Here is a 60,000-nt window from a genome sequence, read left to right on the forward strand (position 1 = left end):
TCCATCCCGCCTAGCTTTTGGCCGGACGTGCTCGCTGCCTCCACTTATCTACTGAACTGGCGGCCGTGTCGACCTCGTAACAACTTGACCCCATTCGAGCTGCTTTTTGGCTCGCCGCCAGATTACAACCACCTCCGAGTTTTTGGGTGCCTTTGTTACCCCAACACCGCCTCTATAGCCCCGCACAAGCTGGCTCCGCGTTCTGTCCGCTGTATCTTCCTTGGCTATCCGCTCGACCAAAAGGGATACAAGTGCTACAATCCTGTTACCAAACGTGTGCTCATCTCACGCCACGTCTATTTCGACGAGACTTGTTTTCCATTTGCACAGGTTGACACGACGCCACCGTCTGCTGCTCCTCCATGCTCGTCGTGCCTGCCTGACATGGTCCCACTCCCCACCGGACCAAGCCAGTCTCGACGGCGTGCTCCAGCAGTGTAGCTCGGCGTACCAGCAACGGACTCTCAATCGACTGAGACCCCGTTGCCCACTGCTTCCAGCAACGCGACATCCCCGCAGCCGGACGCGCAGCCTGCGGCACCGTCGTCGTCGCCTGCCGCGACATCGTCCTCAGCGCCCGACTCTGTGACGTCGGGCTCTCCACCATTGAGGGCACCGCCGGACCCTCCAGGGACGTCGTCCGTGCAACCGCACCGACACCCGATGGTCACGCGTGCGCAAGCTGGGATCCACATGCCTAATCCCATGTATGCACACGTCGCCACCACGCCTGCGCCGTCGCCGCCGCCGTCAAGTGTCCGTGCCGCTCTTCGTGATCTAGAGTGGCTGGCCGCGATGCATGCCGAATTCAACGCCCTGAAGAGCAACGGCACGTGGACGCTCGTGCCCCGACCCGCACAAGCCAATGTCATCACCGGCAAATGGCTCTTCAAGAACAAGTTGCATCCTGATGGCACATTGGAGCGTCGAAAGGCCAGATGGGTCGTCCGCGGGTTCTCCCAATGCCTCGGCGTCGACTTCCATCAGACCTTCTCCCCGGTGGTCAAGCCGGCGATGATCCGAACAGTACTACACCTCGCGGCGACAAGACGGTGGCCTGTGCATCAGCTCGACGTCAAGAACGCGTTCCTCCACGGTGATCTTGCCGAGCGCGTGTATTGTCATCAACCTGCAGGTTTCGTCGACCCCGCTTGCCCCGACCATGTTTGCCTGCTCATCAAGTCCCTCTACGGGCTCAAGCAGGCGCCACGGGCGTGGTTCCAGCGCCTTGGAAGCCACCTACGCAGCATGGGCTTCATCGCGTCCGGCGCAGACAGCTCCTTGTTCATCTACAAGCATGGCGACCAAGTGGCGTATCTCCTTGTGTACGTCGATGACATTATTCTCATAGCCTCAACGACCACCGTTCTACGTCACGTCATCGACCAGCTGCGCCAAGCTTTTGCGCTCAAGGACCTTGGTGAGCTCCACTTCTTCCTCGGAGTCCAGGTGCGCCGCGATGCGACGGGATTCTACCTTAACCAGGCCCAGTACACTGAGGACATCCTGGAAAGAGCAGGCATGGCGAACTACAGACCTGCATCGACTCCCGTCGAAGCCAAGCCGAAGCTGTCTACCACCGACGGCGAGCTCGCGTTCAACAGCACCTTCTACCACAGCATCACCGGTGCGCTCCAGTACCTCACACTCACACGTCCGGACATCGTCTACGGCGTGAACTAGGCGTGCCTCCGCATGCACGCCCCGCGCAATGTGCACTAGAACCTTGTGAAGCGCATCCTCAGATACCTCCGTGGCTCTATCAACCACGGCATCAAGATCTCGGCTACACCGTCGATTGCACTCAAGGTCTACTCCGATGCCGACTGGGCCGGTTGCCCGGACACGCGGCGATCGACGTCCGGATACTGCGTCTTTCTTGGTGACTCACTTGTGTCATGGTCGTCCAAGCGCCAGACTACGGTGTCACGGTCAAGCGCCGAGGCCGAGTACCGAGCGGTAGCCAATGCCGCCGCGGAGTGCTGCTGGCTGCGAAATCTTCTTCAAGAACTTCATGTGGTCATCGACAAGGCAACGATGATTTACTGTGACAATGTATCTGCAGTGTACCTATCTGAAAATCCGGTGCATCATCGACGGACCAAGCATGTGGAACTTGACATACATTTTGTGCAGGAGAAGGTTGCCCTGGGATAGTTCAAAGTGCTGCAAATACCTACACGGCATCAATTTGCAGACATCATGACCAAGGGACTGCCGACGCCATTGTTCAATGAATTCAGAGACAGTTTATGCATTCAATCAACCGAAGCTGCAACTGCGGGGGGGTGTCAGCAAACGATTCTACAGGCGTCAGTTAGATAGCAGTAGGATCAGCTGCTTCAGTTAGTCAGTCAAACTGCTAGTGCTTGCGTCCTATTCTCTAGCCGATCCTTGCATGTAGGAAGTAGTTAGCATCGCTTGGCTTGCAGTGATCGGCATCATGTATATGTACCTATACACACTGTCAATGAAAAAACTTGAGCATTCTCGTTTTTTACAGTGGAGACTGATGCCTGTCTAGATGGAATAGGAGCAGTGCTCATGCAGGGAGGGCAACCTATTGCCTACCTCAGTAAGTCTTTAGGGGAAAAGCACAGGAAACTATCAATCTACGAAAAAGAATTCTTAGCCCTGGTCATGGCAGTGGAAAAATGGCGCCCCTACCTACAAGGACAAGAGTTCCTCATACAAACCGACCACAAATCATTGGAATACTTGAAGGAGCAAAATCTGCACTCTGAAATGCAGAGGAAAGCAATGACAAGACTAATGGGCCTCCAGTTCAAAATTGTTTACAGGCAAGGCAAAGACAACTTGGCAGCTGATGCCTTGTCCAGGGTGGCACACCTCATGGCTGTGCAAGCCGTTTCAGTTGTCCAGCCACAGTGGGTCCAGGAAGTGTTAAACTCTTATGCCACAGATTCTCATGCTCAACAATTGCTAGCTCAGCTTTCCACTAGTAGTCCTGATGACAAAGGGTACAGTCTGCAGCAAGGGCTTATCAGATACAAGAACAGGCTCTGGATTGGTGCCAACACAGCCCTACAAACCAAACTAATAGCAGCTTGTCACTCAAGCCCAATTGGGGGCCACTCAGGAGTTAAAGGGACTTACCAAAGACTTAAATCCCAGTTTTCTTGGAAAGGAATGAAGGTTGATGTGGATAGTTTTGTCAAACAGTGTGGTATTTGCCAACACAACAAGCATTCTCATCAACACCCCTTTGGCCTCCTCCAACCACTGTCAATTCCCACTGGAGTTTGGAAGGATCTTTCCATGGATTTCATTGAAGCTCTACCTAAATCAGAGGGACACACAGTTATACTGGTTGTGGTAGACAGATTAACTAAATTTGCTCATTTCATTCCAGTCAGACACCCTTACACTGACAGCACAATTGCTCACCTCTTCCTAGATCATGTGGTCAAATTACATGGCATGCCCTCCACAATTGTGTCTGACAGAGACACAGTCTTTGTGAGCAACTTCTGGAAAGAATTGTTCAAGTTATACAAGGTCACTTTGGCATTGAGCACAGCATACCACCCTCAGTCTGATGGACAGACAGAGAGGGTGAACCAGTGCCTGGAGATGTACCTCAGATGTTCAGTCCAAGACTCACCCAAGACATGGAAAGCATGGTTACCATTAGCTGAGCTATGGTACAATTCATCATATCACAGTTCAATTGGTTGCTCACCTTTTAAGGCCCTCTATGGCTAGATCCTAACCTGGGAACAAGTATCCACATTCCAGCTGCCACTTCCCCAACAGTCAGTGAAGTAATTGAGCATAGAGAATTGCATCTGCAGATGCTGAAGCAAAGATTGGAACAAGCACAGAACAGAATGAAAGTTTTTGCTGACAAGAACAGAACTGATATTGAATTTTCTGTCGGGGACCAGGTATTGCCTAAGCTCCAACCATATACTCAGTCATCAGTTGCCAACCGTCCCTACCCGAAGCTCTCCAACAAGTTCTTTGGCCCATACAAGATCTTGGAAAGAATTGGTACTGTGGCTTATCGCCTGGAACTTCCAAATGAGAGTCAGATCCATCAGGTGTTCCATGTCTCCCAACTGAAACAGTTCCACCCTGATTACACACCAATCTTCTCAAAGCTTCCAATGCTGACTGATCTTCAGGCTTCAGCAGCACAACCTTCTCAGATCCTCGAACGCCGGTTGGCAAGAAAAGGTAACAATGCTGTGACACAGGTGCTCGTAACTTGGGCAGGTTTACCAGCGTCATCAGCTACCTGGGAAGACTACAGCGTCATCAAGCTTCGTTTTCCAGAAGCACCTGCTTGGGGGCAAGCAGAGTCTCCAGCGGGGGGAGTTGTCATACCCTAGGCGTCAAGCGTCGGGAAGAAGTAGGCGTATTAGTTGAGACAAGGCGTATTTGAGCTATTTATGTAATCGCTTAGTATGACATGTGGACCCGTCGCGGTCAGTGGCCAAGAGCCCTTTTATTCCGAGCTGTAACCTATAATGAAACATCGAAAAACCTTAGGAGTATCTAATACGGTGAGCGCGAGGAAGATTCCTCTGCGTCGACGGCCTCCGCCGGCGGCCAGGGGTATTACACGCCCATGCTCTCTCCTGTTTCTCTCTAGAGGGGCGAGGAGCCCTTGAGCTCGCTGTGCACCATGGACTGTGACCACCACACGGCGCTGCATCGGGCGTGGAGGCAGGGCGCCAACTCGCCGCGGCTGCGTGTAAGTGACGGGAGCAGGGAGGCACGCGCAAGGCTGCCGACCGCCGTTGAGCGCCGGCGCTCGGCGGTGCACGCCCGCGAGGCAACTGGAGCCGATGGTGCTGCGCTAGTGAGCGCGTGGGCCGTGGGCCGCTCAAGCGGGCTGGCAGGAGATCGCACCTCGCGGAGGGCGGACGGAAGAATTCGGGGTGTTGGCACATGGGCCTTTCTCGAGCGCTTGGGCGCTTAAAGCCGCGTGTGGTCGAGCCATCGAGGGCCAGCCAGTCCTGTTGGAAGCGTGGCAGCGGCTGGGCTCAGCCGTTGTGGATCGTTAGCGCGGTGGTCGTGACCAACCAAACCGTCCAGCTCCCCCATGACGTGTGCGTGACCTCACTCTCCCCGAATCCTCGGCCTCGCATCCGCCAGTGGCCGCCGGGGGCGTGGAGCACCCGACTCCCACGGTCCCAACTGCTGCGAGACAACCCCCCCCCCCCCCACCCCCCCCACCCGAAGAAGAAGAGAAGGCGAGAACCATGGCGCCACCTGCTGCGTCCATCTCGCCCGTCTGCTGCGTCCCCTTCCCCGCCTCAGCCCCTCGTCGCGCGTCCCCCTCTTCCCTCAGAAGGCTTCCCAGATTCGCGGCCCGGAGTAGCGGCGGCGGCGGGGGCACGCGCCCTGAGCCGAAACCAGGTAACCTCTCTGACGTGGGGTGGGGAGCAGAAGGGCAGTCGGATTGGAGCTTGGGCTTTACTCCGTGCTCTTGCTGGTGTCGTCGCGCAGATGACAACGAGAGCAAGGCCGTCCTCGACGCCTTCTTCCTCGGGAAGGCCTTCGCGGAGGCGCTCACGGAGCGGGTCGAGTCGGTGGTGGGCGAGGTGTTCAGCGTCGTCGGGCAGTGGCAGGCCGAGCAGCAGAAGCAGGTGCAGGAGTTCCAGGTACTGCCGCCACACGGTCCTTGCTCCAGATGAGCACTCACAGTATTTCGTTTTCCATGTCAATTCTCCTATGAGCTCTTTAGTAATTGATGACATATCGATGATGTGATATCATCCGTGTTTAACTTACATGTATTTTAGTTTTCCAATACCAAAATTTATAAAACGAAAGACATTCAACAAGGAATGAGCATTGAACTGCAAAATGGGCGTAAGTGTAATAGCCTACCAATTGTAGAAGTAGATATGTGCCCTGGGTTAGGTGGAGTTAAAGTGTTAAACATGTCCTGAAAATTTGCAGAAGGGAAATGGTTCTGCATTCATTTTGGGGAACTATATAGTCCAGATGCCCAAGGTAAAGTGTGATGGGTTTGTTTGGAGATATCACATAGATCAACTGTTTTGCGTCATTATTGATAGCTGCGTTACATATAGTGAAAATTTTCCATTTCGGATTTCTTCATTTTTTTCTTCTCTGTAACCCTGGCTCTACGCCACATGCTACTGAATTCTCTTATGTATATATATGATACATATAGGAGGAAGTAGTACAAAGAGCCCAAAAGGCTAAGGAGAGAGCTGCAACGGAAGTCAGTGATGATAAGGGGACAAAGTCTCTAAGGGAACCTTCAGCAACAATTGTGAAGACTACACCTATGTCATCTTCATCTCCCCCTGCTACTCCCACACAGACAGAATAGTTCTAGCCTTCTTGGTGGCAATGAAGAGTTGTTGCTGCAAGTAGATGCAGTTCTTTCTGCAGCTAAAAAGCTTTAGTTGGCTTTCACATGATATATGTCGATGGCAAATATATTTGCTAGTGAAAAATCTAGCATTTCAGTTAAAAATCTAATGTACAATTTTTCATATGAATGGCATGATATATATTAGTTCACTTTAGTACCCTGAGGAAGAACTTTTGCATCTAGAGTGTTTGGGTATATGTAATATGTTATATGCCATTCTTAAGAAAATACAGCTTCAGAAACCTTGGTAACAATATAGAATTAGTGTCTTGATTTACGCTATTTACTATAATTTATAACTTTGAATGAGGACTTCATTGCAAAAGCTTCAGAGGAGATTTATGAAAGAATGATTTGATCAACAAAATAATGAATTCATGTCTTTTCTGTATCAAATGCCATATGCAGAGGTACTGTTTCATCGAGGACTTCCATTCTTCTAGGGACAATATGTATGTATACTGGATTGTGCAAGCAATTGCTGATTACTTTGATGTGTGGATTCAATGCTTACACTTTGCATCATTCATCATTCAATGCTTACAATTTGCATCATTCATGATTTGATAAAAAAAGGCTTAGAGTTTATGACACTGGCATACATGGACATGAGGAAATTTACCAAATAATCGAATACAGACATGGACTTTGAGAATTCTGTATTTCTGTGCTAGGAAACCATATGATTAGGTGATTCTTCAGAGGCCATCTCTATCTGTTCATAGCCCTTGATAAACTTGCTGTACCATTTAGCAGACAGTTTTGGTGTTCGCTTTAGTGACTTGAAATCCACATGGCAAAGACCATACTTTACGGTGTAACCAGCGTTCCATTCGAAGGTATCCATCAAAGACCACACAAAATAATCTCTCGCATCTGCTCCTTTCCTGCACAGAAGTAGCAAAGTTTTGCTATTACCTGGCTGCGGAGCAGTTTTCATGAAAAGATAATTGAGGAATGCAACAACCTTATTGCAAAGCTCAGGTAAGTGAGGTAGTCATGAATGTAACTTGACCTTTCAGTATCAATAATTGATTCTTCTGCTGTGGTGCTGCTATTGCCCTTTTGGGCATAACCTGAAAGACCAAAAAGGGAGATCAAGAGGTCCATACAGATATTATTATGGTACCAGTGTACTACAAGTGTACTATAAATAAAGATGCATACAAGTGAATCATTGTTCTGTACAATGGCTTATGTTTTGTAGCTAATATGTATATTTTACCAAACCTAGTAAACCACCATTCTCTGTGATGTACAAAGGTATGCTTTTATATCTCTGCTCTAAATACATGACTAACGTCTCCATAGAGCTTGGAGCTGTTGGTCGCTCGGCTGCCCTGCACACGTAAGCAGTAAGTTTATCAGCACACTCACTATGGCTAGAGGTAGAAGAAGATATTGAGAACAGCTCACACACACAGCACAAGCCCAGCGTTGGCCAAAAGCTCTGCTTCTGGATGTGGTAAACTGAACTGCTCTTCACTGAATTGCAGTGGGAAGCTATATATAAAACTCTACCCATCTAATCTTAGTACACAGACATGCTAGACTGCCATGCTGTTACAGTGACTAGATGTGACAGCAGGGCTGACTTTGGCGCTTGCCCCTGCTGTGGCTACAGTACGGTAGGGGAGCCTTTCGGTGCCTGCCCCTGCCGCGGCTGCAGTGCAGCAGCAGGGGAGCCCTTTTGGTGTCTGCCCCTGCCACGCGTACAGAGGGAGAGCAGCAGATTACTTTACAATTCTTTTCCTAATCCTGCTGCTAACCCTAGAACCTCCACCATGTCGATCATCTTCTTCAACTCCGTGAACCGAAGACGGACGAGCGGCTTGGTGAGGACATCCACAAGTTGCCGACCAGTTTCGACGAACTCGATGACGAACAACTCTCCATCGACAGTCCCTGAGGAAGTGGAACTGACGTCGATGTGCTTGCTTCGGTCGTGGAGAACCGGATTCTTTGCGAGGGCGATGGCGGGCTGGTTGTCCACATCAGTGCTGGTGGGTGAGCTTCCACATCGGTCAGCTTGCCTAGCAGTCGGCGCAGCCACACAGCTTGGCGCGCCGCTGTGGCCACCGCCACGTACTCTGCCTCGCACGTGGACAGCGTCACCACCTTCTGTTTCAGCGACAGCCATGAGATTAGAGCCGACTCGAGGAAGACGAGCATACCAGAGGTGCTTCGCCGTCCGTCGATGTCCCCCGCCATGTCTACATCGCTGAACACAGTAAGCTGCAGCCCACTTCCGTTGGTCTTGGGAAAGACGATCACCTGATCCATCGTCCCCTTGATGTAGCGCAACCGTCGCTTCACCATGGCCCAGTGATCCTCTCGGGGATTCTCCATTAAGCGGCTGACGTAGCCCACGGCGAATGCAATGTCTGGTCTCGTGTGGACTAGGTAGCGCAGACCGCCGATGATGCTCCAGTAGAGTGTTGCATCTACCTTCGCCGCGGTACTGCCCTTCGTCAGCTTCAACCGCTCCTCCATCAGAGTCAGGCACGACTTGCACTTAGTCATGCTGCTCCGCTCCAACAGCTTTGAGGCGTACGCGCTCTGACTGAGCATGAGCGCCTCCTTTCCCTGTCTCACCTCGATGCCGATGTAGTAGGAGAGCGCGCCGAGATCGCTCATTCGAAAACAAGTCGCCATCTCGCGCTCGAAGCTGTCGATGTCCTCCGCACGCGCGCCGGTGACGATCAAGTCGTCCACATACACATCGATGACGAGCTCCTCCTTCCCCCGTCGCCGTGGGTAGAGCGCGTGCTCGGTTGCGCACCGTGTGAACCCAAGCTCGCCCAACGTGGCGTCAAGCTTGGCGTTCCATGCTCGCGGGGCCTGCCACAACATGTAGATTGCCTTGCGCAGTCAGAGCACCCTGTGCTCTGCTCTCTTGATGGTGAAACCCAGAGGTTGCCTGACAAAGACCGTATCCGTCAGCTCAACATTAAGGAAGGCTGGTTTTATGTCCAGGTGATGGACACGCCAGTCCTTCTCTGCTACCAAAGCCAGTAGCAGTCAGATAGACTCCATGCGCGCTACCGGCGCAAAGACTTCCTCGAAGTCGATGCCCTCGCGCTGGACAAAGCCTCGGGTGACGAGACATGCCTTGTGCTTGACAATGGTGCCACACTCGTCCCGCTTGATCTTGTACACCCACTTCAGGCCGATCAGATGGCATCCTGGAGGTGGATCGACGAGCTCCCAAGTCTCATTTTCCTCGATCGCCTTCATCTCCAGCATTGCCCATCGCCAATTTGCATCACGCTTGGCCAGTGCGAACGTGGGTGGTTCCTCAACACTGACGAGAAGCAGCTCTGGGTCATTGAGCAGCCGACTCGCTAGGCCTGAGGACCCTGTGCCACCGATGATGTCGTCCAGCTTGCGGAACTGCACATCCTCATTGTCGTGGAAGGCATCCACAAACTCGATGATTTTGCTTGGAGGTGAGCCAAACTCGATCGGCATCGATGGAGTCCCCTGTTTCACCGGAGTGGTCGGCACAGCACTTGGAGTGCTCGGCACCCCGTCTGCAATGCTTGGCACTATTCTTGGACTGCTCGTCACCACTTGAAAGCATCTAGGCCCCTAGTTGGATTTCGGTGATTAATGACAATACAAGATTACTATGACTAACGTGTGTTTTGCAGAGGCAAATAAAGTTAGGTCATGGTAATGGAGATCGATTGGGCAATCGAGGTTGTCATGCCCCTACGATGGAAATCGTTTCGGTTTTCAAAGGATGGATGACAAGGTTAAGGATGACTAGTTCTAAGTGTCGATTGGAGTTGGAAAGACACTTAGAGTAGTTTAGGACTTTGTTTTTCCTTTGGCCGTACTATTAAGGGGGGTATGGACGGGTAGCTTGACCTAGTTGAGTCTAGTGAGTTAGGTGTGGTGCACACTTGTTAAAACTAGCTCTAGGTAGCTCCTATGAATGCCTAAGATCCTTTGGAGCAAACTTCATTCACAAATGATCGAGAGTTGGAAGTGAATGGAGGGTCAAATACTAACCGGACGCTGGCTCCGGTGCGATCGGACGCTGGCCGCAGGGTCCGGTCAGTTCATTTGACCGAGGAGAACAAGTCTGGTGTGACCGGACGCTGGAAGGTCAATGTGACCGGACGCTGAGGGCCAGCGTCCGGTCGACTCCAGTAAGGGTCCAGACTTGAGAAAGTGTGACCGGACGCGTCCGGTCAGTGCTGACCGGACCCTGAGTATCCAGCGTCCGGTCGAGTACAGTAAGCATCCAAGAGCGACCGGACCCTAACAGCGTCCGGTCATCACTTGAAAACTGTTGTGCGGGTTGAACTGATCGGAGCGTCCGGTCAAAACGATCGGAGCGTCCGATCATCCCGCAGAAGCTCATAACGGTTCGTTTTTCAGGCTGCCTTATAAATAGAAGCTCCACTCGTGTGTGGAGTAACTTTTGCTCATTCCAACAGCTGAGAAACACGTTTGTGAGTGCCAAGAAGAGCAAGTTCCTAGTGAGGTGTTTGTGATTTGAGAATCCAAGAGAGTAGCCTCACTAGCAAATCGAGAGTAGCAAAGTGTGCATCCATCTTCTCATTAGGCTTCGCGTGGTCAAGTGAGAGTTCGTGCTTGTTACTCTTGGTGATCGCCATCACCTAGACGGCTTGGTGGTGATTGGGAGCTTGGTGATCACCCGGCGGAGCTTGTGGGTGACCCAACTCAAGTTGTGAGCGGCTTTGGGTGATTCGCCGCGACGGAGTATCGAAGAATCAACCCGTAGAGAGCACTTGATCCTTGCGCGGATCAAGGGGGAGCTACACCCTTGCGCGGGTGCTTCAACGAGGACTAGTGGAGAGTGGTGACTCTCCGATACCTCGGCAAAACATCGCCGCGTTCCTCTCTTCATTTACTTTGAGCATTTACTTTGAGCAATTCAATACTTGTCTTTACATTCATAGAATTGCTATGCTAGAGTAAGTTTGGAACATAGGTTGCAAGTCTTTTATGCGTTAATTTGATAGAAACACTTTTCTAGGCACAAGGGGTTAATTGGGCTATCCGTAGGATTTGATTATTGCAAGAGAATTTAGAATTAGCCCAATTCACCCCCCTCTTGGGCATCTTGATCCTTTCAATTGGTATCGGAGCCTCGTGCTCATGTTTTTAAGCTTAATCGCTTAGAGCAAGATGTCTCACGGGGATGAACCTCCTCCTATCTTTGAGGGAGATGATTTTCCATATTGGAAAATTCGCATGGAGGCATACCTAGAAGCTCTAGACGTTGGAATTCTTAGAGCCGCCTCTCAAGGGTTCCCAACACCTAAGAATGCCGCACAACTTCAAGGCGATGAAGTGAACTATGAAAAATGGAATGCAAAGGCTCGCAACACCATCTTTAGAGGCATTTGCAAAGATGTGTTCAATCGTGTAAGGAACCACAAAGACGCCCCTGCACTATGGTCGGACGTTTGTGCGCTCCATGAGGGAACCAAGAGTGAGCGTGAGGAACGCTATCATCTTGTAATTAAAAAGCTAAATTCTTTTGAGATGTTTCCCAAAGAAAGTGCTAATGAGATGTATTCACGTTTGAATGTTCTTGTAGAGGAAGTCAATGGGCTTGGACTTACTCAAATGTCGCCATCCGACGTTGTGAGAAAGATTTTGAGTGTCCTCCCCATTGACAAATATGGCCATATTGTGATCGTGCTACACCAATGTGATCTTTCCACCGCTACACCGACACAAATCTTGAGAAAGATCAATGCTCATGAGATGTACATGCACATCACCCCACAAGATGGCTCATCCTCTACAAAGAAGAAAGAGAAGGACTTAGCATTCAAAGCTAGCCAAGATAAGGGCAAAGCAAGACTTGAGTATGAGAGCTCAAGTGATGAAGATGATGAAGAAAGCCTTGCTCTCATGGTGAAGAAGACCGCCAAGATGCTAAAGAAGCTAAACAAGAGTGGCATCAAGTTTGACAGCAAGAAGAAGAAGTTCTTCACTAGCTCAAGAAAGCCAATCTCCGAGATGGATTGCTACAATTGTGGCGAACTTGGCCATCTAGCTCATCAATGTACAAAGCCCAAGAAAGACAAATTTAAGAACAAGGGCAAGAAAGATGATTCAAGCAATGAAGATGAAGATGAGAAGAAAAAGAACAAGGCACACAAGAAGAGAGATGGCAAAAAGAGGGACTTCTACAAGAAGAAGAAGAGTGGCAAGGCCTACATTGTTGGTGATTGGCTCACGAACATTGATTTATCAAGTGGATCATCCGATGATGATAGTGACAATGAGAAGGTGTCCGCTATTGCTATTGATCTTGCATCATCACCGCCACCATCGCCATCATCCTCTACACGCCTATGCCTTATGGCCAAGGGTGAACGCAAGGTAACTAAGAGTGATGATAGTAGTGATGATGAGCAAGCTAGTGATGATGATAGCGATAGCGATGATGATTCACCTACATATGATGATCTTGTCAAAATACTAAGAAAATACACTAAGATCATTAGAAAAGAGTAGAGCTACAAATGAAAAACTTGATGCTAAAAATGATTCACTCTTAGCTAAGTGTGATACATTGGAAAAGGCTAATGATGAGCTCAAAGAAACAAATGATTCTATATCATCTAAACTCAAGGAGCTCAAATCTTCTAAGAAAGAGCTTAAAGATAAACATGATAAACTTGAGTGGATGCACAATGAGCTTATCACTAGTCACAACAAGCTAAAAGATGAATACACTACTCTTAAGATTAATCATGATACTCTTGTTATTGCACAAGAATTCTTACCAAATGAGCCACATGATGCTACTAACCATGTTGTTAAGATTGATATAGCTACCTCATGTGATGATTTAATTGGTGAGAGCATTGAGCATGGATCTAGTAGCAAAGGCAAGCAAGTGGTTGAGTGTAGTGACTATGATGAGTATGTCAAGCTCAAGAGTGACAATGAGAAGCTCATGAAAGATCTTGAAGAGATGAAAAGTCACAACACCATTGTGCTAAAAACTCTTGATCATGACAAAGAGTTGATCCTTGAGAATGAGAAGCTCAAAGAAGAAAACAAGAAACTCAAGGAAGAAAAGAACAATGATATTCTCAAGGAAGAGAACAAGAAGCTCAAGATAGAGAAAGAGCATCTCAAGGTGGGATTGAGCAAGTTTGCTAGAGGCAAGCATCTCCAAAGTGAGCTACTCATGAATACCGTCATGAAGATGGATAGAAGTGGCATTGGATATATGGCAAGTGTAGAGAAGAAGAAGGCTCAAGCTCAACACCAACAATCAAAGCCAAAGCCAAAGCCAAAGAGATGTTTTGAGTGTGGACAAGAAGGCCACTTTGCTCATGAGTGTCAAACTCCACCACCACAACCCTTGCCCAAGCATGCTAGACCATTTGCTTTCAATGCTCACTACATGCTTAGAAAAGATTCTAGTGGAAAACTGAAAGTCATGTTCTTAGGACCCCCCAACAAGAGTAGGCCTAAGAAGATTTGGGTGGCTAAGTCACTTGTTGAGAAGGTAAAGTGCCCTCAACAAGTTTGGATCCCTAAAGCTTGAATCTCTTGTGTGTAGGTGAACTACAAGACCGGTGGAAGTCATTGGGTTATTGATAGTGGTTGCACTCAACACTATGACCGGTGATCCTCGTATGTTCACCTCACTAGATGAAGAGGTAGATGGACAAGAGAAAATAACATTTGGAGATAATTCAAAGGGCAAGGTTAAAGGATTGGGCAAAGTGGCAATATCAAATGATCATTCCATCTCCAATGTGCTCTATGTTGCTTCATTGAGCTTCAACTTGCTATCCGTTGGGCAATTGTGTGATCTTGGCTTTCAATGCTTATTCACCGAGAAGGAGGTTGTTGTATCCAAGGTAGATGACAATCAAGTGATATTCAATGGATTTAGATACAACAACTTATATCTAGTTGACTTCACCTCCGAAGATGCAAACTTGAAGACTTGCCTATTCACCAAAACAACACTTGGGTGGCTATGGCATAGAAGACTTGCTCATGTTGGAATGAGCTCACTCAAGAAGCTTATGAAGAATGATTTGGTGAGAGGGTTGAAGGATGTGAAGTTTGAGAAGGACAAGCTTTGTAGTGCATGTCAAACCGGCAAGTAAGTTGCAAACACTCATCCAACCAAAGCCTTCATGTCAACCACAAGAGTGCTAGAACTCCTACACATTGATTTATTTGGACCAACAACATACAAGAGTTTGTGAGGAAATCTCTATTGTCTTGTGATTGTGGATGACTATTTAAGGTATACATGGGTGTTCTTCCTTCATGACAAATCTGAAGTTGCATCTTGTTTCAAGAAGTTTGCCAAGAGAGCTCAAAATGAATTTGAAGTAAAGCTCAAGAAGATTAGAAGTGACAATGGCAAAGAATTTAACAACACAAACATAGAAGCTTATTGTGATGAAGTTGGAATCAAACATGAAGTCTCCGCAACCTATACTCCTCAACAAAATAGTGTAGTTGAGAGAAAGAACCGGACTTTGATCACTCTTGCAAGAACAATGCTAGATGAGTATAACACCCCCGAAGCTCTATGGGCGGAAGCAATCAACACCGCATGTTATGCATCCAACCGCCTATTTCTTCAAAAGTTCCTTGTCAAGACACTGTATGAGTTGCTCAATGGGAAGAAGCCGGACGTCTCCTTCTTTAGGGTGTTTGGTTGCAAGTGCTACATCTACAAGAAGCGGCAACACCTAGGAAAGTTTCAAAGATGTTGTGATATAGGTTTTTTTGTTTGTTACTCATTGAAGTCCAAAGCATATAGAGTATTTAATCATGTCACCGGCTTGGTTGAAGAAACATATGATGTGGAATTTGATGAATCTAACGGCTCCCAAGGAGCACATAAGAATCTTGATGATGTAGGTGATGAACCATTGAGGGAGGCTATGAAGAATATTCTGGTGGGAAGACATCAAGCCAAAAGATGATGAAGATGATGTACAAGTCATTAACCAACCTTCTTCATCAAATGTACCACAAGATGGTGAAAAAGATGGGAGAGTAGAAAATGAAGATACTCATATCTCCCATGAGCAAATGGTGGTACAAGCACAAGATGTTGATGCTCCACAACCTCCTCCTCAAGTGGTCAATAGAAGAAATACACCTCTCCTACAAGATCATCCACAAGATCTCATCATAGGGAGTCCATCAAAGGGTGTAATGACTCGATCTCAAAAACTTACTTCATTTATTGCTCATCACTCTTTTGTCTCTTGCTATGAGCCTACCAAGGTAAGAAGCTCTTAAAGATCCAGGATTGGATCAATGCCATGCATGAAGAGTTGAACAACTTCACTCGCAATGAAGTTTGGACTCTTGAAGAGCGACCAAAAGGTGCAAGAGTCATTGGAACGAAGTGGGTGTTCCGCAACAAGCAAGATGATCAAGGTGTTGTTGTGAGGACCAAGGGAAGACTAGTTGCAAAGGGGTTCTCTCAAGTTGAAGGTTTGGATTTTGGAGAGACCTTTGCACCGGTTGCAAGACGAGAAGCCATTCGTATCCTACTTGCATATGCATCACATGATGAAATGAAAACTATATCAAATGGATGTGAAAAGTGCATTTTTAAATGGCTTTATAAATGAACTAGTCTATGTTGATCAACCTCCTGGGTTTGAAGACCCTAGATATCATAATCATATTTATAGGTTGTCCAAGGCACTATATGGGCTTAAGCAAGCCCCAAGAGCTTGGTATGAGCGCCTTCGGGACTTCCTCATTGAGAAGGGCTTCACCATTGGGAAGGTCGACACCTACACTATTCACCAAGAAGCTTGATGGGCATATCTTCATTTGTCAAGTATATGTTGATGATATCATCTTTGGATCATCAAATGAAGACTCATGCAAAGAATTTGGTGAATTGATGTCGAAGGAGTTCGAGATGTCAATGATTGGTGAGCTTACATTCTTTCTTGGTTTTCAAGTCAAGCAAATGAAAGAAGGCATCTTCATCTCTCAGAGAAATACACAAAAGATCTTCTCAAGAGATTCAAGATGGATGAATGTAAGCCAATCAAGACACCAATGCCTACCAATGGACATCTCGACCTAGATGAGGGAGGTAACCCGGTTGATCAAACTCTCTACCGTTCTATGATTGGTAGCTTGTTATATTTAACCGCATCTAGGCCCGACATCATGTTTAGTGTGTGTATGTGTGCTAGATTTCAAGCTAGTCCTAAGGAAAACTCATTTAATTGCCAGTAAAAAGAATCCTTAGGTATCTTAAGCACACACCAAGCATTGGCCTTTGGTATCCCAAAGGAGCTTTATTTGAATTAATTGGCTATTCCGATTCGGATTACGCCGGATGCAAAGTTGATAGAAAGAGCACATCCGGAGGGTGCCACTTTGCTTGGTAGATCACTTGTGTCTTGGTCCTCCAAGAAACAAAATAGTGTGGCTTTGTCCACCGCCGAAGCGGAATACATTGCCGCGGGTGCTTGTTGTGCACAAATATTATACATGAAACAAACTTTGCTAGACTATGGAGTAGTTCTAGAGAAAGGTACCTCTTTTGTGCGACAATGAAAGTGCGGTAAAACTTGCAAATAATCCGGTTCAACACTCTCGCACCAAGCATATAGATATCCTCCATCACTTTCTAAGAGATCATGTGGCTAAAAATGATATATCACTAGAAGGTGTAAGATCCGAAGATCAATTAGCGGATATCTTCACCAAACCACTAGATGAGGCTACATTTTGTAGATTGCGAATGAGCTCAATGTACTTGATTTTAGTAAATTCACTAAAAATTGAGCTTGTGTTGTCCCTTGCATTCATTATAATATACAACATGTTTAATTTGTGGCAATGCATATAGGGCTTGTCTAACATGGTTAAGATAACCGCCGAAAAGCGTGTGAAGAAGCTTAACCTTGGATCAAACTTGACAAGCAACTAGATTTACTTACAAGTATTGCATATGCATGAATGTTGTTTTGTCGTTTTGTTCCATTTGCCCTCTTGTTGCCTATTTTCTTAAAAAGAATTATAGCCTAAGGCAAAATATTTTGAAAAATATGAGGGTTTGAGAGAGGTCACTCACATCAGTCCCAATTGGTGTTTATTTGGATCTTATTCAAGTTGGGACTTGATTGGGAACAGGCAGCGCGAAGGAAGTTTGAGATTTGCTGGAAAAGGTGCACCGGACGCTGCACCGGACGCTGCTGTCCAGCGTCCGGTCAGTTCACAGGAGGTGAACTGCTGCCGATGGAGTGACCGGACGCTTTGTCTGTGTGTTCGGTCAGGAGGGGATCCAGCGTTCGGTCGATCGAAGGAAGAACAAGTTGTACTGACTGGACCCTGCCTGCGTCCGGTCATGGACCACCGGACGCGTCCGGTCCTGATTCCAGAGGAACTGGACTTCTCTGGAATCGACCGGACGCTGGGTGGTAGCGTCCGGTCGCTACCACCGGAGCGTCCGGTCAGTGGATCTCGCGCGGCTTCAGGACTCTTTTCTCCGTTTCCTAATCCGTCGCGTGTGGGGAACTATTTAACCACGCAGTACCCTTGTTCGCCCCTCACCTCGCCTTTGCCCTAGCCCGAGCCGTCGCCAAATCACCGCCGCTTTGCTCACCGCGCCACCGCAACCCCAGCGCCGCCGCATCTAGCCCTAGCCCTTGCCGTCGCCAGGTTGCCGCCGCTGCTCACCCGCGCCAACGCCGCCTTGCTCCAGCCTCGCCGCGCCACTGCAAGCTCCGCCCGAGCCTTCCCGCGCGCCACCGCGCCAGCACAGCCCGCGCCGCCACAGCTCGTGCACCACCGCGCTCGCCCGGCCCTCTCGCCACCGCGTCACCTAAGCCGAGCCCGCTGCAATCTTCCTGCTGGTCATCTCACGCCGTGTGCCCTAGTCCTACCACCTCCTTGATTGGTAAGGCAAGATGTTTTCAATCTTGATCTGTTCAATTGTGACCTAGATCAAATTACAATGCACTGATTCCCCATTGCATTCAGGGCTTTTTGACCTAACCCTAGCCGGTTTCGAGGATTCCCCGCGTGACATCTTATCTTTTCTCGGTTCGTTGATCGTCAGGTAGAAAGCCATTCGATTCAAGTTCGCATCTACATTGCTTTCTCTATTAGGGTTTCGCATCTATTAGACATATTGTATTTATTTGTATATCCATCTATTCTATCAGTGCAGCGTGTTGGTGCCGTTTTGGTTCTTGTGGCAGTTGGCAGTCAACTCGGAGCCAAGCTTGTGAGTAAGGATCGAGGCCAAGCCTCGAGAGGTTCAGTTTGTCTATTGATCTTCATCAGCGTCAGTTCATCATCTTGTCAGTTCAGATGGCTTCGCACCAAGAACAGTTGGTGGTGGCCCTAGGTGATGATGATCGGAGGCCCCTGCCTCGCCAGCTAGCCGGATCGAAGGGCAAGTCAACCAAGTAGGTGACATCCAAGAAGCGCAAGTACCCCAACGCAGAGACAGCGAGAGCAGCAGCTGTTGTAGAGGCCGCAGAGCGTGCCGAGAGAGGCAGGTGCCCGCAGCGGAGTTGTCATTGCAGATCAGCCGGTTTCACCAGCAGTCAGAGCTACGATTGAGGAGGTTGAGCGTCAGTCACGGTAGTCCAGCTGGGACTGCCACATTTGTAGGCCGACGGGTTGCCATTGAGGAGGGTCAGTCAAGCCGAGCAGGAGCTAGTTCAAGCAGACTCAGGAGGGCGAGCAGGCACAGCAGACCCTAGGAGGCCGAGGAGACAGAGCCAGGCACCCCAGCTTCGCCGCTCTAGGACTGGACCCGTGTACTAGTCTTCGCCGAGGGCCGCCGACACAGCGGAGGGGATCACGTCCTCCACCTAGACCATAGGGTCCACCTCCTGTGGTGCATCTTGACTTGAGGGCCGCCACTGCCAGACAGGTTCAGCAGCTGTGATTTGTAGAGTTTGAGGTTTGGTTTCCTCTGAGGAGGGATGAGAGAGCAGCTAAGGGTTTCTACACACCACTGTAGGAAGATTTCTACAATGCTTATCTCAACAGTGGGGCAGTGTTTAGATCTCAGAGAGTCTGTCGGATAGAGTCTATTGTGGCAGCCACCGGAGAGCACATTCGACCTTACTTATCATATTTGCCATGATTGACAGATTTGATTGGACGGACGGGGATATATGTACCATCTTGGGTCTGGCAGTTTTATGCTTCACTCTTCATCGATCCACATCACAGATTTATTCACTTTGCTTTTAGAGGCAAAGACTACAGAGTGACGAGTGGCAGAGCCAGAGAGATACTAAGGCTATAGGAGCAGCCTGTCAAGATGCATGAGGTGTGTTATGGACAGCAGGAGCCTCCCGAGCATCCTCATGGAGGGCAGGTGCCCCTATAGATTTAGTGTGACATTGCTTCAAGGAGCCCTTTGGCGAGGGGTCGAGCAGGAACCCCAGTGACTTGACTCCTATAGCGAGAGTGCTAGAGGCCATTATCAGGAGGACACTGCTTCCCAGGTTGGGATACAGGGAGGGCCTGACTCGCTTACAGCTCTGGCTTCTCAATGCCCTGATGCAACAGACAGTATTTGATATCTGGGATCTCCTGCTTTCAGAGATGGAGGATACAATAGCTAAGGGATTCAAGGGTCATAGGCAGCTTCCCTATGCTCACTGGATCACATTCCTCATCCGTAGAGTAGTGCTTGATAAGCCCCCTGGTATGATGGATGAGTATATAGGTGCCACCACAGAGTTCCTAGCTTACAACCTGTCACAGAGGATTAGACACACCACTCCTCAGGCACCCAGACAGCCTAGCCATTGTCCCGACGTTCCAGAGTCCGCAGCTCAGCAGGATGAGATCATCAGAGGGATTGCAGCCACTGAGGAGGAGGAGCTAGAGGCACAACAAGAGGTGAGCGAGTATAGTGACAGCTCTGACGATGATTACCAGCCTATTCCTCAGATGCCTCCACGTAGACATGATGCAGAGGCCGGTAGCTCCAGTTCTGCTCCACCTACTCCGTAGATAGACCTTGCTCTCATTGCTATTCTTGAGCGGATGCAGCAGACACAGGATAGACTAGGCACAGGAGACAGCTGCTACTTTTGCCCTAGTTTTCAGACTCGACAGGACAAGTTCCAGAGGCAGCAGCAGGCCATGCAGCAGCAGCAGCAGCAGCAGATGCATCAGCAGCAGATACTCTTGCAGCAGCAGCTTATGGGTTTCATGCAGCATGTAGTGACAGCTCATTGGGGCCCCACAGCCACTAGTCTTCGCCCTAGCTTGCTCAGCCTCCTACCACTTCGACGACTCCAGCAGTATAGCCTAGTGGGCTCTAGAGTCAGGGACAGCCTCCTAGCTCAGTTTGCTTCACCTCTTGTACAGGTGTCCTAGTGGTTAGCCTCACCCGTGGTAGCCCCGCTAGTTCACTCCACTTCAGACTGGGCTTCACACCAGAGCAGTCTTCCTTGCTATTTGTGCCTGACACGTTAGTCTCCAGGAGTCTTGGAGCATCCTTCAGCGAGTTGACCAGCATGCCTACTCCGCCTCATATGCATACTGCCGGTTCGTCTATAGCTGCTCCAGTCGCAGTGACTACTCAGAGGCTCCCCTCGTCTGTCGCCTCATTAGATCCTACGACAGATATACTAGCAGCTTCACAAGCAGCACCAGCCCCAGCTCAGACCCAGACCGCTTCAGCGACACTTCCTACCACAGAGGGTCAGTCAGTTCAGAGCTTAGGGTCAGATGATGATGGTGCCCAGTTCCAGCTTGCCCCACGTTCTTCTACGCCCGGCTCGTCCGCTGCAGCCCCGCTGACCGACCCCTAGGTTTTGGTATTTGACGCCAAAGGGGGAGAGGGTTCGAGTATGTAGACTCAGGGGGAGTGTCATTTAGCGGGAGCTAGTTATATAGTATTAGCTTATTATATACATTTGGAGTTTTATTTGTGTGATACACTATTACTTTTGCATTCGTGTGTTTACTTTCACGCATATTATTCTATCTATGTGATAGTGCTATCTATGTGATTGTGATATATGACATGTGTGCTTTCTACTATGCATGATTTAAATGTCATATCAATTGTGTCATGCTCATTTGCCTTTGCTTCCGCGTTTATACTCCGATGCAAATGAGCTATGTTAGTCGTACTCATGCTTAATTCACATCCTTTGAGTACATTGAGTTGGCTTGGGTCATATAAGCTTGCCTAACTCTTTTGTTCTTATCGACAAAAGCTTATATGAACCAAGCCCGTCAAAAACCTCACTCACTAACATACTCGAGATAGTATTGTCATCAATCACCAAAAAGGGGGAGATTGAAAGCATCTAGGCCCCTAGTTGGATTTCGGTGATTAATGACAATACAAGATTACTATGACTAACGTGTGTTTTGCAGGGGCAAATAAAGTTAGGTCATGGTAATGGAGATCGATTGGGCAATCAAAGTTGTCATGCCCCTACGATGGAAATCATTTCAGTTTTCAAAGGATGGTCGACAAGGTTAAGGATGACTAGTTCTAAGTGTCGATTGGAGTTGGAAAGACACTTAGAGTAGTTTAGGACTTTGTTTTTCCTTTGGCCGTACTATTAAGGGGGGGTATGGACGGGTAGCTTGACCTAGTTGAGTCTAGTGAGTTAGGTGTGGTGCACACTTGTTAAAACTAGCTCTAGGTAGCTCCTATGAATGCCTAATCCTTTGGAGAAAACTTCATTCACAAATGATCGAGAGTTGGAAGTGAATGGAGGGTCAAATACTGACCGGACGCTGGCTCCGGTGCGACCGGACGCTGAACGCAGGGTCTGGTCAGTTCATTTGACCGAGGAGAACAAGTCTGGTGTGACTGGATGCTGGAAGGTCAATGTGACCGGACGCTGAGGGCCAGCATCTGGTCAACTCTAGTAAGGGTCCAGACTTGAGAAAGTATGACCGGACGCGTCCGGTCAGTGCTGATCGGACCCTGAGTATCCAGTGTTTGGTCGAGTACAGTAAGCATCCAAGAGCGACCGGACGTGTCCGGTCATTACTGACCGGGCCCTGACAACGTTCGGTCATCACTTGAAAACTGTTGTGCGGGTTGAACTGACCGGAGCGTCCGGTCAAAACGATCGGAGCGTCCGGTCATCCCACAGGAGCTCATAACGGTTCGTTTTTCAGGCTGCCTTATAAATAGAAGCTCCACTCGTGTGTGGAGTTACTTTTGCTCATTGCAATAGCTGAGAAACACGTTTGTGAGTGCCAAGAAGAGCAAGGTCCTAGTGAGGTGTTTGTGATTTGAGAATCCAAGAGTGAAACCTCATTAGTGAATCAAGAGTAGACAAGTGTGCATCCATCTTCTCATTAGGCTTCACGTGGTCAAGTGAGAGTTCATGCTTGTTACTCTTGGTGATTGCCATCACCTAGATGGCTTGGTGGTGATTGGGAGCTTGGTGATCACCCGGCGGAGCTTGTGGGTGACCCAACTCAAGTTGTGAGCGGCTTTGGGTGATTCGCCGCGACGGAGTGTCGAAGAATCAACCCGTAGAGAGCACTTGATCCTTGCGCGGATCAAGGGGGAGCTACACCCTTGCGCAGGTGCTCCAACGAGGACTAGTGGAGAGTGGCGACTCTCCGATACCTTAGCAAAATATCGCCGCGTTCCTCTCTCCATTTACTTTGAGCATTTACTTTAAGTATTTACTTTGAGCAATTCAATATTTGTCTTTACATTCATAGAATTGCTATGCTAGAGTAAGTTTGGAACATAGGTTGCAAGTCTTTTGTGTGTTAATTTGATAGAAACACTCTTCTAGGCACAAGGGGTTAATTGGGCTATCCGTAGGATTTGATTATTGCAAGAGAATTTAGAATTAGCCCAATTCACCCCCCCTCTTGGGCATCTTGATCCTTTCAGGTCCAATCGAAGGAAAAGAGCCTCCTTTGGCTCCTTTCAGTCGTGCAACTGCCTCACCAAGGTTCACCATCGCCATTGGGCTGCCACCATCATGGCCAGCCTCACCAAAGCCACCACAGCCGCGCCTAGAGCCGTAGTCACATTCACTGAAGCCTGACAAAGCTGGTGAAGCCTGTTGGAGCTCCTCCGATGCATGAAGGGACCTTGCCGTCGACCTCGCACCACCACCGCCTATCGTAGAGCCTACGTCGGGCGCTAGAGAACCCTTTTGCAGCCTGCACAGCCATAGAGCCCTTTTGTAGCCCCGCTGAACCGCCAGAGCACGCAGCTACATGAGCTCACCGCTGGTGAAGGGAGTGGTCGAGGAGGAAGAGGGAGCCACCACACCCCGCGCCACTCGATGCACCCGGTGCACCGTAAACCAAAGGAGGAGGAGGAGTGGACACGGTCCATCGTGGACCGTGACTGCGCTCCATGGACCCCGCCACCTAGACCACCATGAGCCACACCCGTGGACATGAGCTCGTTACCAGCCTACCAGCACCACATGGATGGCCTAGGCGAATGACACGTGTCTAGGCCGGGCCAGCCCAACTCCGCCCAATATCCGACACGTTAGGCCTAGTCCTAGCCTAGTCAATGTTGACCATTGACCAGCCCCACTGTCAGTGACCCACGCTGTTTCGACCAGCCAGAGCGCGCCACATGTCAGCCCTAGGTTAACTGTTTTCTTTTTCTTTTTCAAAAAATGTTCTAAACTTAGAAAATTCATAGGAAATTCATCTGACCTCAGAAAAATTCACCACTAATTGCATTTGACTCTTTCTTATGTAGTGCCATTTAATTTGCTTCCAAGCAAATATCAAGTACAGATTTATTATTTTCTTCCCTTAGTTTCAGTAGTAGCATATTATCTTAAATTTCTATACTTGAAATCAGCTGGTGGCTAGAATTTGGAAAGACAATGACATGTATGCTTTCAAGATAAAGTTTCGAGTTTACACACCACCGGCTGCACTCTCAACTCTGAACTGTATTCTTTGAAAACAAAGCCACATGAATTGTTAGAATGATTAAATTAGAATGCTACCTACACAAGGTTATAACAAAACCATCTAAGTATATTTCAAACCAACCTGAATGGAACATATTGTTTTACTCATGCTTACACTGATTGACATTGGACACTTTACATGTATAAAAAAAGAGAGGAGAACAAAAGGCCTTTAGATTTGTAATGATAGTCATAATGTGATAGCAATGGGATAGCAGATTCGCTGATAGATTTACTTGTACCTGTGATGTGTGGCGTTCAAATCTGAATGTCACTACTATTTTTTATTAAATTATTACCAATCAACATATGTTCAAGGTTCCTGAGTAAACTAGCTAGGACTATAGTTTAAGTTTTTCAGAGATTGTGATTGTTGTAGAGACATTGGTTTGACTGTGATTAATTTCTGAGGCCACTCTCTTGAAAGTAGAATTATTTTTTATACTGTTTGTATAGTACACACATATTAATCTACAGTTATTTTTTGATGATAATTTCTACTCTCTAGAAAGAAGGAAGCGACATTGCATAGGAAGGTCCAAGATGCAGCCTACAAAGTCGAAAGGTATGTACTGCCTCCATGATATTTTACCTCTGCAGTTCAGAGCAACTAAAGCCATCAGCTAGACCACTGTTGGGCAGCATAAGTAGCAATTTGGCACTGCACAGCTTAGCTCTATTTTCTATAGGTTTGAGCAGCAGCATTTTTATCTCATGATGCAAGGCAGTGTAGATTCACATAGGTGAAATGTCATGTTCAAGCTACAAGGTGAAATGGTGAATTAATTCTCATGTAATCATTAGCTAATGATTAGTTCCTTGCTTGGGTGATTATTCAAGCTAATTTATATTGTACATGAGCAGATTCTTGCGGCATATATGAGATAACAAGAGCTAGTATGAATTTGTATCTTTTTTCTCTTGGTCTGTAATCAGTTATCAAAATTTCTAATTACTACTATATCTGCGGCTAAAGCTTACTGGGCATCAAATTCTTCTTAGGGTGCTGCAGGTAATTTAGGGTTCGGATTTTGGGATTTTGTTGAAGAAATAGGGCTTAGAAAATTAAATTGATTTGATTCATGTGTCACCGGAGGGAGGGAGGTGATTGTTTACCTTAGTTATAGTTGATCTAAGGTTTCAATTTAATCCTATTTTTCTCTCTCCAGGAATGCATAGTAATATTTGTCTTTAGTTCTTTTATTTTTGTGAAATAATATGAATATATGATACATCATGTGATTTTAATGTTGCACTGTTTACATGGTAGAACCACTCAACTACTTGTCTAGTCTCTTTATGAAAATTCATAAACCTGCTTATACCAGAATTCTTTGCAAGGAGCATGATATGGCTGACTATAGTTGATGTCTATAGATTTATTTGCTCCTAGTTATGAGCTATTTGTATTTCATTCATAACATTTTTCTCAAGCTGATCTTCGTGATATAATCCTTTGAGTGTTTATAGCTTTTTTTGGCTTAAGCACTTTTGTCCTCAACATCTTTCAGGATGTTGTTTGCCCAAAAAAGAAAATCTTTCAGGATGCTTATGGTAGCATTCGAAATATACATTTTCATCTGCATAAACGGACCTAGTATAAATCGATAAGTAGCAAATAGTAAGGTTTGAAAGTTTTAGTGTTCGAGCAAACTGAATATGTGAATTATATTTGTGAAACTATGTCATCTCATTATCTCATTGTAAGTTCAAAGTTGCGATTTGTAACCGAGTTATATTTATCATTCTATTATTTCACTGCAGTAAATCAATTGAAATAGTAGCAGCTCATCTCGCTCTGTTTGGCAACTTGGTCTTGGCTTGTTTCAGTTCAACAACAGCTCAACCATGTGTTTCAGGTTCTGAATTTTTGAGTAGCAGGAGAAATGACAAGCCATCCTTGCTTTTCATCTAGTCAACTACTTAGACAAAATCAATAATATTTATATCCTATAGTGAAAGAGTATAGACTTGTTGATTATGCAGGTTTACAATTTTTAGAGGCATGTAACTTTGCTTCTTTTGAAAGCAGTGTTTATATGCATCTAAAATGGAGTGATTCCTACTTTTGTAATAATACATCATACTAAAGCATAGTAACTTTACCTGATCATGGATCTATGTTAACATGTTATTGATTGCATGTTAGTTTTGGTTTCAGGGGCTACTAGGGTGCTAGGTAGCAAGTTTGTGGATGACTTGCCACTCAAAGCTGATTTAAGTGCTAGTCGATCTCATTTGGATACATGTAGCTGATACTATAGACTTATCATTGATGAATCATTGATTCATGTTTGTAATGGCTGACCATATATGTATGTCTTAGTGAGTGTTTGGACTTGGTCATGAATGAATCTATGTGTATGAGAAACGTGCACAATAATGTTACTTTTATATTAATTTGCAACCAAATGGCCTTTTATTTTTTTAAATGCGTTTAAATGATCTTGTCAAACCATCAGTCACTAAAAACATTTGTAACTTCAAATTGTCTGTCGCTATAGAGTATTGGTAGGCTATCTATCGCTAAAGAGTAGCAGCAGACTATATGTCGCTAAAAAAATTTAGGGCAACGGACTATCTGTCACTAAAAGTACTATCTAATGCTAAAGATTTTTAGCGACAGGACTTACAGCGTCTGTAGAAGTCTATCGCTATAACTTTTTAGCGTTAGATTATCTATCGTTGTAGCCGCTTTTAGCGTCAGACTGTCCATCGCTAATCTTGGTGTTGTGGTGTAGTGGAACTAGATACCTCATGAGATCAACATTGTAAACAAGGCTCTAGTACCACTTGTAAAAGTTTAAGGAATATCTAGCTATCCTATGCATGCTAGTTTTCATTTCATCAATCATTTTCTAGAATCTAGCATACGCCACACAAGCAAGGATAGGGAATTTTAAAACTTGTGCCATGCAAGAAAACATATGTAATGCACATTCAAATACAATATACAAGTTTATGAGCTTGCTCCCCCTACATATGTGCTTCAATTTTTTATTGATCCCCTTACAATGTCATTTCATTTGTTTGCTCCCCCTATCTTACTATATTTGTGAATTTCTCTCCCCCTTTGTCAACAATTAGCACAAAAGGTGAGCTCAAATTTTAGATAGGTTGAGGTGAAACCACATTAAGTGAGGATCATTTTTTCAATTTGGTTCAATCTAGATCACTTGCAAAAGATATTTAACTCGGTTTGATCCAAGGGAAAGCTTCTTCACACCTCATTGCAAGGGTTATCTTGACCATGTTGAGTTAAACACTTATAGCTCATTTTCTAGATCAAACACTAGGTTCACAAGCCCACAATCATGTCATATGCTACCACTAGATCATTTTAAGCATAGAAGCAATAGTGGTACCATACAAGCATCAAATTCATTTGATTTTCATAAATGAGACTAAGACATGTGAGGAATGACTAGATGCACTAAACAAGTCCTTAGCAATGGATGAATGACATGTCAATCAATCTTACCTTGCTTTGCTCAAAGGAGAGGCATGTCATATAATGGGGGTGCATTAACACATATTTGAGAAGTCAAGTATGTTCAATTCAATCCTTAGCTTGCAAAACCTCTTCTCATCAAGTGGCTTGGTGAAAATATCGACAAGTTGATCATTGGTACCCACACTCTCAATACAAATGTCCCCTTTTTGTTGATGATCTCTTATGAAGTGATGGCGGACATCTTTGTGCTTTGTTCTTGAATGTTGAACTGGGTTGTTAGTGAACTTCACGGCACTCTCATTGTCACAAAGCAATGGCACTTGTTTGAACTTGATTCCAAAATTATTCAAAGTAGCCTTCATCCAAAGTAATTGAGCACAACAACTATCGGCCGAAATGTACTCTGCTTTGGCAGTTGAAAGTGCTACACTATTTTGCTTCTTTGATAACCAAGATACAAGTGATCTTGCCAATAGTTGACATATGCCTGATATGCTCTTCCTCTCAACTTTGCATCCCGCATAATCGGAGTCTGTATAACAAATCAACTCAAATCTTGCTCCTTTGGGATATCACAATCCAACATTTTGTGTATGCTTCAAGTACCTCAATATTCTCTTAGTTGCCTTCAAATGACTTTCTCTTGGTGAGGCTTGAAATCTAGCACATATGCATACACTAAACATTATATCTAGCCTTGATGCAGTCACATACAGTAGGCTTCCAATCATAGACCGATACATCTTTTGATCCACCGCATTGCCACTAGCATCACTATCTAAGTTTCCACTTGTCCCCATTGATGTACTAATAGCTTTAGCATCATCTATTCCAAACTTCTTGAGCATGTCTTTGATATACTTGCCTTGACTCACAAATGTGCCATTCTTCATTTGCTTGATTTGAAGACTAAGGAAGTAACTAAGCTCTCCAATCATGGACATCTCAAACTCACTTGCCATCATCTTTCCAAACTCCTCACAAAAGTCTTGATTTGTTGATCCAAAGATAATGTCATCAACATAGATTTGCAACACAAATAAGTCCTTGGCAATCTTCTTGGTGAAGAGAGTGGTGTTAACCTTGCCCATAATGAATCCCTTAGAGAGTAGGAAGTCTCTCAGTATCTTAGACCATGCTCTAGGAGCTTGCTTCAAACCATACAAAGCCTTCTTCAACTTGTAAAAATAGTTAGGCTTCTTCTTATAACACCCTAGGTGTTAGGCTTCCATAATTCCACTTGCATTTCATAAACATGAGCATCATTCATCCATGCATGAGCTTTTATTGTTTGGAACATGCTTTTGAAACATTGCAACATATGTTTATATTCCATGTGTGTTTGTTTTATGAAATGGACAGTGCGCAACACTCAAGTGCAACATGTTCAACTCACTCTTGAAACATTTCACTTACTTTAGCAAAACATGGTTAGTTAGTACTATGCAACAAACTCATGAAACATATGAAACATGGCTTTGAAACAAAAGTAGCAATTCACCTGTTTTCCCTTGTTTCAATGCATGTGATGCTTGATTTTGGTATGATCAATGTGTGGTGTGGTTAATTATCACCTAAAACACTTTAACTACACTTAGGGTACATAGTGGAGCACTGTTCATGTTAACTAAATTGACTAATTATGCCCCTAAGTGAGGTTTGACCAAACTAAAAACCCTAGAACCAATTTGTTTGACCTTTTAAAAAGTGTTACTTAGAAGCTTTTCATGTCTGAGCAACCTAAAGAAAAGTTGTAGCAAATTACATATAGAACAAACTTTGTTTTGAGGTCAAGTCATGAAAATGTGTAGAACATGCTCAAAATGGGATCACAACACGAAATTTACCCCTGATTTCAGAGACAAAATTTTTCTAAGTATGGAGTGCATTTATAGTTTGGTGAAGCTGACTTTGGCATGATTTCACTCTACATTGGTTGAGAGTTAGACTTTGATTCTTTAATAGAAATTGTAGCTGGTATGTAGTGCTACAACTTTTGTTTAGATTGTTTTTGCTAATGATCAACGTATTAGGAGAGTTATCATCGCCAAGTATCGCTGTCAGTCCGGTACCGAGCTCTGATGGCCGAACTAAATCAATAGCTACAGTGCCGACCGTTTCAGAGGTTGAACACCGCGTGGATGGCCATGCGTCACCGCCGGGCTGAACGGCCAGTCTACATCGGGCCATTGCTCACCAACTCAAGCGCCCACGCTCACCCGTGACCCCACGCTCTCTCATTTCACTTCCTGCCTTCTCCTTCACGCTCGCCCGCCGCGTCGCTGTCGACATTATCGGCCGTAGCTTGCACCGCATCACTTCCCCACCACCATAGTAGCTTCACCGTGTCCCCACCATCTCACCGTGCCCACATTGCTAGCTTGAATCGCTCGGTAAGGTCTTCGTGCCGCACACGGCCTTGCCGGTATTCCGCTGACGAGCCTTGTCGCTGTGGCCAGCTCGCATCCGACCACCACTTGCCTAGATAGTGTGTGCACTAGCTTAGCCATGATATCTAGAGTCTTGGCTAACCCTTGGATCGAGCCCTCATCACCAGCTCCGGTGTCTCACCATCGTCCCGCACCGCTGCACCGCCATGGCCGCCGTCGTAGTCGCTAGCTTCGGCCATAGGTCCAATTAGTTAGCTCAGTGTGTTCGGGATGTAGTGTCCATGCTTGTAGTACCGACGCCGCCACCAGAGAAGCCGCCGTCGGCGAGCTAGCGCTGATCCCACGCCGTCCCGCATTGTTTCCCTGTTTTCGTTTCGCTGACAAGCGGGCCCGGCTGACCGGTGGACCCCGGTTGTCAGTGACTCTGATCCTGAAAGATTGCTCATTTGTTCAGTTTTGAATACAACTTTGTAAAATTCATATCTATAGTTTGGTGAATCCAAATTAGGTGGTTCCAATTTTGTTAGGATCTTTATGAAGTGTAGTATTTAGGAAAAATATAACATGAACACTTGTAGTAAAGTTTCTAGAAGAATTAAATTGCAACTTAAAATGTGTTGTTAGATGAATGCAAACTTGTTTAATTCATATCTAAAGTTCCAGTGCTCCAAAAATTATGAAATTTGAATGGTGAGCTGGTCTTGATGAGTAGAAGCTCTAGTAAAAATTTGAGAGTCAGGGCATGAATGGTTTGTGAGTTATTAATTTCCCTTTTATGATTAAATGATCCTTGTGTGAATTTTAATAATTATTATATGAATCCCATGCTCATGAAATTTATTGGAGTTTGTCCTGGTACCTTAAGGATGCTAAAAAAAATATAAAATCTGTTGCTTGACACTTTTCACTAGGGTTTCCTATTTATGCTATTTTAAGCCCAGCTGGGTTGTTATTTTTGTGTAGGATGTTATGCTTGTTAAAATGATGTGAAATTTATACAGTAGCCTATTGGAGATATGTATAAGCTATTGTAATTTTTGTGGAATTTTCTGTATACTTTGGATATGTGTTTATTATTTAACCTAATTATCTAAATAAATTAATAAAGGCATGAAAATAATTTATTTAGGAATGGCCACTATGCTTTCTAGTGTTCATTTGATGTATGTTAACTGTTGGTAACATTGGTAGTACTCATGGTGTTAGTCTTGTATGTAATGAAATATTATTTTCACTATAATTCATTTATAGTGACTTTCTGGACAGATTTTAGAGTTAAGCAAATTAACTGGTGAACTTGATGTTTGCTGTGAATTTGGTCAATAACAAAGTTGTAGGGAACTTGTTTTATCTAGCTTGTGTCAAAATTTCAAGGCATTTGGCCTAGTAGTGTGAGAGTTATATCAGTTGGAAGTCAGCACTCCCAACTGTCTACTCTCTGGAATCCACAGACAGTTTTATACGATCAGTCTGTTTGACCTAGTTTGAATTTTAATTAGACTTTGTTGATTAAACGAAAGTTGTAAATAATTTTATAAGCTTTTCAGATTGTCTTGTTTTATGTCTTTTGGATTAGTACAACTCTAGTTATGGATAAAACTAGCTGCTGCTGTTTGTAGCCTGAAAACTGTGATTTCAGTGAATACTTGTTTGCTTGATATGAGTCGATGTGATGAGTTAGATGCTAGGCTAATTTAAATAACTTGTTAGTTGCAGGTGCTAGACCTCTTACTAAAGATGAATAACTTTATCTTAGGTTGTTAGAGCTTGGTGAGTGTGCCGTTCTTGTTTTCTAAAAAGAGATATGCACCTACTCGGTAAAATAGATGTTAATCTTGTATCATCATGTCTTTCATGCGTCCATCTATACATGGCTGTATATTTCATCATCACCTTCCATCTCTTGTGCATGCATGATTCTTATACTATGCATATGCATGCAATAGGTGTTCTGAAGAGAGTCACGCTTCTGGAATTCGAGCAAGTACTTCCGGAGGAGCAGCAACAAGTTTAGGAGCAGGAGGTGCAGGCCCTAGAAGAAGGAGCCAACGAAGAAGTTCTTGAGTGTCCCGATCACCAACCTTCATCTTTTCTGTAAGGCAAGCCCTAGAGCATTTTAAGTCTCCTATGTTTTGAAAATGGTTACTTTGAGTATCTTTATTTGTTGATGCATTAAGTGATAGGAATTGGATGCAAATACTTGTTGCATATATATCTATTCCTTGGCCAGTATATGTACCCTGAATCCTATTTAGGTCCAGGAGCGAATCAAAGCTTAGCCTTGCTTAGACCGTGTAACACCCTAAAAATTGCCTCTTTTGAAATAGAGTTCAAATGATTTATTTATGAATTTTTGTGCACATGAAATATAGGAAATAAAAATTTTCATTAAATTAAAATACATTATAAGGTAGCAATATGTTTGATGCATACATGCTATTGCATTTAATTTTATTGGCTGAGTGGTTTTAGTTTAAAAGTCAAAATGGTTAAAATGCTTTTGAAAAGAGTTTGAAAATAGCTTTGAAATAAAAGAAAAGAAAGAAAAGAAAATTAGAAATAAGAGTATTTTTAAGTTGTAAAGTTTATCTTGGAAAGCCTAACAAAATTGTCTATTTTTATAGGAAGTATATTTGAAACCATACTCGAATTTGATTTGATTTTGGCTTAGGATTTGAAAACAAAATAGGAAAAAGAATTTGAATTAGAAAAATCTCCCTTCCTTCCTATTTGGCCCAACTCCGGGAACAGGCCCAATCGCCCTCCCTTCCTCCTTCCCGTTTTTCCTGGCCTTGGTCCACTTGGTGGCCCGCTCTTCCCCCTCCCATGCTTGGCCCAACAGCCTCCTCCCCTTTCTTCCTTCCTCCCGTGCGCGGCCCAGCTGGCTCCTCATCCGCTTGGCCTGCTCCGCACGACTCGCTCGGCGGCCCAGCTGCTGCTCCACACTGGCCTGCTCAGCCTTCAGCGCCGCTCCACAAGCGCTCGGCCTGTAGATGCCCACACGCGCCACTCTCCCGCTGCAACCTGGCCCCGCTTGTCAGTGCGCGCCCACACGCACTTTGCCCTTCTCCCTCACTGCCCCGCTGGCCCACCCGTCAGCTGCGTCCTCTTCCTTTCCTTTCTTCCCCGACGCATTCTTTCCCTTCTTTGCCCCACCGATGGCGCAGCCATACATGGCAAGCCGCTGGTCCTCCGCGCATGCAAGGAAGGCAGCAAATCACCGTGCCTCGCTCCCTTTCCTTTTTCCGTGCCCCATCCCGCCTATAAAGCTCCAGCCGAGCCCCGTCTCCTTCCCTCCCCTCTGCCCCTCTCCGTTTGCCGCAGCCGGTGAATCCAACCCTCCCGAGCTCAATCGCCGTCTCCGACGCCACCTGCAGCTCCATCGTACTCCCCCACGACCGTAGGTACTATCGGTTCATCGTTTTGGCCTCGATTTTCCTAGATTTCTCCTCACCCGCGCCGTGCTCTCTCTCTAGGTCACGGCCACCGTCGACGACCCGCTTCGAAGCCCTCTCGGACGCCACGACCACCCCAATACGAGTCTCGGTGAGCTCCTCGTCCCTTCTCTGCCCTCCGTTCGTCCACTAGTGCGCTAGAACGCCGCCCTGACGTGCTCCCTGTCCCCGCTCGGTATCCTAGTGGTGTCGCAAGGTGATGCGCTTCACGTACGTGCTTTCGGCTTCGACCGGGGAAGTCCAGAACGCCTCTCCACCGTCCGCCGCCATGCTCGGCTCACCGCCGGCCATGGTGCCCTCACCGAAGATGAGGAGCAGCACTGGTCAATCGCCTGCACTCACCTGCGCCATAGGATCTTGGATGGACGGCTAGGATTAGAACGTAACGGTTCGGTTCACCGCGGACTGTGGACTCTGTCCACAGCGCCAATTCAGCACACATCCACCGCACACGTGGCACACCGTGCCAACAGCGTGCTGCCACGTGGCTGCCCGGTCATCAGCGTGGTCAGCCAGCAGTCAATCGTGCTCGTTTTGCAGATTAGCCCCTGGAGTTTCAAGAAAATAACCTGCAATCCAAGCAGTTCAAAATAATTTCTTTTAGGCCCTATTTTTATTCATTTAAGTCCCTATAGTTTCCAGAATTAGTGTGCCCAGTCCAAGATACATTTAAATTCATAATTTTAATTGTTTTAATTCAAATTTGAGTTCAATTATTTACAGAAATGCCACTGAGCATGAACAAGATTACATACTAGCATTAGCAAACTAGTAGTTCATGACAGGGGTAAAAATGATATTTTAAGGATAGTGGACACACATCTAGACCAACCTCAAGGATCAAAGAAAAACAAAGAATAAAAGAATATTTCTACGTGGAGCCGGCATGTTCTAATATAGCCATGCAAAGAACAAGTGATGATCATACAAATTACATGGTTAGAGCTAAAACTAAGTACAAGATAGGTCAGGAGGCCACTGAGTACTGGTCTGCCGGCAACCTCATGTGACAATTCTGCCAGCAACCTCATGTGACAATTTAGACTCGTACACCCTGTCTGAACATGGGGGATTACAAGGGATGGATAGGGCTATCACCACCTACCACCTACCCCTCAACCAGAGAGTAGGAAATGTATTCACCTATTTCTCCATACCCAAGCACCATGCTTGCGTACACAAAAACTACCCAAATTCCCCTAGGTCCCCGACCCTACGGATCGACAGGTAAAGAAATTGGGCACACCAGAAGGCACAATGAACCGCCACCTCAACTTAGCTCTAATTCTACTCATATAAGTTATATGAATGATTAAGCCTAAAGTTCTACATGTCCAGATCACAATGTACAAACTATATGCTAGTTCATATATCATGATTATAACATGAGAACTATAGTCTTGTTCATATGCATTGCTATATTGTCAGTAAGAAAGCATGACTATGGATGAATTCTTTATAGTATTCATACCAAGATGCCACTCATCTTCCAAGGAGCAAAGCCCTCCTTGATAGCTTTGCTAGCTCGCAAAACTACTACTAAAAGCTAAAAGATTACAATAGTAGGGTAGTGAGGTCAAGACTCCAAATGATGTGTGTTTGAGAATGAGCACTACCCCTCTCTTTATACTAGTGAGGTGGTCGGTTTGGCGCTGAAAAATAAGGAAACCAGCCAAAACCATCTATGCTTGGAGGCATGCAACCGTCGGAGGAGCGTGGGCCCGAGAGGCGGCGGGGGAGGTGTGGCCGCACCCAGGGTGTGCCCGCCTCATGATCGCTTTTGCATGGTCGGTTCCTAGGTGGGTCTGGACCCTTCCCCTAGTGGTGCTTGGTAAGCCTGGGCAAAATACCCGATACCCATTACCCGTACCCGAATTACCCAAACCCGGACCCGAATTACCTGAACCCGAGGTATCCGATCCCAAATTCGGATAGCGATTTTGATTACCCGAAATTAGTTTGGGTAATTTGGGTAATATCCCCCGGTACCCAAACTACCCGAACTACCCAAAGATTTGTTTTTGTCTTTGTATTTATCATGTGTTGTTAGCTGAACCATTTAACTTATCACTTTATTAGAATATAATTCTCTCTATTTGAATGAGTGACTGTAATATATTATTCTCTACAAATTGCTATTGAAATTCTATACAAATTGCTGCTGAAATTATGTATAGATCGCTACTGAAATTTAGTGTAGTTTGTTGTTTTCTGTAAATTTGGGTATATCGGGTAATACCCGAACCCGAACCCGAACCCGAATTATCGGGTACCCGAATTTGCGGGTAGTGTTTTTTCGGAGGTAATATCGGGTAGCAATTTGAATTACCCGAATTTTGAATTACCTGAATTACCCGACCTGAAAAAATCGGGTAACCCGAACGCCCAGGCCCAGGTTGTTGGATGAAGGTGGGCTTCTCCATTTCTCTCATTGCGCATTTCTGCTTTACGCTTTATGTTTTGTGCCTTTTGCTTGGTTTTCCACTTGTATTCAAATATTTTTCCTGTAAAACATGTTTCTCCAATACAGGTGGAACTAGGTCAATAGTAAAGGCATATGTGTCAAAAGATTGTTTATTTCTTCCGTTTTGGACTTTATTTGGCGGTCGGATTTGATTGATAGTGACCGCCAACAAATCCTCCAAGCTTAACCTTTGCTCATCCTAAGCAAATAGCTAAGTACTTGGTTATTGATCAGGAGTTGCTACTATGCTGAATATAATTCACAAGTGCCATGCCTATAACAAAGTATTCTTCCTCAATTTAAATAAGTAGGCATTTTTATCCACCCTTTACCTTGATCCCTGTGGGGCGTATAGCTTTTCCAAGTTCTTGGGCGGTTGCAAGATAGAATGGTTATAATAGAATCACCAATCATTCATTCCTTGATTAACCATCTATCCAGAGGTTTTATAAGTTTTGCAAAATAAATGTAAGTTCCCGTCGACACAAAATTTTCGTCTCTGTGCTGAGGTCACACACAGCAAGCCGGAAGGGTCCGCTCGGTGGAGCAGATCTGCCTAGCTTTAGCGCAAGGGTGGTCGATCCTACGCAATCCTCCCAAGATGTGCCAGTCAATTTGACCCTACAATTGACAAGGAGAGAAAGCTCATCAGTAATTAAGGGCGGAACATGCCGGTTTTGCCAGACAGTCCCGAATGTACGGCTCTGAGAGCCGATATAAGAGGAGATTGACTAAATAGTCGATCCCAGCATATTCGCAAGAGTGAATCGGTTAAACCTCATGGGGTTGTATGAGAAGAATCAGTTATCATTTAGGATAAATATTATTTAAGCAAATATTAATCAATGGCAATAAGATATCAAAGTGATCAGTTTGTACTGAGCAATTGATTAATAGTAACCGAACTCCTCTTTATATAAAGAAACAATTCAACATCACTTAACCATTTAATAAAGATAAATCTAATGAACATGTTAGATCTCATCTATCACCATGACCAGTGGGGCATGAGGCAGAATCATGCAGGCCATAGAAACAACAATAGACTCGACGACCCTAGCTCATTACTAATATCAGTGGGGCATGAGGCAAAATCATGTAGGCTGTAATATAATAATAAGATCATGGGGCTAACATATCTTTCAACTTATCTCTACTTTAATGATCTCATAATGTGAACAGTTCGTGAAAGCATTCGATATCGGCTAAACAGCCGATTCAGGCATAGCGCATAGTTAAGGTCATGCCTTCTCAGGAATGGGTCTACCAACCAATGATCCCCCCTCCATGGTGCCAATAGTGGGGTGAGAGGCAAAATCCCACAGGCCATGATGATGGGCCATGGAACGGTTTTCATTAACTAATAGATCTACTCAAGATCGAACATGCCTTAACCGCACGCTATGCACGATTAAGATTGACGCAAAACAGCCAATAAAAACATAACTCATCGTTTAAGATGTAGATTAGATCAGTTTTAGATTAGCAAACGATGAGTTAAACAAAATATAAGGCTGATCTAGATCAATCTCAATCGAGCAGAGTGATATTGCTGTAATTAGATAAACAATGAAAGCAATAAGCAATATCGGTAACTTAATGAATCTACCAAATACTGCCATACTAAGGTAGAGCCGATAACTTGACCTTGATCTAATTCAAGCAGTGGGGTGTGAGGCAGAATCACACAGGCCATACTTGAATTAGACAAGAGTCGATAACTGGCCTATACCAGAGTCGTAGTGGGGGTCGACCGGATCGATGCAGCCATACGAACAGAGGTATAAACCATGACGATACTTACAGACAAGCAGTGGAGGTTGACCGGATTGATGCAGCCGTACTTGCTGAAGAACTCACCGAGATCTACTCCTACTCCTAAGGGGTGGCCAGAGCCGAAAAAAGTAATTGACTTGTATTTGATTGGTTGATGTTTTTTACAATAGCCGGGGTTTGGTATTTATACCCGGAGCCTAAAACGAACCCTACTCGAGTATGACTTAATACAATCTTTAGTATGAAGGAAATATTCCTATCTTAAGATAACTTGGACTCTAATCTTTCCCCTTTTGTAGAGTCCAACATGTATCTTCTCGATGCCAATCATATCATGTCATCGTTATCTACTGACGTCATTCGGAAAGAATCGATCCAGTGTCACATTCGATCCAGCAGATATCAATCTTTACTCCATCGACTCCTTGATTGGCATAATTCTGGAAGCCTATGAGTTCCAGCGTTCTTCTCCCAAATTTTGGTGTAAACAGTTCCTCAAATGATTCTCTTGATCGCTTAATGTGTATGAAATCTCACCAAGGCATTTGGTATTTTGCCTTCTTTTTCATATCCTACCTCTAAGACTTTTGAGTGGAGTTTTGGGTAGGTATGAAAGTGGGGCATACTTGCATCACATATTTTGCTAAGTCAAAAACCAGACCTCAAGGAGATGCAAGTCATACACTTTGATCAAGACGTGCAAGTGTGTGGAATTTGTATAACTTCCTAATTCTAAATATTTTTTGTACTCCTTTGGATCATGACTCTCTCTCTCTTTTGATGAATGCCTTTATTTGAAAGTATGGGCTATCTTTATCTTTCTTTCTTTTCTTTTCTTCATGCTCTTTGGCATGCATTTTTTCTCTCATGCCTTTTGTCATGGACATTTTTCTTTTCTTCTTTTTTAGCATAGCCCATACTATTTTTTTAGCATATAAATTTTTTTGAGAGAGAGACACATGATAAAATGAATGGAGTAATTATTTGGTGGACAGAAAAAAACATGTTTTTGCGTAACTCTCAGTGTAAGAGTTAGCAGTATATTTGTGGGTGCATGATGAGAATCTCAACAAGGGTCACAACAATTTGACAAAGCTCAATGCTCGTACAAGTAGCATATGACTAGGGTTTTGAATTTGAATATCATGTCATATGGCCTTGGTAGGTATTCATAATCATTAACAAACTTTTTAATTTTAGCTTTTTTTTTAAATAGAATCTCTGGATGTCAAGTCTCTCTTAGAACAAAGTCATAGTAAATTTTGTTTGTACCATATCATAACTCACAACAACTTAGAAAAGGAGCATGCATTTACAACCCACAAGTTTTCAAGTTTTAGGATGAGACATTTTTAGCCAACAAACTTAAATCTTGGGGAATACTAAGTTACAGCCTAGGCACAGATGAATTATAGATAGAGCAACTATTCATCATTTCAACTTAGGAGAAACTAAACATTCCTTAAACATATATGAGAGTGGAATTCATATTTTTGGTATTTTTATTTTTATGAACAAAAATAAATGTAAGAAATATAAGTGATAAATAAAAGATACATGTTACCTTTGAGGGGCCCTCCCCCAAGCTAGCTTATGGTCGGTTGCTTGGTGATGACTCTGAGGTAGCTTTATTGTATTTTATTGCATATGGTTTTTATTTATATTGTTCGTTTACCCTATGTCTATACTCAGTGGTTTTGGTTCAATGATTAAACTAGACGTCATGTTTAATTTGATCAAGGTACGCTAATCAACCTAAGCACCATGCTTAATTTGAAAAGCCTATGAAAGTATGATTACACGCAAACCATACTTCAAACCAAAAACTTGCTTGTAAAGAACATGGAAGAGCAAACATGATTTATTTAATGATAAGAAAAGGTGAACTAATCTACACTTATTTTTCTTTTTAGCATGTATATAGTCTAGGAAAATTATAAAGGATAACTACCCATTTACCTTCGACAAGGGTCATCGTTTAAAGTCCAATGAGCGGGACTCTTCTCCTTCATTTCTTGCTTGATGAAGGTACCTCCGTGCCTAGAGAAGTAGGTTGTGCCTTTTTTGGTCTCCACACCATTTTGTTGGAATTGGGTGGTGTGGTGGTAGACTTCGGAGTTTCTTTTTTTTCTTTCCACACCTTCTTATCCTTTTTGGATGGTGTGGGAACAACCTTCGGAGTTTCTTCCTTTTTCTTTGGGTTGTTCTTTTTCTGCTCTGGTCTCTTTTTATTTTCTTTATTTTTCTTAGCAAGGCTGTCCACCAGTTGAGGTTGTACTTCAACCTCCTTTATGCCTTGTGGATTCGGCTCGTACTTGATTTTGATCATGGAGCATTGCTCCTGCCGAGGCCAAAAGTCGAATGTCTCTTCCTTGCCATTGATGTTGAAGTGGATTTCTCTAGCTCCAACATCAATTTGAGCTCCCACGGTGCTAAGGAAAGGTCACACAAGGATGAGGGTCAATTATTTCATAGTTTCCATGTCTAGCACCACGAAATCAACTAGGACAAAGGATTTTCACCAGGATATCTTTAGCAATCCCAGCTGGATAGAGGACCATGGAGTTGGCCAACTATAGCACCATTGGCGTAGGTGTGAGGTGGGTGAAGTTCAACTTATCAAAGATGGTCTTGGGCATAACGCTTACGCTTGCCCCAAGATCGCACAAGGCATGGTCGAACTACTAGGTGCCAATGGAGCACATGAACCCAGGGTCCTTCTTCTTTTCTAGTAGATGGTTGAGTATAGCAGCGCTACACTCTTTCGTCATCTTTACAACCTCCGTGGATGGCAAAGGTTGTTTGTTGTTGATGATGTCTTTGATGTATTTTGCATAGAAAGGTACATGTAAAACGTCCATTAGTGGGATGCTCACATATATCTTCTCTATCATCTCCAAAAAACGAGCGAATTGCTCATCCACGACATGCTTTCTTTTCCTTGTTGGAAATGACAAGTAGCTTGTATCAACAAAGTCTTGTGGTGTCGTTTCCTCATCTTCTTCTTGATCTTTATGTGTTTTTGTTGATGGTGAAGGTCCTTCTTCCTTTTGACCTTGTGCTTTTCTTGTTTTATTGTTAGGATTTGGTGGATCACGAGTGGACTTATCACCCCTTGTGGTCACTGCATTAACTTTTTCAAAAGAATTCTCGGGTTGCCTTAGGATCTTCCCTTCATTATTAATAGGAATAGCAACAGCAATTTGAGCTAATTTTGTTTCTATCATTTTATTATAGTTCAATAGATTTTGAACAGAGGAAGATAAACCTTCTATTTTAAAGTTAATATTTTCTAGCATTTTGTCATTATAAGTCAACTTTTTAGTGAGATTTTTGTTTATTTTAGCTTGACCTAAAACTAGGTCTCGCAAGGTAGGTTGATTTGAATTGAAATTTGAGTTGAAGTTCAAATTACCTCCTTATGGGCGGCATTGATTGTTCCACCCACTATTGTTACCTTGTCGGAACCCGTTGTTGATATATGATGCTTCTTCAGAGTTTCAGGGTAGTTGTTCCCTAAATGTCTGACTTCACCATAGACTTCGCAAGTCATTTGTGAGTCCATGGCCTGAACCATAGCCTTCATAGCTTCCTTCTCATGGGCCCTTTTGTTCAATCTTGAGACTAACAAGACTATTTTTGTGGCAAGCATATCCATCTCCTTCACGGGATGCATGCCTTTTTGTTGTTTGTGTTCCTCCCCTAGCTCTGATTGGCCACCATCTTCTCGATGAGAGTTGTGGCATTATTGATGGTGAGGGAGAGAAAGCCCCTCTAGCAGTGGCATCTACATGCCCCTCTAACATGGGCGTGAGCCCTTTGTAGAAGTTCTGGAGCACGAGCCAGTTTTCCATTCCATGGTGCAAATAGGCTTGGATATAATCTTGTAGCCTCTCCCATGCCTCAGGGATGGTCTCTATTGAAGTTTGCTAGAAGTTTGAAATTTTCCCCCTTAGGGCATTGGTTTTGCCCATGGAGAAAAACTTCATGAGGGACGCCATGGAACATTTGTCCCACGTACTGATAGCTTCCTTCTCTTTATAGAACAATTGTTTCACTTTCCCCGTGAGGGAGAAGGGAAACAGACAGAGCCTGATACTAGCTGGTGCGATGTCTTTGATGACGATGGTGTCGCGTAGCTCAAGGAAGTGTTGCAAGTGTGCACTTGCATCCTCGTTGGGCGAACCATAGAATTGGTTTGCCTACACCATCATAATGAGGCTAGTGCACAGCTCAAAGTTTTCAGTACCCATGTTGATAGCGGGCCCAACAGGCATGTTGGCAACAGCGGGGGTGGAGTAGTCGCAGAGTGACTTGGCCATAGCGGTAGTAGCGGATGGTGTGGGGGTGATTGGTTCACTTGCTGGTGGAGTAGCAGAGGAAGAAGTGGTACGAGACCTATTCTTCCTTAGGAGCGCCTCCGGATTATCGATGTAATTTTCTGGTAGGATGAAACCACTCATACACTATCCTGTTTTCATCCACAATAGGAAGAAAATAGGTAGAATTAGCCTGCATAAACTATGGGTACCATTACATGCATGTGCTCATGATCATATCCTACTAGATTCTTTAACCTATGCCCTCCTCGGCAATGGCGCCAAAAATGCTTGTTGGCATTTCTTAGCGCAACAACCAAGTGTGGAGGTTTTAAGTCCATCCTCACCAACGGCGCTAGAAATGTCTGTTGGTATTTCTTAACACCATCACTAAGATTGAATTAACCTTAGCAACACTACCAAGAAACATCAACTACAATAATCTTAACGGTTACACAAAATATTCGCAAGTGCATGGATTTATCATTGTAGCATTTCACCCGGAAGTATTCAGGGTATCGTTATTTATATTTTTCCATAAGGAGGGCAAGGTGTGTAGAGTCTAGCATGAGCCCGGATCGATATGGTGTGCATGGATGCCATGGAGGATGAATGGCTATGGAAGGAGCAGGACGATTTGCTTCGGGCCATAGAGGAGCTCCGCTCGGGGACTGAGCTGGCTTGCCAAGAGCGCGCGGATGCTTAGTAGTGGGTCGGCCACCTCAAGAAGGAGCTTCGAAGGGAGAGGGACCTGAAGGTTGTAGATGAGGGCGTGTCCACCGAGCTCACCATGGAGGTTGAGCAGCGCCAAGAGGAGGTCTGTCGCTAGGAGGCCGAGGTGACTCGGTAGTGCGATGAGGTGCGTAGGCTTTGGGTGGACGTGGACGGTAAGTCCCTAGTTTCCCTTGTTGTCTTTCTCCCTACAATCCATGGTAGGCCTTTTGACATGGTCGGTATGTGACTTGGGTAGGTCTCGACAACAAGCTTGGGTCAGAGGTGGTGAAGAGCCACGGCCTAGAGAAGGAGCTCAGCGAGGTGAAGGACACCCTCCAGAAGGAGAGCAACAAATAGGACAACCTACATGTCACCATCCTACTGGTCTGCGACAAGCTCGAGCTGGCCCCGGTGCAGGAGACAAGCTCGCTTATGGTTCATGCTACCCAGATCATGGACTGGGCACGTGATATGGCAAGGAGCATGCTTCGCTTTGGCGTTCACCGATCATTCGTGATCGCCCATTCTCATTACAAGAACATTGATCTAGCGACGATGAGCCAAGGTTTCGCGCCCATCAATACCAACATCAAGCTTGACGACATCGAAAAGGAAGTGGCCCCCCTAGTGCATGACCTTTCTGCCAAGATAGAGATGAGATTATCCCCCCGAGGGGCTAGTTTAGTTAGATAGGTCAGGCGGTGCACTTGTAATAAGTGGACAACTTCCAACCCTTATGTTTCGTCTAAACAAGCTTGTTTTTTGTTTGAACAAATTTGTTCTTCCTCCCTTTTATGTGTAAAAGGGGGTAATGTGTTCTAACCCTTCCAGTTGTTAAGACCATAGAGCTTGAGCTGTGGGCGGGAAACTCTAGTCACGCTAGTAAGCAAGAGTGCCATAGCCACTTGGGCATAGGTTTCTTGCAGTTCGACCAGTTTTTCTCGGCGCTCGTTTCCGCAAAACCTTGCCTCTAGTTTTTTAACGTGAGAAAGGGTCGAGCACGGTGACTATTTTAGAAAGGGTACATGTATACCCTTTGTTTACACCAAAATTTGGAGAGAAAAGCGTGGGAACTCGAAACTTCCAAAATCATGCCAATCAAGGAATCGATTCCATAAGGATTGGAATCAGCTAATTCAGATACGACTCTGGAATTGGATCTCTTTAGATGACATCAGCAGATAGCGATGATGAGCTACAGTTGGCGCCAGGGAACTACAAATCAGACTCTACAAAAAGAGAAAGATTGGGGTCCAAGTTATCTTAAATTAGGAATGTTTTCTTCTATGCCAAAGATTGTAATGAGTCATGCTCGAGTAGGATTCATGTTTAGGCTCTGGGTATAAATATCAAACACCGGCTATTGTAAAGGACACACAATCAATCAAATACAAGTTACTTACTTTTTTGGCTCTAGCCACCCCTTAGGAGTAGGAGTAGAGTAGATCTCGGTGAGTTCTTCAGCAAGTACGGCTGCATCGATCCGGTCGACCTCCACTACTTGTCTATAAGTTCCATCATGGATTATACTTTTGTTTGTATGGCTGCATCGATCCGGTTGACCTCCACTGCAACTCTGGTATAAGCTAGTTATCTACTCTTGTCTAGTTCAAGTAAGGCTACATCAATCCGATCGACCTCCACTGCTTAAACTAGATTAAGGTCAAGTTATCGGCTCTATCTAAGGGTGGCATTCCTTCGGATAGATTCATTAAGTTACCAATATTGCTTATTGCTTCCATTGTTTATTTAATTATAGCAATATCAATTCGCCCGATTGGGATTGATCTAGATCGGCCTTACATCCTATTTAACATATCGTTTGTTAATCTAAATTGATCTAATCTGCATCTTAAACGATGAGTTATGTTTTATCGGCCGTTTTATGTCAATCTTGATCATGCATAGTGTGCGGTTAAAGCATGTTTTGTCCTGAATAGATCTATTGACTAACGAAAACCATTTCATGGCCCGTTATCATGGCCTATGTGATTCTGCCTCACACCCCACTGTTAGCACCATGAAGTGGGGACCGTTACTTGGTAGATTTGTTCCTGATAGGGCTTGACCTTAACTATGCGCTATGCCTGAATCGGCTGTTTTAGCCGATATCGAGTGCTTTCATGAATAGTTCACATCACGAGACCGTTGAAGTAAAGATAGGTTGAAAGATGTGTTAGCCCCATGATCTTGTTATTGTATTATGGCCTGCATGATTCTACCTCATGCCCTACTGATATTAGTAATAAGTTAGGGTCATCGAATCTATTATTGTTTCTATGGCCTGCATGATTCTGCCTCATGCCCCACTGGTCATAGCGATAGAGGAGATCTAATATGTTCATTAGATTTATCTTTATTAAATGGTTAAATGATGATGAACTGTTTCTTTTATATAAAGAGGGATTTGGTTACTTGCAGTCATTGGCTTAGCATAAATTAATCATTGTTGACATCTTATTGCCATTGGCTAATGTTTGGCTAAATAACGAGATCTATCCTGAGCGATAACCGATTTACCTTCCATAATTCCATGAGCTTTAATTGATTTATTCTTATAAGTATGCTAGAATTGACTATTTAGTCGATTTCCTTCCATATCGGCTCTTAGAGCCACACATTCGGGATAGTCTGGCAACACCAGCATGTTCCGCCTTAAATTACTGATTAGCTTTCTCTCCTTGTCAATTGCAGGGTCAAATTGACTAGCATGTATCGGGAGGAGTGCGTAGGATTGACCATCCCTACGTTGAAGCTAAGCAGATCTCCAGCTCCATCGAGTGGACCCTTTCGGCTTGCTCGTGTGCCCTTAGCACAGGACAAAATTTTGTGCCGACACCCTTATCAGCCCCTGAGTGAATCCCAACCCCTTGCCGTTGCTAGGGTTGGGTTTCACTAAAGATCGAGGAGACGATAGCGAAATTAGTAGGGGAAAAGCTTTTTTTTGTTTCATGCCGACACACGTTCTTAGCACGCCCAGTGGGACCCCACAATCATCATGGCGGTTCACAACAACAATGACATCCTTATGGTACATTATGAAGATCTACCTAATGGAGATAAAGATGTCATCGGCAAAGCTATAGAAGAATTTCAGAACAAGTGTTTGTTGTCCAACACCAAAACACATGACAACATAATTGTTCAGAAATATCCACTACCAAGAGTTCTATTACACGGGCAAACAGATACAGTTGAAACTAAAGACAAGCGTTTCTTTACGGAAGCTGTAAATAAATCTATTTGTGATGCCATATCAAGCCATAGTAAACAAAACAACTGGGACAAGAATTTGACAACTTGGGTTAATTGGCTCAACGAGTGGCAGCGCTCAATAGCCAATTCTAGAGTATGCGCAGAGGTACCCGATTCCAGAAGAGTACCACAGTGGCCGAAGCTTATAATCCATACTTAGTCGATGACGGCTATGAAGATGAAGAAGAAGAAGTTGCTGCGGTTTAATGGAATTGGGGCAAAAAGACATTAATAGTGCCAAATCCTTGGGGAAGAGGAGTCAAGGGGAGCTATGACTTTGATGTCATAAAATCAGACAAGCTCTTCGATTTCTTGCTTGAGAAGGGGCAGATCAAGTTGCTCGATAATCATGTTATGTTGCCCCCTGATCAGTTGAAGAATAAGAAGTTCTATAAGTTCCATAACACTACTTCTCATTCCACTAATGAATGTAGAATTTTTTGGTAGCATATATAGAGGGCTATTCAGCAAGGAAGGCTCAAATTTGATATGCCTCAGAAGATAAAAGTTGATGATAATCCTTTCCCAGGAGATCAAAACATGGTTGATGCTAGGCTGCTCAAAGGAAAGACTAAGGTCCTAACATAAACCAAATCAAGAGAAGCTAGAATAGTCGATCCTAAGAGGCAAATATCGGCCAACGAATACAGGGGAATTGAAAGACGCCGCGATAAGCAAAAGAGACGATATGAGTAGAGAGAAACATCAAAAGAAGGGGCGACAAAGCCGTGAGTTACATCTCGAATTCTGTTGAATAAATGGCAGTGGTAGAAGAAAAAAGATTATCAACGTTGCTTGGAAAAGTAAGAATACCAGCATCAACAGGAAAAAAGAGAGGTATGAAAGAAAGCAAACTGAATTGCATTGGAATTGTCCTTTCTTCAGACATTGCTGGAATGAAGGTTTGAAGTTGCCTACTAGGAGTAACTATCCAGAGTGTAGCGATCAGTATTGGGAGTTTAGGCAATCTCAAGCCAACCGCCGATCTATCCATGCTCAAGATGCATATCACCATAATAACATGGATCGACGCTTAAAAAATAGAAGTGTTCATAATTGGCTAGGAAAAAGAGTTGTTGATCAAGATTGGGCGGATTATGAAGAAGAAGGCAACAAGAGAGAATATGTTTGGCAGGAAGGCCAATGGTGTCCAGGAGGTTTAACAAGAAGCCAGAAGAGAAGGGTGCAACGCCTAAGGAATAAAGAGTTGTGTCGGGGACCTAATACCGGGGTACCCAATGAGGTGGGACTAATAACCATCGAATGTTGACACTTCCGGTCAAACAAGAACTCTACTACGCTTCTTGCCCGAATGACAGAAGGTTGGTTCCGCCTCACTCGACCCCCAAGGGATGGCTTCACCTCGCCTGACCCCCAAGGGCCAACCCCACCTTGCCCAACCCCCGAGAGCTGGCTCCACCTTGTCCAACCCCAAGGGCTGGCTCTGCCTTGCCCGGCGACTGGGGACAGGCTCTGCCTCGCCCGATGGCTAAGGGTCGGCTCCGCCACACCCGACGTCCGAGGGTGGGCTCCGCCTCGCCCAACGATTGAGGGCTAGCTCTGCCTCACCCAATGACTGCACCCTACTCCTTCATGTTAACAAGCACAGGGTACGACAGGACATTCGAGTCAACCGCCATACCGAGGACCATGCCCTGCACGCCTGTAGGAAGGTACCATCAGGATACGATGGGACAGGCGCTTTCAGCCCTATCCGACCTAACAGTACTCGAATAGTGTTGTAGGCGTCGACTTTTGTCCCACAGTGTTGTAGGCGCCACCACCAGCCCTTGGGCGTGGATACTAACATCGGCATATGACAACCACTATGGTCCAGGAAGAGACTCGCGCCATCTACAGTGATGGACATATTATTATCGTGCCACCCGCTCCCCACAGGGCCACAGGTCAACACCCTTGTCCAACACGCCGCCCGGAGGGGCGAGACGGGACGTGGCCACTTGCTGATCTGGTAAGGGCATGGCATCGCCAGGACACGGGCACCCGGCGAATGTGCCAATCCCTGACACCGTCTGGCCATGTTAGCAAGGCTGGCTCAGCAAAAAAGGAGGGCTCAACACCTTCGGCGGGGCTTCTTGGCATCTGATTTTTCTCCTTCCTCCCATCTATAACCCCTGCTCCTCCCTTGGTCTATAAAAGGAAGGGCAGGGACCCCCACTAATGGGATCGACTCTTGATAGATAAGTTGAACACACAACGCTTAACACACAGCTGAGCAGCGACCAAGCTCTCAGTGACATTTTTTATTATTCCATCAGAGACTTGGGACTCGTCCCTCTCTCGACTGTTTGTACCCCTACTATGAACCATTTTCGGTATTAATAACGTGAGCAGCAGCAGCAAACTGGATGTAGGGACATTCAGCCCAAACCAGTATAAACCTTGTGTCCTTTAGTGCACCATCTAGGCCTAATGCGCAATAATCATAAATTTACTAGCCGGTGTTTGTTCGAAACACCGATAGTTGGCACGCTAGGTAGGGGTCCTAGATGGCTAACCATGCAATCAACTAGGTCCTGGGCGCACACGTGTGTTTTGGTGACCTAGACTTCATTGTCACACTAGGAGGAGACTTGGCGCTGGCCCACGCAGCCATCCAGTCTCTCCCCTCTGTCAACTTTAGCTACCAGAGGCTTGAGGGCTAGCCAGCATCTCCCTTGGACCCCAGCTGTCTAGGGAGGCCCCACGCCGCATCACCCTCTCTCCGGAATGCTCCACACGTCATGCCTCGACGGCATTTCTGTTCGGTCTCCGCAACGCCACGGCGACCATAAGCCACCTTGTGGCCCAGCGCACGATCCTGTTTCCCATGAATAATGAGTTCATGGGGATGATCGAAAGCATCACAGAATCCCTCCATGGCCTCCTTGTGGAAGACCTGGGGTCGGACTCTAGTTCTGACTTTGGTAGGGGGAGCCATCATCCCTCCCGGGAATGCTTCATGGTGGAAACCTCCAAGGGACACGTCGAAAGTGCCTCTAAGGAGGAGGTCACCCTGGTAGGCAACCTCGGTGACGGAGCCGAAGGGGGAGCGGTGGCCCCACCTCACATAGGGGTGGAGTAGCTAAAAGCCCAAAAGCAGGAAATAGATGAAGCCGGACAGCAGCTTGTTTGGGAGTACGAGAAGATCGATGAGGAGATCAGGTGCTGCGGAGATGGTGGGCACACATGCGCCGTGGCCCGCGACATGAACCAAAAGATCATCGCCGATGATGAAACCCTTCCCCGCTTTGCTCGTGCAAGCCAAAACATTACCGCCATGATGGCCCTACTTCATGGCCTTCCAGAAGCCACGACGCCCGAGGATCGCCGTGTTCACCATGAGATTCGCACGCTACTTGAGCGTGCGGCAGCATAGTAGGCGGAGAGCTTGATGTCTCGGCGACACGAGCCCGATGCCAGCTAGCGTACCCCCTCAATGCGCCCCAACAGGGACACGTCGGTCCACCAAGTGCTGCCAGGCGGTGGGCAGCACGCTGCAATCCTAGTACATCAACGTCTCAGCCACAACCGCGACACGCGCAGCACCATCGACACCCGCAGATGCACCTACGGTGACCCAAGGGAAGGAGCCTACTGTGGCTATCACCCTCAACACGGCAGATGCTACGACAGTGGCGAGGACCAAAGCTTGAGCCCTGGCCTACTAGGCCCTCAGGCCTTCGGCCGGCACATCCTCAATGCTATGTTCCCACCAAGGTATTGACCACCTACCAACATCCCTAAGTACTCTGGGGAGACAAATCCTAGACTTTGGCTTGAAGACTATCGGCTTACCTGTCAAGCCGGTGGTGTGGATAATGACAACTTCATTATCCGTAACCTTCCACTGTTCCTTGCCGATTCGGCACGAGCGTGGTTGGAGCACCTTTCGTCCGACGCCATCCAGGGTTGGGCGGACCTAAGGGAGATCTTTGTAGGGAACTTCCAGGGCACATACAAACATCCTAGGAACCCCTAGGACCTCAAGAACTATCGCTAGAAGGCCGGCAAAACCCTCCATAGGTACATTCGGTGCTTCTCCTGACAGTGCAATGAGCTCCCCAACGTTGTCGACGTCGACGTGATAGGAGCCTTCCTATCTGGGACAACCTGCGAGTCTTTGGTTCAAAAGCTAGGACATAAGGGCTCACAGACCACCAAGGAGCTCCTAGACATCACCACCAGCCATGCCTCAGGAGAAGAGGTAGTCGGAGCAATCTTCGACCGTTCCAATGGCAAGGTGAGGCAGGACGAGGACGTCGGCAAAGGCACCTCCAACTGTTCCGCCAAAAGAAAGAATAACAAGCAATGGCATGACAACTCGCTCATGGCCACTGCCGACTGCAAGGGTGGTCAGAAGCCTACGAAAGGCACTCTGAACCACTTTGAAAAAATGCTCGAAGGGCCATGCCCACACCACGCCTTTCCCGTAAAACACCTACTCAAGGACTACGGCCTCATGCGGAAGTTCTTGGCTAGAAGCGCCAACAAGGGGGAGTAGGGGAAGGAACCTGCCCCCACTGTCGACGACGCCAAAGAGAAGGATGATGGCTTTCCAACGCCAGACGGCTACCTCATGATCTTTGGAGGATCAACGGCCTACGACTCCAAACATCATCAGAAGGTCGCACGCTACCAAGTCTACATGGCCCAACCGGCCACACCTCTTTTTCTCTGGTGGTCGGAGTCTGCCATAACCTTCGATCAGACCGACCATCCGGATGCCATCCTGCACCCAGGAAGGTATCCACTTGTCATCGACCCGATCATTAGCCCAAAGCGCCTCATCAAAATTCTAATGGACAGAGGCAGCGGCCTCAACATCATGTACACGAAGACGCTCAATGTAATGGGCGTCGACTGAATGCACCTCCACCTAGTCCGAGCGCCTTCCCATGGTGTTGCCCCTAAAAAGTAGGCCATGCCACTCAGATAGAGTAATTTGCCTATTACCTTTGGGGATCAGTTCAATTACAGGACTAAGACCCTCACCTTCAAGGTAGTAGGGTTCCTCGGAACCTTCCACGCCATCCAAGGACATCCATGCTACGCGAAGTTCATGGCCATTCCCAACTAAACATACCTCAAGCTAAAGATGCCAGGCTCACATGGGGTCATCACCATCGGCACCTCCTTCTAGCAGGCCTACAAGTGCAAGGTCGAGTGCTGCGGCCACGCCACAGCAATCGTCGCCTCTAGGGAACTCACCGCCCTCAAGGAGGAGGTTGCCGAAGAAGCGCCCGACGTGAAGAAATCAACCAGGTCGTTCGAATCGGCAGAGGGCTCCAAGGAGGTCCTCATAGACCCTAGCAGCTCCGATGGTAAAATAGTACGCATTGGTACCATGCTCTCCTCCAAATAGGAAACGCACTCGTCGACTTCCTCCACAACAACAAAGACATCTTTGCATGGAAACCCTTGGATATGCCAGGCATCCCGAGGGAGGTCACCGAGCATACCTTGAAAATCCACCCAGGCTCCAAGCCGGTGAAGCAACGCCTACGCTGCTTTGATGAGGAAAAGCGCAGGGCCATCGATGAAGAGATAGCAAAACTGTTGGCCACTGGATTCATCAGGGAAATACACCACCCAGAGTGGTTAGCAAATCCTGTTCTTGTACAAAAGAAGAGCGGGAAATGGAGAATGTGTGTCGACTACATGGGTCTCAACAAGGTGTGCCCAAAGGACACGATTCCTTTACCATGCATAGACCAAATAGTCGACTCTACTTTAGGGTGTGGAACCCTTAGCTTCCTTAACGCATACTCTAGCTACCATCAAATCGCAATGAGAGAGTCTGACCAGCTCACAATGTCTTTTATCACCCCCTCTGGATCATTCTGCTACATCTCAATGCCGTTCGGTCTAAAGAATGTTGGGGCAACTTACCAGCGCTGTATGCTCAACTACTTCAAGGACCTCATTGAGCGGACCGTTGAGGCCTATGTTGATGACATCATAGTTAAGTCCAAACAGGCTAGCCACCTTGTCGCCGATCTTGAACAAACCATTGCGAAACTCTAGGAAAATGGCATCAAACTCAATCCTGAGAAGTGTGTTTTTGGGGTCTCGAGGGGCATGCTGCTCAGCTTCATCGTCTCCGAGCGTGGCATCGAAGCCAACCTAGAGAAAATCTCATCCATCACAAGGATGGGCCTGATCCAGAACACAAAGGGAGCCTCACCACCCTCAGCCGATTCATCTCGCACCTCGGTGACTGAGGACTCCCCCATTATCGACTCCTGAAGAAAGATGACTACTTCGAGTGGACAGCCGAGGCCCAAGAGGTGCTTGACATGGTCAAGCTACTTCTAACAAAACCCCCTATCCTAGTTCCTCCAAGTGACGGAGAATCCCTCCAGCTATACATAGCGGCCACCACGCAAGTGGTCAGCACCGCCCTGGTGGTAGAATGGGAAGAAGAGGGGCACACCCTCAAGGTACAGCGCCCTATGTACTTCATTACCGAGGTACTATCCGACTCCAAAACCCGCTACTCCCAGATCCAGAAACTCCTATATGCCATCCTCATCACCAAGAGAAAGCTACGCCATTACTTCGAGTCACACCCTATGACTGTCGTAACATCATTCCCCCTCAGCAAGGTTGTCCATAGCCAGGACGCCATGGTAAGAACCGCAAAGTGGGCACTTGAGCTGATGGATTAAGGCATCACGTATGCCCCCCGAACGGCAATCAAGTCCTAGGTACTGGCTGACTTCATCATAGAGTGGACTGAGGTACAGATGCCATCGGCGGTCGATGATCAAGAATACTGGATGATGTACTTCGATGGGTCGCTGATGAAGAAGGGCGCCAGCGTGGTGCAAGTCTTCATATCTCCCCTCAGGGTCTGCATGAGGTACATGGTTTGGATCCATTTTCCCTCATCAAATAATGTGGCCAAATACGAGGCACTCATCAATGGCCTACGCATCGCCATTGAGCTAGGCATCCGATGCCTCAACATTTGGGGTGATTCTCAGCTAGTCATTAACCAAGTTATGAAGGAGTCCAGCTATCATGATGCCAAGATGGCTGCATATTGCCAAGAAGTTCGATGGCTGGAGGACAAGTTTGACGGCCTCGAACTTAATCATGTCTCGAGGCACCTCAATGAGGTAGCCAACGCACTCACGAAGGCGGTGTCTGGTCGAGAGCCGGTGCCAATGGGCATCTTCGCTAGTGACCAACACAAACCCTCAGTGTGCTATGAAGGGTCGGAACGGGCTGAGGATGGCCCGTCAGATCTGGCCCCGAGGGCTGACCCACCGATTGCTCCGTCCGACCCCGAGGTCATGGAGCTTGAAGAGGATCCGGCTGCAGAGCCTGACCCTTCAGACAATTGGAGAACGCCCTACCTCGACTACCTCCTCCACGACACACTACCGATGGACAAGATGGAAGCTTGATGGCTCACACGTCATGCCAAGTCTTTTGTTCTTGTAGAGGACAAACTCTACAGATGGAGCCACACCAGGATCCTGTAGCTCTGCATCCCTGACGAATAGGGAAGACTTTTGCTGAGCAACATCCACGGTGGGGTCTGCGGTCACCATGCCATGCTGAGGACCTTGGTTGGAAATGCATTCCGATAGGGCTTCTACTGGCCCAATGTAGTAGCTGACACCGAGCAAATCATACGCACCTACAAAGGGTGTTAGTACTACGCTCGACAGACTCACCTCCTGGCCAAGGCACTCTAGATGATCCCCATCACGTGGCCCTTCATGGTCTAGGGGCTCGACCTGGTTGGGCCACTCAAAAAGGCGCCCGGGGGCTTCACCCACCTGCTTGTCACCATAGACAAGTTTACAAAATGGATCGAAGGTCGACCGATCTCCACGATCAAATCCGAGCAAGTTGTGCTGTTCTTCCTCGACATCATCCATCACTTTAGAGTACCAAACTCCATCATCATAGATGATGACACATAGTTCACCGGCAAGAAATTCATTCGATTCTACGATGAACAACACATCTAGATTGATTGGGCGGCCGTCGTGTACCCCCGGACGAACGGGTAGGTCGAGTGCGCAAACGACATGCTCCTTCAGGGCCTCAAGCCTAGGATCTTCAACCGGTTGAACAAGTTTGGCACACGCTGGGCTGCCGAGCTCCCAATGGGGCTCTAGAGCCTAAGGACAACTCCCAGCTGGGCCACCGGCTACACACCTTTCTTCATGGTCTATCGTTCTGAGGCTATTCTCCCAATGGACCTCGACTATGGAGCGCCAAGAATTAGAGCATACGACGAGCAGGGAGCCAAGGCATCCCACCAAGATGCCTTGGACCAACTAGACGAAGCCTGCAACATTGCCCTCCTCCGTTCGGCCAAGTACGAGCAGGCGTTGCAATGGTACCATAGCCGATGGGTGCGGGACTAAGCCTTCAACATCGAGGACCTTGTCCTCCTCCTCGTGTAGAGCAACAAGGACAGCCACAATCTCTCCCCACCCTAGGAGGGGTCATACGTCATCGAGGAAGTACTCTACCCAGGCACCTACAAGTTGAAAACCATCAACGGTGAGGTCTTCACCAACACCTGGAACATCAAGCAGCTACGTTGTTTTTACCCTTAAATAAACGCATACTTCTTCTTATCAGTTCTTGTCTTTAAAAATCCCCGATCTTTAGTGACATCTGACCCCTGCAAATTGCGAGAGGTCGAACCTCACTCGGGGGCTGATACAAATGATACAAGTACGTTTATCTTACAAACACTTCTTGTGTTACCTTTGCAAACATTCTCTAAGTTTTCCACTCTTCTCGTAACAAGTCCTAAGGGCTAGGATTTCGGAAATAATTTCTGAGTACAACTGGTAGGACTACAGGAAACCTACGCCCCAGCGGCTATGACCTCCTTGCTCACTAGCGTGATCAGAACTTTTTCACCCACACTCCTAGCCATTACAACTTGAGCCATGGGAAGGGTCGGAGGGCTCCAAAACCTCTTCTACAAAGAGAGGAAGCTGAAAAGACTGTTTGCCGTAACAAAAGATGAAAATTTGTTCATTGTTCATTCTTTGCACAAATTCACCACTTACAAAGTGATTTCATCATGAAAAGGACTAATGTACTCTTAAAATCAAAGGACTGTTCACTCGGGGCTCCCCCACAAACTTACTTAATTATAGTCTCTGCCTAGATTTACTATGAGTACTACTACGGTCGCCGCACCATGCTCTCCATCAGCATGTACACGGGCCAGTTCGTCTACTGCCGCCACCACGCCACACTCTCCATTGGCGATGTCCTACCGGTCCGTGGGATCCTCAAAGGTGCCATCATCTGCAATGTCGAGCACCACGCCGGCGACAGCGGTACCCCTCCGCCGGGGCGTCTAGGGACTATGCCATCGTCATCACCCACAACCCCGACAACAGCATCTAGGTGGGGGTGCCTCCTACCGAACGAAGGCCGCAACACACGATGGCGAAATCAATGACGTTCAGCACCCTCCAGCACTCCTCCTCCTTCGACAGCAGCGACCCCTCCTCAGCATAGGCGACCCACACCATCTCATCTACGTTGGATAACCTCTAGCTCGACATCACGCTCTAGATTCACGAGCGGATCTGTGAGTTCTTCTCTCCCTGGCATTACCCTCTCTTACTTAGGAACCGCTGCATTCGGTGGAAAGGAAGGAGAAGAGGTGGCGGCTTAGAGGCTGGCGAGGAGGTGGGACAAGAACTCCTCTCCCCCCTATTTAAAGAAGGGGCTCAGCAGCTAAGGAAAGGCAAAAGGTTGGGACAAAAAACTCTCTGCCTTCCCCTATTCAATGCAAATGTGAAATCAATGCTGATAGAAATCTGAGGGGATGCACCGGAGCCGGCGCGACGCGTTCTGGTTGACAAGACATCGCCTGGTCAGACAGAGCGTCGCCTGGGTGTGGCCTACCACTAATGCACCCTGGGCGCAAGGACCAGGGCACACTCGCATGTAGGCAACTCTCCGCTTCCCTAGGTGGGACCATGTAACGACCCAACGATGGAACCCCCGTCTAGGGGGGCCCAACAGGCCACCTAGGTCGATCGGGCGGCCTAGGCAAAACAACAAACGAACGACCTTTGAAAGATAAGCATCCATGTTTACTTACATTGAGTGTTAATTTCTTTACTGAGCCTCCGACCCAAGCAACAGCAAAGGCATGGACATTGCTCAGGGGCTGCCAAGGGTGTCTATTTGTTTAGACACCCTCTTCGCCCGACCCCTCCTTATGTTTAAAACTGGAAGCATGGTGTGTGGGTATAAAACTTTGAATACAACTGGACGAACCGCCAGACCCTATGCCTCGACGGCTATGGTGTTTTTTGTTCACCAGCATAAATCAAACTCATAGTTCCCCGCACCACAAGCCTCGGCTCCTGCCTTCCTGAGAGGGGTTTGGAGGGGTCCCCCTGTAGAACCTCCTTCGAGGAGAAGCTGTCAGGTCGACTAAATCAATCAAGTGGCTCGGATCACCGCCGAGAGACAGGAAACAAAAAACAGCGATGCTTATGCAGGTTATGCCGACCTCATCGCAAACATCGGGCCTGAACCCCACACGGACATGTCTGGTAGGAGCTTCCCATTGCTCATATCACCAAGGTAACGTTGTCAAACCCCACTTTCATTTCAATTAAGTGATACATTAAAACCATACATCCAAGCATTGCATATGCAAATCTCTACATCTCAACACTTCGTGTCGCGTCATGAAGCGGCAGCCGCCTCATTCGATATGAGAGGCAACACACCGAGGTTTGAAGGTTGGCCCGTGAAGGGCTCGAGGCCGCCTTGCGTCAAACAGAGTCAGGGGAGAAAAACAGAGACGAGCCCCAGTGGCCATGCCCGACCCCGCTCAGAACCGGACAAGGATGTCTCGACCTTTCTCATTTGATTCTAACCCCAAACCAAACCCACAGAATCTCTGTTGAGGAGAGGCCAACGGGCTATTTGAGCCTATCGAACGGCTCGGGCATCTGCCGGGAGGCGGGTTAAGAAGTAGTGAAATGCCACATGAGGGCTCTACTGACCCCGTCAATGAATGATGGACCCAGATTTCACACAAACATACCCATTAGCGAGCTCATTGAGCGCGACACTCGAGCCATCGAGGCAAGTGTCGTCAACTTAGCCCCTCTGATTACAGAAACCGAGGATAGGGTAACACACGAAAACACAGCCGACCCCTATCAGACCTTAAAGGGCTCGAGGGCTCGAGCCGATCGATCTAAGATCGAGAGACCGAGGTTTGAAGGCTAACCTACGAAGGGTCCAGGGCCGCCCCACATCGAACAAGAGCCAGGGGAGAAAACGCAGATGAGCCTCGGCGGCCTTTGCCTAACCCGCATTTAGGTGAATAGGGTCATCTCAACCTTCTAGTTTAATCCAGCCCCTAGCTGAGCCCATAGAAACCCCATTGAGGGGGAATCTGTTGGAAGGCAGGGCAAGGAGCAATGGAATGCCACCCAAGGGCTTTGCCAACTCTATCACAAAGTGACAGGATCAGATTCCACCCAAACATCCTCGTTAGCAAGCTCATGAAGCACGTCACTTGAGCCATCGAGGCAAGTGACATTGCCTTAACCCCTCTAGTTGCGAAAAAACACTGATGGAGTGACAGTCACAAAATGAGCCGGCCCTTGACTGAATCCCCACCATGTGTGGGGGCTCAGGGATGGCCAGACCAGCAATGAGACCGAACATACAGTCATGCAGTGATCACCAAAATCCCAACTAAGGGGTATGTGCGAAAACAAACATAAGTTCGCTTCCCTCGCTCCGGTCTCTAGTAACATCCAACCCCAGCAACCGCAAGGGGTCGGATCTCATTCGGGGGCTGATAAAGGTACGTGTACCTCCTTTCTTTTTTCAAAAAAGTCATTACAGCAGACCTTTTCCTCGCACCAAGACTAGCGGCAAAGTTCAGGGGAATAGATTGGTAAGATCACAAAAGGCCCACGCCCAGACAGCTATGGTAATTTTGCTCACCAACACAATCAAAATTTACCCTAAGCACCTCGGGCCCTACGGTCTTAACAAACAGAAGGGTCGATCGTGTAAATCTTTTTTCATCACAAAAAGGGAAGAAGGTAAGATCAAACAAACAAAATGAAATTGTGAAACAAAGCCATGAATCCATTTTTAGACATAAAAGAACCGACACGTGTTCACATATTACGGATAAATGTTTATCGAACTGATTCAACTAACTACTTCCGCAGAGGGAGATCCTTTCTTTCAGCCTATTCGCCAGGTTCTGTGCAAGGGGAGTCACCGCCCTCTCCATCTTGTCTAGCTCAGCATCTTCATAGATAGGTGTGAAGCCTTGGCTCATTACCTCCAAGTTGATCTCCTAATCATAATGGGAACAGGCAACGGCGAAGGCCTGGGTGATCCTAGCATGAAAGGCGTCCTCCTCAAGTTGGCCTACCCACACCATGATACCCGCAGCACGAGCTACGAGCGAGCTAGTTCCTTCTGGCTGCACCAACCTCAGGGCATCAATGACCACCCCGACAGCGGCTTGTAGAAGGTCATGCTCGTCACTCTCGGTCTGAAGGATCCCTCGCACATCGGCGAGCTCCTCGACTAGCCTAGCCAAGACGCTCTCGACGTCCAACCTTCGGCTCACCATGGCTCCAAGATCTGCCCGGAGGGAGTTGACCACCTGACGTGCCTTGTCGTGCTCAGAAGCGCCAACAAGGGGGAGTAGGGGAAGGAACCTGCCCCCACTGTCGACGACGCCAAGGAGAAGGATGATGGCTTTCCAACGCCAGACGGCTACCTCATGATCTTTGGAGGATCAACGGCCTACGACTCCAAACATCGTCAGAAGGTCGCACGCTACCAAGTCTACATGGCCCAACCGGCCACACCTCTTTTTCTCTGGTGGTCAGAGTCTGCCATAACCTTCGATCAGACCGACCATCCGGACGCCGTCCTGCACCCGGGAAGGTATCCACTTGTCATCGACCCAATCGTCAGCCCAAAGCGCCTCATCAAAATTCTAATGGACAGAGGCAGTGGCCTCAACATCATGTACATGAAGACGCTCGATGTAATGGGCGTCGACTGAATGCACCTCCGCCTAGTCTGAGCGCCTTCCCATGGTGTTGCCCCTAAAAAGTAGGCCATGCCACTCGGATAGATTAATTTGCCTATTACCTTTGGGGATCAGTTCAATTACAGGACTGGGACCCTCACCTTCAAGGTAGTAGGGTTCCTCGGAACCTTCCACGCCATCCAAGGACATCCATGCTACGCGAAGTTCATGGCCATTCCCAACTAAACATACCTCAAGCTGAAGATGCCAGGCTCACATGGGGTCATCACCATCGGCACCTCCTTCTAGCGGGCCTACAAGTGCAAGGTCGAGTGCTGCGGCCATGCCACAGCAATCGTCGCCTCTAGGGAACTCACCGCCCTCAAGGAGGAGGTTGCTGAAGAAGCGCCCGACGTGAAGAAATCAACCAGGTCGTTCGAATCGGCAGAGGGCTCCAAGGAGGTCCTCATAGACCCTAGCAGCTCTGATGGTAAAATAGTACGCATTGGTACCATGCTCTCCTCCAAATAGGAAACGCACTCATCGACTTCCTCCACAACAACAAAGACATCTTTGCATGGAAACCCTTGGATATGCCAGGCATCCCGAGGGAGGTCACCGAGCATACCTTGAAAATCCACCCAGGCTCCAAGCCGGTGAAGCAACGCCTACGCTGCTTTGATGAGGAAAAGCGCAGGGCCATCGATGAAGAGATAGCAAAACTATTGGCCACTGGATTCATCAGGGAAATACACCACCCAGAGTGGTTAGAAAATCCTGTTCTTGTACAAAAGAAGAGCGGGAAATGGAGAATGTGTGTCGACTACATGGGTC

At 46.6% G+C, this 60,000-nt stretch overlaps 2 protein-coding genes across 3 annotated transcripts; one reads left to right on the plus strand and one right to left on the minus strand.

Moving 5' to 3' along the window:
- Nucleotides 1-5,015: 5,015 nt before the first annotated feature.
- Nucleotides 5,016-6,533, plus strand: LOC136532617 (uncharacterized protein At4g13200, chloroplastic-like). Of its 2 annotated transcripts, none has more exons than XM_066525207.1 (3): nt 5,016-5,388; nt 5,479-5,633; nt 5,935-6,129. In XM_066525207.1, the coding sequence occupies exons 1-3, from the start codon at nt 5,232-5,234 to the stop codon at nt 6,112-6,114; spliced, it is 492 nt and encodes a 163-aa protein (XP_066381304.1). In that variant the 5' UTR covers nt 5,016-5,231; the 3' UTR covers nt 6,115-6,129. The 2 variants fall into 2 exon arrangements, with proteins under 2 accessions (XP_066381304.1, XP_066381305.1); XM_066525208.1 differs by lacking the exon at nt 5,935-6,129 and adding an exon at nt 6,173-6,533 and having other exon boundaries at nt 5,185-5,388.
- Nucleotides 6,534-7,049: 516 nt separating this feature from the next.
- Nucleotides 7,050-9,034, minus strand: LOC136532616 (uncharacterized mitochondrial protein AtMg00810-like). The gene is made up of 3 exons (XM_066525206.1): nt 8,413-9,034; nt 7,347-7,455; nt 7,050-7,266 (listed from the first exon to the last, which is right to left on the minus strand). Exons 1-3 carry the CDS (start codon nt 9,032-9,034, stop codon nt 7,050-7,052), a joined length of 948 nt encoding a protein of 315 aa, XP_066381303.1.
- Nucleotides 9,035-60,000: the final 50,966 nt, after the last annotated feature.

The sequence above is a fragment of the Miscanthus floridulus genome, unplaced genomic scaffold (assembly GCF_019320115.1).
Source record: "Miscanthus floridulus cultivar M001 unplaced genomic scaffold, ASM1932011v1 fs_671_1_2, whole genome shotgun sequence".
Taxonomy (NCBI): Eukaryota; Viridiplantae; Streptophyta; class Magnoliopsida; order Poales; family Poaceae; genus Miscanthus; species Miscanthus floridulus.

Excerpts from the sequence above, each read along its gene's own strand:
- LOC136532617 (XM_066525207.1), top strand. The coding sequence starts at position 5,232 with ATGGCGCCACCTGCTGCGTCCATCTCGCCCGTCTGCTGCGTCCCCTTC. Across the intron at positions 5,389-5,478 it reads GCGCCCTGAGCCGAAACCAG|ATGACAACGAGAGCAAGGCC; the intron begins GTAACCTCTCTG and ends GTCGTCGCGCAG. Across the intron at positions 5,634-5,934 it reads AGCAGGTGCAGGAGTTCCAG|AAGGGAAATGGTTCTGCATT; the intron begins GTACTGCCGCCA and ends GAAAATTTGCAG.
- LOC136532616 (XM_066525206.1), bottom strand. The coding sequence starts at position 9,034 with ATGGCGACTTGTTTTCGAATGAGCGATCTCGGCGCGCTCTCCTACTAC. Across the intron at positions 7,456-8,412 it reads GTGGCTGCGCCGACTGCTAG|GTTATGCCCAAAAGGGCAAT; the intron begins GCAAGCTGACCG and ends TTGGTCTTTCAG. Across the intron at positions 7,267-7,346 it reads TACCTGAGCTTTGCAATAAG|GAAAGGAGCAGATGCGAGAG; the intron begins GTTGTTGCATTC and ends ACTTCTGTGCAG.